This window comes from Gekko japonicus, unplaced genomic scaffold, assembly GCF_001447785.1.
Source record: "Gekko japonicus isolate JY-2015 unplaced genomic scaffold, Gekko_japonicus_V1.1 scaffold1379, whole genome shotgun sequence".
NCBI lineage: Eukaryota > Metazoa > Chordata > Lepidosauria > Squamata > Gekkonidae > Gekko > Gekko japonicus.
In genome coordinates, this window is record NW_015163644.1 from 135,951 (window position 1) to 198,270 (window position 62,320).

Genomic DNA, 62,320 nt, shown 5'->3' on the forward strand with positions numbered 1-62,320 from the left:
GCAATAACGAAAATGTCATCCAGCAGTAGCACCTCCATCTTATTGTGATTAAGCTTCAGTTTATTGGTTCTCATCCATCCCAAAATAGCATCCAGGTAACTGTTCAAAGTTTCCACAGTTTCACTGGGATCCACTGGAAGCCCAAGACAGAATAGCGCCTACCAAAACTGTGTTGGTTGATTATAACTGATTGGTTACAACAGATTAGCATGGCTACCTTACAGAATTTGCATTTAAAAAACAAACAAAAACGGTTGTTTCTTTTATTTCTAAAAAGGTTTTTTACTAGAGCCCACCTTGTGCAACAGGCTCACTAAGGAGGTCAAGTGGCACCATCTATAGACCTTTTTAAGGAGTTGCTTTAATGTTTTTTTGTTTACAGGGTTTTTTAATGGAGTTTAAGCAATTTAATTGGAGAGGGGCGTTTAACGGGACTATTACAGTTCTTTTTTCTAATCTTGGCATTGTAAACCACCTTGAGCCACAGGCAACAAATGTTTTAATATGAATACAATGGTAAATTAAGGAAAGGAGACATTAGAGGTAATGTAATATAAATACACCTAAGTTATAATCCTACACACGCTTACCTGGGAGAAGGGCTCATTGAACACTAAAACTCATTTTAAAGAAATATGATCACTTTGGAATTTTAATGAATCTCTGAATGTAATAACACTGCAAGTTCTTGGGTGGTCCTAGGAGTTGGGCAGTCCTCACTTGTGGGATTATGGCTCCTCTTGACTGCAAACGAGGAAGTTTTTGAAGGGCCTCTCTTGCCTCTTTTCTCCGGCTCATGGGCCGACTCCCTCCTGGGACTTACCTCTAGTACTGTCCAGATTCACGGGCAAATAGTTTGAGCCCATGGCCACATATACTCTGCAGCTTCTCTCATGGAAGACTGCCTTCCTAGTGGCCATTACCTCAGCAAGACGAGTGAGCAAATTGTCTGCACTCTGTTGTCTTTCACCATGTTGGTGTCACCTTGGCCCCGGATGTCTCTTTCCTGCCCAAGGTTGTTTCCAAGTTCCACTTGCGAGCGGGCATTGCTCTTCCAACTTCCCCCCCCCCGCCCCCTACAAGTGACGAGGAACGCTGTCTTCGTACTCTAGACGTCAAGAGAGCCATACTCCTCTACCTTGAATTGGACAAGGTCATTCCGTCAGTCACCAGCCTTGTTCATCTCCTGTAGCACACCCGTGCAGGGGAAGAAGCTTTCTTTGCAACGTCTATCCAAGTGGATTGTGGAAACCATCAAACTGTGCTACTTACTGGCCTAACGGCCTCTTCCAGGCCCGCTCCAAGCGCTTTCCACTTGGGCAGTAGCCACGTCCGCAGCCTTCCTGAGAGGGTCATCGCTCTCAGACATCTGTCTAGCAGCACTCTGGGCTCCCACACACACATTCATGAAGCATTACGCCCTGGATGTGCGTCTTCATCAACGTTCTGTAGTGGGACGGGCAGTGTTGAAGGTGGTGCAAGTCTAGGACCTTCAGCTCCCTCCTCCAGGTGGGCCTGTTTTTGCTTGCTAATCTCCCAGAGGTGTGATGCACAGAGACCACGAAGAAGATAAACAGGTTGCTTACCTGTAACCAATGATCTTCGAGTTGTCATCTGTGCATTTACACCACTCACCCTCCTTCCCCTCTGCTTTTGGTCCTCTCCTTTTTATTACTCTGAGCCTGATGGCAGTGGTCAGAAGGAACTGGCGAGATTGTCGTGCCCCTCCCTTGGTCATGTGCAGTGGGGCCGGTGCGTGACTGGGGAGTGGGTGCGAAAATGCCTTTCGCTTTCAAGAGGAACCGATCGAGGTCAGCGCAGACGCACTATATCCCAGAGGTGTGAATGCACAGATGACCACTCGAAGACCATCAGTTACAGGTAAGCAACCTGTTTTTTTGGAGTCTGACATCTCAGATTCCCAATACTAGCTGTGTCAGTTGAGAAACCCTCCTCCCCAGCAGTGGATCTCAGGCTCTACCTGGAACAGCTCATTTGCTTAGCTACATCCCTTGATTTCAAGGACCTGCCTTGGATCCTAAGGCACTTGGGAGAAAGGCAGGTATTCCAAATAAATAAACACCCGACCCCACTTGATGATGTGATATTCCAGCTGGTGGACTGTAAATCGCACACCTCTATTTCTCTACCTGTGTTGCCAGCAGTCTTACAGGTGTTCTAAGATTCATAATACTAACTTTCCTTCATATCCCCAACTGCCAGGCAACTAGATAACACATATAAAGTACAGCATTCTTGTTTTCTTATGTCACCCCCTAATTCAATTGAAGGCACCCCAGTGCCTTGGTGGCCTCTCATCCAAGTACTAGCCATGGCCAACCCTCCGTAGCTTCTGAGATGTGACAAGATTGGGCTAGCCTGGGCCCATCTAGTCAATCAGTAGGGACTAGAAATTCTGTTACTAGCCTGAAAGGAAATTTTGAGGGGTTGTGTGGGAATCTACCATCAGTTTACCCTAGACCAGTTCAATTTGTCCAAGGTCGAGGTCTCTACTGAGCAGCCCTCACAACTGGGAAAGAAAAATCAGCCACAGCCATTGAAGATTATGTCAGGAAAAGAGGGCTGAAAAGTAAACTAGTTGTCACTTTGTGGGAGGCCCACAATCACCCAGCAAGTTTCCATGGCAGAGGTGCAATTTACAATTCAAACCAGATTGTTGCAGGTCTTAATTCATGTTTTAGGAAGAACTAAGCAGCATGTGTACTATCTCCCCTGTCCTTAGGATGGGTGCAATCAGTGCCAGAACTCTTAAGCCTTGCTCTAGAATTTTCTGGGTGATATTCAGCAGAGGCTTAAGTATTCCTGCATGTGTAGCTGAACAGATAACAACCTGAAGAACACCAAGTAAGAATTCTTCCCAGTCACATAGAGTGAGCTCTACAGTTTTTTCAATTATTTGAGTGCAGTAGGATGGGTTTAACTTATACTTGATGGGCTGTAGCTACATGTATTTAAATCAATGTTCACATTCTTGCTGCTACACTAAAATACAGGATCAGGTTACAGTTAATTGACAACACTGCTATGTTTTCCAGTGAAACAAAGGAGTCAAGCTGCAGATAAAGCCATATCAGCTAGAAAGCTCACTGCGCCTAAAATTACATGCTTGAAAGGTGTTCTTGTTAAAATACCACACTAAATAGTAATGAGTTTAGAGTGCATGGAACTACATCATTTGTGATGAACTGATCTTACATATTAATTACATAGCAGAACAAATAAATTACTTGAAATAAAGATATTCACAAATTGTTCCATAATCAGCAAATAGCTAAACAAATATTGAAACTTTTTGCAACCAATTCTTATAATCAGAATCATAACTGTTGTTTATCATTCAGATGGGTAGTCATGTTGGTCTGAAGCAGCAGAACAAAGTTTGAGTCCAATGGCACCTTTAAGATCAACAAAGTTTTATTCAAGGTATAAGCTTTCGTGTGCAAGCACACTTCCTCAGATATAGTGAAACAGAATTTCTTCAACCATTACATATAGGAAATGGGGGGGTTGTCAGGAAGAACCAATTAGAGTCAAGACAGAGAAAAAAACAAAAATGGAAATTACCAGTCCATACATGTAGGTAGGTAGGTAGAGGGTGAGCAGTAAATTATCATACAGCATAATGAAAATGTTTAACAGATTCAAGGATCAAACAGGGATAATACGCTTAGTTTTTATGGTTACCATTTGTTTGGGTTCAATTCTGGGGGGAAACAGTGAAGGAAATAAATATGTCAGAACTGGATATTGATGTATCCTTAACTGTGGAATGCTTAGACTAATTAATTGAGACCCTGCCATCCATCTCCTCCCAAGCATGGAGGCAACTTTACAGCATCCTCTTCTTTGAAATGGGATGACTGGCTATGCGGATTTATCTGTCTGGGGGCATCTGCGCAGTATTCCTCCAGAGACCATAGTCTACTAATGGGCCAGGCTTCTGATGACTCTGACTCCTCCAACTCTTCTTCCACTAGGGAAGAGGGAGAACTTTCCGATGAGGAGGAGCCATTAGCTACTACGATGCAGACCCATCTTTTTCCATAGGAGATTTTTCCAAAGATTTTTCCTAAGGTACTACACATCCTAGAGGTTCCTTTTAGTAATAAGGAGGCAGAGGAGCTGGACCTTGCTTGGCTGTCTGGTTCAGCCAGGGCCTTTCCACAAGGGAGAGTGTCCTTCCCTTGGGATTCTCTTCCCATCAATTTTCGACAAGGTGGTAAAAGCTGAGTGGGAAGCACCAGCCAGAACTAAGGCTAACCACCCTATCATATCTTGCTTCTGTTCTTTGATTCCTGAGGCTGCAGATCATTTTAAACTCCAAGTGGCGGATGCAGATTGCTGGAAGTTATTGATCAGCGATCAGTGGGTTTTGGACACAGTCTTACATAACTACTCTCTGGAACTGCAAACCTTTCCCCACAACAGATTCATTCAAGTTCCAACCAATTTGGACACAAAGAAACAGAGATTTCTTCTCCAGGTGATTCAACATCTGCTGGATATTGGTGCTATAGAGGCGGTTCTGGAGAGCCAGAAATCTTTAGGGGTCTACACAATCCTCTTCATTGTTCCAAAAATGAATGGGGATGTGAGGGCCATTCTGGAAATGGCTGAATTGTCAGATAAAGAAGAGAAAGTTTTGGATGGAAACTCTCCAGTCGATAATTTCTGCTATTCAGAAGAAGGATTTCCTATCATCAATAGATCTGTCAGAGGCTTATTTCCATATACTGATTTGGGATTGTGACTGGAGATTCCTTCATTTTGTTTACAGTAGAAGTCACTTCCAATATTGGGCTCTCCCATTTGGTCTCAAGACCACCCAGAGAGTTCTCATGAAGGTTTCCCTGATAGCACTCCTCAGAACCCAGGGCATTTCAGTTTTTCCTTATCTAGATGACATTCTTATCAGGTCTCCCTCATTCTAACAGGAAGTGTCCTGCCCTTGCCTGCCTGCAAGACCATGGCTTCATCATCAACAGGGAGAAGAGCTGCCTCATAGCCTAATATCCAGCCAACCTTTCTGCATGTAATTTAAACCTGTTGCTTTGGGTCCTATCCTTTGCTGCCAACTGGAACAGCTCCTTGCCTCCTCCAAATAACAGCCTTTTAAATATTTAAATAGAGCAATCACGTCCCCCCTCAATCTCCTCCAAACTAAAAATTCCCAAGGCCCTTAGCCTTTCCTCTTGGGCTCAGTCTCCAGACCCCTGATTATCCTTGTCGCTCTCTTCTGCACCCTCTTGATTTTGTCCACATCCTTTTTGAAGTGAGGCCTCCAGAACTGCACACAGTACTCAAGGTGCGGCCTGACCAAGACCATATACAGAGGGGCTATAACCTCCTGCAATTTCGATGCAATGGCCCTTTTAATACAACCCAAGACTGAATTTGCCTTTTTTACCACCTTTTTTACCACCGCATCACACTAACTGCTCATATTTAGTTTATAGTCCACTCTTACCCTAAGATCTCTTTCGCATACACTACTCCCCAGAAACGTATCCCCCATCCAGTATTTGTACTTGACATTTTTGTGGCCCAGATGTAATACTGTGCATTATCTTTGTTGAATTGCATCCTGTTTGCAACTGCCCACTCCTACAGAGTATTCAGGTCTCATTGAATTTTAACTCTATCTTCTTGGGTGTTTGCTACTCCCCCCCCCAATTTGGTATCATCATCAAATTTAATGAATAGCCCCTCTACCCCTTCATCCAGATCATTGATAAAAATATTGAAAAGTACCGGGCCCAAAACCAAGCCCTGCAGCACCCCGCTGGACACCTCCCTCCAATCTGATGAAACGCCATTGTCCACCACTCTTTGGGTGCAGTCCTCTAACCAGTTCCCTATCCACCGAACTGTCCTATAGTCCAACCCACAGTCTTCCAGTTTGCCTATCAGATTGTCATGGGGAACCTTATCAAAAGCTTTACTGAAATTCATGTGGAGACTGCCCCACCCTAGGACCATTGAGAAGGGAAATTCATGGTAAGTGAAACAAACCTTTCATTCTCAAAACTACAACATTGGCTTAGTCGATCATTTTGAAACAAATAGTAAATTTTAAGAACTGTGTTCCTACTTGAAGCTGTAGGTCTTACTGTGCTTATACAAGTTATACCATTTATTAGAAATATTTTCCCTCAAGTTAACAGCCCAAGGTGTATTTGCAGAGAACTGTACATTTTTTTAGAAAACTGGGAACTGCCTTCTGAAACCAACAGCTGCTAAACTTGTTGGGCATGTTCAGTTCTCCCTTCAGGGGACATTCCTTATCTGTGATGCTAAGAATTCGCAGCATAAACAATTTAGTCAGTTACCTGGGCTCGTCCAAAGACTTACAATAGCAAACAGTTTGAACTCTAATCTTGAATATGTGGTTATCTCTACATCTTTGTATGTGAATCAAATTATGTACCTATAAAAATAAATAAATACCTTGGAGGCCAGAGTCATTCTGTATTTCTGCTTGTACATATTTGCTCTTGCATAACTTAAATGTGCTTGGTACAATAAACTTCTTAGAACTAACAGCTTGGCTCTCACTGTGGTTGGCTTTTTGCCTATTTAAGCGTGCCATGCAGCCTTGCTAACCATTTTGTACCCCAAGGGATGTGTCTGTCATGTACATATGCTAAGATTTTAGCATCACCACAGTTTGTAGGTACTAGATAAGGAAGCAGAGCATTATTTCTCCGTCTCTGTCTCCCTCTCTCTATCTCTGTCTAATCTATCTACCTGTAATATCAATGTGTGGCCTCCATCTGCAGATATCTAAATCTATGGATCAGGGCCACACCAACACTAAACAGATTTTCCTGTAAACCTGAGGAAACCCCAGATTTGCAAAAGAAAAAAAATCTTATAAAAATGCATCGGTGGATTTAAATTTCCCCCCATTTTTTTTTTAAATCTGCACATGTGCAGACAACACACACCTTTATTCTTCAGAGCTGGTGGTAGCAGACTCTGGGAGTCTCTCCAGGCTTGGCTGTGGCAGCATTTGATGCCAGGAACCGCTCCAGGCCTGATTTAGTAAATACAGCTAAGATAACTGATTATTTTGCATCCCTCATTTCTGGAGGTATGCTCCCTCTCAGAAGGTGGGCTATTTTTGGACAGGAACGCACAGGAACGGAGTTCCGGCTAGCTCCAGAGTTGGCCACGCCCAGCAAGAACTCATTAGCATAATAGACCACACCTAACAGCAGACACTCATTAAGATTGGCTGCATTAGGAGTGTGTGGCCTAACATGCAAAGGAGTTCCTGCTACAATGCGAAGTATAAGTTGTTGCTATTGGGTTAATGTTTCTATGACCTTTATGGCTTTGTTCCGTGGAACCTCTCTTTGATTGTATATTTGATTGCATTGGTAGGATAAGTGGATTTCTGTAACTTTTGCTGTTTGTTGTTATACTTTATGGTTGAATACGAATAAAATGTTCTGGTTAAAAAAAAAAATGGCTACATTATGGGTGTAGTTCCTGCTACAAAAAAAGCCCAGGGTTTTGACAACAAAGTAAACAGAATAAGAAGCAAAAGGTGGGTGTGGTTGGATTACCACACTTCTGGTAACATGTGGGGTGTGACCTAATAGGCTAATGAGCTGTGCTGTCAGGGGTGTGGCCTAATATGCTAATAGGTTTCTGCTGTTGGGTGTGGCCTATTATGCTAATGAGTTCCTGCTGGGCTTTTTCTACAAAAAAAGCCCTGGTTATACATGAAACATGCTCTTGGGCAAAAGTCTGTCCCAGTCCTGCCACCTGAGACCTTTTTAAGTGCTAGTGATAGAGCCTAGGACCACTGGCATGCAAAGCATGTGCCTTACTACTGAGCTATAGGCCCTCCCCTGGATCTGGAAAAACTGAAGAGTCATTATGCCATGGGCCATGCTGGAGCACCTCTAAATCAGGAGTAATAAAATGCCTATAGCTGGAAACAGCATTTTGAAAAACTATGTAAATAGTCCAAGATTGGAAGTGGGATGGTTTTTATCATGCCAAATCAGTGTCCTGAGTAATATAGGCATTTTAGTCATTTATTAGACTGAGCTCCATTATAATAAATTCTAAACATTGTTTCAGGAGAAATCATTTGTGTATTGTCATTAATGGCACCGTTATCCCACATTTCAGCTGTTTGAGCCATAACCTGATGCAATCAGCTGAGTACACCACTTAGCTTTGTTCTCCATTTGATTTGGCTTTAACTAAAAGTGAAATGTAGTTATTATAGCTGGATTACTTTTAGACAGTCTTATTTTCCAGGAAGGCAAACTATAAATGAACAGTTGCCATTGTGACTTGGAGGAGGGAGGGGATGTTTGCTGTTTCTCTTGTTCTTTGTAGCCTATGTTCCTCAGACTCTTAAAAATGAACAGCTATAAGTTCATCTTTACTTTTAGTTCGCATTTTCAATCAGGAAACTAAAATAATAAAGTATATTCTGAATATTTGTCTGGTTTTCCTGTTTGTAGCAAAGATACTGTTATGTATGATTATAATTTCCAGCCATCCTATCAATATGCTTATTCATGTATTCTCTGATTATTCTTAAAATATTGTAATGAGTGGGGAAACTTCTGAAAGCAGATGTTTCAAAAATATCTAGTAACATGATGCTTAAAGCACTTGTTTCAGATAATTTAATTTTATAATGTGACATTCAGTGGAGCCCTTGGTCGCTTATAACATTATAAATACTTTGGGTTTGTACTGTATAGTCTGCATCTCTCAACGGGTATTATTTCCTACAGCCAATACATTATGAATACTCTGGAAACTTTCCTCTGTTATCCTATACTAATTTTCTGTATTACCTCCATTGATTTCCGTCTAAGTTAGTAGTACAGTGACCATTTACACATTGGCTTCTTTTATCTTACACAAGTTATGGAATTGTTCTTTATGGGGTGGATCCTACCAGCTTTTCCATTTGATCTCTTCCAGTTATCTTCCTCGCTGTAGCTCCTGTCTTATGTTGCTTTTGTCCATATGGTTTTTGTTCATGTGGGTTCCATAATCCAAGTATACCCATTTGGTCATCAAAAAGGGGGCCCTCCTCCTTCTTTCACCATAGAAAAGCTGATAGGATCCTATGTATTTTAAGAACTTGGATGTAAACTTTACAAGTAAAGCTATGTCGCAAGTATTTCTTCACTTCATTTGTAGCAGAAATTTGCTGTTGTTGTGTCTTTGAAAAGTTGTTCCCAATCCATTTTTTCCAGGTGGTTTGGTCAAATCATCTTATTTATCCTAAGCTGTCCTGCTGGTTACCTTAAATCTACTTTAGGTTTGCTATCTGGCTTTAAGATCTGTTGGTTTTAATGAAACTATTCCTAATTGTTTGCCTGAGGCAGAAATCTATTACTCGCTCTGTGAGGAATTCTGTAATTTTGACCGGACTCCTCCAAGGTTGTGGGGTTGTAGGCTCAGGCAAAGATTCAGGGAATGAATTTGCCTTGTGATGCAGTTCTCATTTACCCCAAAGAGTCTGAAGTTTGCCACTAGAATCATACAGTCATTTATTTTGCCATGTTTCAGATGGGAATAACTTTTTCAATAGCAATACAGAACCTTATTAGAGCAAACCATTTGAATATAAATATAAATCTTCCTTCAGCAAAAATCCCATTGTTGAAAAAATATTATAAAGATCATACTGCTGTTAGCTGTTGAAGATTTTCCGGGTTGTATGGCCGTGGTCTTGGCATTGTAGGACCTAACGTTTCATCAGTAGCTGTGACTGGCATCCTCAGAGGTATAACATAGAAAGATGGAGTACTCTCAGAGAGAGTTATACCACTGAGGATGCCAGTCAGCTACTGGCGAAACGTCAGGTCCTACAATGCCAAGACTACGGCCATACAACCCGGAAAATCTTCAACAGCTAATGAACTCCGGCCGTGAAAGCCTTCAACAATACATCATACTGCTGTGTTTTTAAAATTGAGTTGTTCTGAATGTGGTCCGTAGGCAATCTGGACTGTAGGCAATTGTCTAAAACTATCATCTTTATGTTGTAATGAGCAAGCAAACAGACATGGTAATAAAGGTTACAGTCTTAAAATGGTCTCATGGCCTTTTCTCTGAGTGAAAACAGATGTAGTATTTATAGAGCAGTGGGACAGCGGTGTTCTCACCACACTCAAATCTACCAGTCCTTCTCCATTGTCAGGATCTGGGGGAACTAGTAGCAGAGCATAAGAGACCTTTGCGTGGCGTGATCCAGACCTGAACTTTCCTCCTTCCCAACGCCTGGATGAGTTTTGCACAAGGCAAAACTCTTCCAACTCCCGAGTGAATGTGCAGGGAATGAGCATTATTACAAATGAGCAAATCCTATGTTACCGCTAGGGTTGCCAGCTCTGGGTTGGGAATTACCTGGAGATTTGGGGGGTGGAGTCTGGGGAGGGTGGGCTTTGGAGAGGGAAGGGACCTCAGCAGGGCATAATGCCACGCAGTCTACCTCCCAAGGCAGCCATTTTACCCAGGGGAACGGATCTTTGTCATCTGGAGACCAGTTGTAGTTTTAGGAGATCTCCAGACATCGCCTGGAAGTTGGCGACCCTAGTTACCACATCTAGCAACAATCAGAAATATTCATTCACCTTTATAATACCCTTTCCCCTTGAGGCTTACCTGATGCCTATTATATGATGTTCAAGTGTCAGGCCAAAACATGTTTTTCTTTACCCAGGGTTTTAACCGAAAAACAATATTTTAGTCATTTTCTGTGGCTTCCTTCTGATGGCGGTTTTATGAAGTCTGTTCTACATTCCCTGCTAAAATTGTCTTTTTATGCTGCTGTATTGCTTAAGTCCCTCATTGTTGTTGCTTTTTAATGGCTGGTTTTAGCATTGATAATTTTTATTATCTGTTAATTTTGTGATGTTGTTGTTGTATTGGCTTTATATTGTGAGCTGTCTTAAATCAAGCCTCTGGAGAAGCGGCAGATGCACTTTTCCAAATAAATAACTGGAAGTTGTTGCTCCAGCATTATTGAGTCTACAACTATTGGCTGAACCAGCATTCAAGCTACTACTGTGTACATCTGTTATCTAAAATTAGGGCTGTGTGTGTACATGTGGTTATGTCTAGAACCCACCTTGGCTTCTGTCTTTACACTCCATCTGCTTAATTCCAATATCTATGGCAGATTACTCATCTACTATTTTTCCCCCTCATAACTCTTAGTGCTAATTGAAGACATTTTATGGCTAGCAGAAGTTTAGATCAGGAGCCTGGAAGTCTTGCAAAACCTTTTCATCTAGAAAGAAGTGTAAAATAGCCTTAACTGCTTTCTTTCTGTTAAAGCTATAATATATCTACACTAGACAGTTCTGGTATTGTGCAGACCTAATTTAACTGTGCTTACTCAGGCTCAAACTACATGCTACATCCCCCCCCCCCGATCATTTTAAAACTCTGTGGGTTTTCCCCCCAAAATCCTATTGGGATTGCTTTTTTTGTGAGACAGAAAGTCATGGAGAGATTGAGCTATTTTACTCTTTCTTCCCTTGTCTATTTCCCACTGAAAACCTATCCTTATGTTGCTTAACTTTCCACAGGAGGAAGAATATAGATAGCCATAATTCTTCCACAGTGGAGGTAAAACAGGAATAGAAATGTATTTTGAACTACTGGATTTCAATAGAAGCTAATTCCAGGTGAGAATGCTTAGTTCTGCAACCCACAGAATGTCAGACAGAGGCAATGCGGCCTAACTCCATGCTCTGCCTCTGATATCTCAGGCATGGAGGAACACAGTATCCCTTTGTGGTACGATTTGACTTCAGCTATATATCCATTTGTCACTTCATTCTGTCTGCCCATGGACTATGAAGGAGGTACATTTAAGAGCTGGATCAGGAAGGCATTTAAATGCCTTCCCAGGGCTGGCTTGCCCAGGCTCCCCGCAGCCGCGGGGTGCACGGGCAAGCCAAGGGAAGGCATGCGGTGTGGCCTAATATGCTAATACGTTTCTGATGTTGGGTGTGTCCTATTATGCTAATGAGTTCCTGCTGGGGTTTTTCTACAAAAAAGCCCAGCATCCAGGTAATTATAATGGCATTATAGTTTGAGAGACAAGAAGAAAACGGAATATAAAGTATTAGAACCATATATCAGACATCCGTAGTTGCTGCTGAGCGATGCCTATTGGAAGGTGTAATACTGGAAATAATTTTCAAGGATATAAATGGAAAGTCTCTACAAATCTGCTTAGGCAAAAAATCAGCAATGTGTTGATTCCTAGAGTAACCTCTGGTTAGAGTTCACTGCTAGAGCTGTGCAATGTTCCATGATCTTTTTTGTGTTTTGTTTTTATATCTCCCTTCCTTCATTCCAGTAGCTCACCATTTTCCCCATGTCTCTTTATACTTCCTCTTATTTGTTCGTGCCCATAAAGTGAATTCTCTAGGCATTCCTTCAGAAGGGCAAATCGTTATACTTCTGCCAGAGCATTCAATAACTGCCATCTTCTTTGCCTTTTCATGCTCATTTTACACCTTTCCTAGTAAACTGTTTTTTCCTGTCGGCTTCTACTTCAGACTTAAAATGCCAAATGGTTGTTTTAATGAAAATGAAAGGCTATTTTCAGTCATATTCATTTCTGTACAGCTAAATCCTAGCACAAGAAGTCAACTATTTAATTTAATTCCCCCCCCCCGAATGTGGGCATACACACACACACACATATCAGTACTGACACTGACAACAAAGATGGCCAGTAGAAGAAAATGAAGAGGGGTAACAAACTGTTTACTAAGTGCTGAGATCTTTAAGTTGTTTCACAAGTGACTTTTTAGCCTTTGTCAAATTTGTGAATATAATATTTCACACGTGCCAACATATGTAGGTCTACAGACTGGTTTCATGGAGTTGCCTTTGTTCACAGGGCCCAGGTGCGTTCAGACGGGCAGCTAATCCCGCCATTATGCCAACTTGAATGCCAATCTTTTTAATTCATCGTAGCGCGACCAGACATCTCCCTGGTAGACAGCGGCCACTGAAGGAGGCATGCGTGGTGGGTTTTTAAAAAACCTTTTTGCACATGCGCATAGACGTGACAGCACGCATGTGTAGAGATTTTTTTTAATGGTGCCCACTCTGGACGGTCTGATGTCAGACCACCCCAACGGGAGGATTGCGTGCTGGTGGAACGATCAGATGGGTGAAAGTCCGCAGTTGTCCCGCAAGTAACCGACAACCCCAGATTTAAAGTGCTATCTTTTAAGTACGGCTCTGAAGCGCAGCAAAATGGGATGCCCACAGAAGAGGGACATTTCCCAGATGTTTGTGTCTGAACATTACCTTTAGATCCGTGAGGCAATTGTGCCTCACGTGGATCTAAAGAACCATCTGATTGGACTCATAGAGAAGGCACTGACACCTTGATTCCCAGTTGCAGATAACAAAGAACATGCATTCAAGAATGTCAGCAAGTGCTAAGAACAAACACATTTCATTTTACTTATTGATGAGCCAATGTGAACATATGGAAATAGTAGAGTGACCTCAAAGTAACTGTTTTATTGCAAAGGAACTTCAAGAACAGATTAGAAGGAGATATTGCAGATTATAAATTATTACAACACTCAGAAGAATGGAACCCCCAAGGACTTGACAGGGATATTGATTTTTTATCTCACTACATATGCTAACCTCATCCAGTCCTTACATCTGTATTCCCACCAATCCCCCAGAAAAGCTATGCATCCTCTATTTTATTTCTTATTTGGAATAGTAGATTGGAATGTAATGTAATGAATAGTAGAATGCAATATAATTTCGAATAGTAGATTAGAATGTATTTCTCTTGGAACACAAAAGATGCACTGTACAGCCAATCATTCTACCTCAAAGAAGAGGACACTGTCCTCCATGATTGAGAGGAGATGGATGGAGCCTTCTCTCTCTTCCTTTCCTTTCCAAGTCCCCCCACTGCAGCAGGGCAACTCCAGGAGGCAAGGGAAAGCATTCCTCCTGTGTAAACTGATCAGCCCGGTGGCTCTGTCCATCAGCTGTTAGGTTTAAATGGCTGGCAGCTGGGTTTCGGTATAGCTGAATGAACCCAAATAAAAGCCAAATAAAATTGGGATTTTTCGGGCTTAGCTCTGATCTGTATTCGGCTTACATGATACCCCCAAAATACCAATAAGGTATTCAGATTGGTTTATGCTAAATGCACACCCCTAATCAAAGGTACCATTTTCACGATCCGCAAGATCTAAGTGAGAATATGAGCTGGCACGCTTAACTTTGCCTTATTCTTCAAACATCTATTAATGTTCCTCTTGCAGTTCACCAATAGAATCTGATCTGTACAGATTTCCCATTGGCTCTATGTACTGCTACTGCTTATACTAACTTTTATTTCTTCTTCTAGTAAATCATGAATGTATACTTGTCATGACTCAGGTGGGGTGTCACCTGATGCTGCCACCACTCTGGATTTAAGTTCCCTTGAGAAGGCTCAGAGTACCCTCCTGTCAGCAAGCTGCCATGTTCTTGGGACATGTCTCGTCCCTTTCCCATCCCTGCCTTTCCCTCACTCCTATAGTTGTTATTCTTTTCATGTTAGGCATCTGTAACTGCCAAGGTTCTCCAGCTGGTGTGATGGGGTATTGTGTCTTTACGCTCTGGCTTGTTTAGGTTTCCCGTGTGAACTCAACTTGTGTTTATGGAACTGGCCGTTGCTGCTCTCAGGCCGCTTCGCGCCTTTTCTAATCTGTAACCTAACGAGGGAAATGAGCTCATTGGTCTAAACCTTGTTTGAAGTTCCTTTAATACACCTTCCCTGGTTATTGTAGTTATTCCTAACAATCTCTGTATGTTCATGATCAACCATGCTTTGGAAATAAATCTTGCTTCTTTTTGAACGTGGATCTATTCTCCTGATTTGGGATCTAACACCTCCCAAGACTTTCAGACCTCCCTTTAGGCCGAATAACAGGTGTGAGGACCAGGCAGAGTAAAACAAGGAAAAGGTTTATTTTATAGGAGGTCAAACAACAAGGTGCAGAATAATAACAGTAAGTGGGTGAAAAGAAAAGAAATCAAATGCCCTAACGCGTCTAAATTTACTTTCCCTAGCTCACTATCTCAAGTGGCCTTGCACTACTCACCCCTCCCTCAGGATGAGGGTTTTTCCCCTGCAGCAACCTCTCTTCTGGCTCTGCCCTCTGGAAGAAAGAACAGCTCTTCCTGCTGCTCCAGAACATTTATTCCCAGCCCTTCTCTTTTCCTATTGGTCCATTTTGGCTCCAAAACATCCCAGGGGCTTCTGGGAGTTGTAGGCCCAGCCTCACCTACTGCTAGCCAGGCTCCTTGGGCCTAGTAGGCCTCTGGTGGTACAGCCCAGATCATGACAATACTTCTAACTTTTCCAATAAAAGTGATGTAGCACTGGTCCTTTTAATATGTAACATGGAAATAAAGGAGAAAATTATGTTTGGGACAATGCTGAAAACTACCCCCACCACAACAAATCCCTGCTATTGAATTGCCTTAATTATGCAAATGTAAAGATAATCATACAAATGCTAAAATTTATATCATAGGACATATTACAACAATATTACATTATAAATTTTGAATGCTATATATCATATGGAGGATAATCTTTTTATTTGCTACTTTATGTGGTGTATCCTACTACTATTGTTCATTGTGAAGAATACCCATTTAAATTATGCTATTACTACTCTTATGCATAATATTATGTATTTATTTTTATTTACTTCATTTATACCCTCTTTCTCTCCAATGGGGACCCAAAGTGCCCTACATCATTATCCTCTTCTTCATTTAATGCTCACCACAACCCTTTGAAGTAGATTAGGCTCAGTGTGGGGGTGGCTAAGGTCACCCAGCAAGCTTCCATTGTGGAGTGGGGATTTGGAACCTGGGACTCCCAGATCCTAGTCCAACATTCTAACCACCCCACTGGCTACATAATATATGACCATTCCATGTTGATTTTCTGTTTATCAGTATACATTTATAATCAGAAGGATTATAAAGGTGATACTGGTTCTCTTTATAACCTACAACTGTATATATAGTTGGCTACCTGTTTGGGAGTAAACTCTGTTGAACTTAGCCTACCTCTGAATAAACATGCAAAGAATTGAACTGTAAGAACCATTCACAATTAATGTTTATCTATTATATACAATTCCTCAAGGCCCAATTAATACTTTATTTTTTTTATGCTGTAATAGCCAATATAACTGAGGCATACTTCCCTGTTTTGTCTGGTGTTTTATATGACAAAAATAAAATGAAAAATACTGCCATGGAAGGTACAAGGTTTGCCTCCCAGTTTCAGGCTGCAAACCGTTGCTCTAATTTGGAATCAGAATTCTTTTTCCAAATAATTTAAAATTATTGACAAGGTATGACCTTTCACACAGACTCATGAATCAAGCATATGTAGCATTCTCTGTTGTAAAGAACATCACATACATTATTAATAAATGGCTCGGCTGGCTGAAGTGAAAATTCTATACTGGGAATTAACATTTGCTCAAAATAATTGCCAGCTGTCTGTGGTTAGGTTGTAGTACAGAAGGTTTATTGCTAAACTGGTGAGAGAAACCTCAGCATGAAGGGAAATTGATGATGGTCAAAGGATTTGAAAGAGGGATTGTATGCAACTAAACCTACTTTCCCCTCAGATAAACAGTCTTTGCAAGTTTTTGCATTGCTTCAAAAGCTTGCAAAACTTATTTGACCAAAGGCCTGGGACAAAAGTGTGTGTGCACCAAACAACATGTCATTCATGGTGGATTCAGCTGGACCACAGTGGACCAGCAGTTGTTGTTGCCTCAGGGAATGTTTATTGCCCCAGTACTGAAGGACCACTTCCCTGTTGCCTAGGCAACTAAAGCAGTGCTTTTCCTACCACCACTATATAAAAGTCAGTAGCTTTCTAGCATGAACCAACACTGTTTGAATTTGCCAGCCTAACTTCTAGAAGACTCAGAAATACTGGTAGTGCTGGCATCATTGTAGAGCTAGAGCTACAGTTGAGGCGTTAAGCACACACACCCCATTTGATTGCTTACCTCATCCTCATTCTGCCTGTCCTCCCATAGTCTGCAGTAATCTGAAGCAATGGGATGGGGGAACCAGCAAAGGATGAACTCTTTAAGGATACTGCAGGGGAGTAAGCAGCCTTAGGAACAAGGAAGCACAGAAGTCTTGGCGGTATTGACAGCAGTAAAATCCCTCCTATCTGCAATCCACATGTAAGAACATAAGAAGTAATAAAGTAGGATCAGTGTATTGGAGTTCTGCACCATAAATTCAAAGGCTGCCCTGGGGGATAATCAGCCTCATATTCCCTAGATGTACAAAGGGTGGATAGGTGGTGGTGGTGGTGGTGATGGTGATGAGGGAGGGACGGAGGGAGGATTTATTCAGGGGTTCATTGCCTGAATGTTCATTGATTCCTGCAGTTACCTGGATTGTGTTACGGTCAGTTTGATAGAACAAGACATTAGAGGTATGCACTTTTTGAAAATCCATATTAGTTTCAGACCCAGAATTCAGGGAGGGCACTGGTACCATTAGCTTGATTTTTCAAGATTATCACTACCATTTTGGGATGGGGTGGTGAACATGGAATTTTGAGTCCATCTAAATTATTTATTGTGATGTTAGCATCCCTCTTCCCTTTAAATTTTACAAATCCATTTCCCATAGAACATAATGGTCTTTTAAGAGGTGTTGACTAACAGCTGAGAGGGTTGAGTTGACCCGGTGTCACCCTCATGTCTCTTTAAATTTTAAAAGGCAAGAAAGGACTTGAATGGGCCCAGAGTGACTATGCAGACTATCATCCCAACTGAAGGCTTTCCTCTTCCTCTGGCATCGGAAGCAGCAGATTCTGCCCCTGCAGCCACTAAGGATTGGGCCGGTCGGCCAGCCAGCTGATGGGCTCCTGAGGTCCTGCAAGGTTTGGCTACTTCATCAAAATCTCCTAGACATTAAACCAGACTTACCCATAGGAAACAATGAGACCATTATTTCCTATGGGTCTACGTGGCCTATCATTCATAGGAGTTTTCCATGAGGCAACCAAGCCTTGAAGGACTCCACAATCCCACCTGCCATTTTACAACTGTAGGGATGGGTTCTGCTGTGTCTGATGCCTCCAGACAGGACAATGCTAGCATGGTAAGTCCAGGCCAGTTTGGTCCTTCCTTCCCTTTTCAACCCATGTGGTTAAAAAGACCATCACATATAACACCACAAACTCTCTTAATCTTGAACATAATGCTTTTCAATTGAGTGAGTTCACACACAACTTCTAACCATAAAGAAGTACATACATCAAATACAGAGAAAGCAAATTATGTACAAATTAATTATAACAATCCCCTGCCCCTATTATTCTGCTCCTCCTTGCTGTCACTCTCCTTCCTTCCTAGGGTTGCTAGCCAAGGGCTGACAACCCCTGGGTGCCTTGGGGGAAGAACTTGGCTTAAAATCATAGCGATATGGGGGACTGGTAGAATGCTGTGGTGATGTGTGACATCATATCCAGTTATGCAGCAGGAAATGATGTGGCATTATCACAATGGCACTTTTTCTTGGAAAATTTATCCTGCTGCTGCACCAGGTAATAGCAGGAAGAGGTCTCCCACTATTGGGGGGGAGAGAAAGACCTGGTCCTTTTATTCCCTACCTCCCTCTTCTATCATGTCAGTATTTGGCTTTTCTCCTTTTTTCCATTGCCAATTTTGAAAGTAAAATAATTCACACAGTTTCTATAACAATGTGCTCACGTACTTACATGAGTCTGAGGACAGAATATGGATTTCCTCCAAACAGAATTTGGCTTCTTTAAAGGTCCAATCAAATAACACAGCTCAGTTTCTGACTGTGCTAATGGTAGGATCTGTTGGACATCTTTCTGTTTTGAAGAATTTAGGAGGTACTATATAACTTTTTATTAAACTTGATATTATAGTTTAGCATCATAGGCATGGTCTGTGATTAGTAGAAATGACTGGTGAGGTCTTGAATATATGCACTAATTTGTCTCTGTGACCAGGAGAAGCAAAGGAACAATCACTGCTTTTTTCCCCCTTTTGAATTTTCACAGACCAAATAAAATGGCTGCATTAAGAGCCCACTGGGAAACCTTAAAAGACTCCTCTGTTGAAGCCTCAGAGTACGATGGGGACATGGTTTACAGTTTTGAAAGGACATTGATGTATCTGATGTTCCAAGCACAAAAGCAAAGTCCAGATGACTTCTTCCAAAGAAGCCCTCATTAACAATGCAATCTTACAGGGAGTTATTTTAGTCTAAGCCCATTGATTTCAATGTTAATGGGCTTATGCTGGAATAACTGTATAGAATTGCATTGTGAGTTAATTGGGCAGTCTGATGTAAACCTTCAGTTTATTATAAGTTTACGAAATGAAGTCTCTTGGGAGCATTATGCCTCACTTTCTCATCAGCAAACAGGATACAAAACGACCTTTGGTACTCACCGTGAGAGGTCCTTCTCCTCTGAGGACTGGAGGACATCTGATTGTGGGTGATTCCCACCCTCCTTTCAGGGAGGCAGGACTTCCAAGAACTTCCTGTTTCCTGTGTGGGAGTGAAGTAGAGAATCCAGGGAGAAAAAAACCTGAAGGGAAAAAAGGGGAAGAAAGAGAGGTTAGTGCAAGGAAAAGAAAGGGAAAGATGAAAGCAAGGTTTGGCAAAGCCTAAAAACGCTGCTCTCCCTCTTGAGGCAGGAAAAGAACTGAGGATGAGGGTGACTCCCACACAGGAAACAGGAAGTTCTTGGAAGTCCTGCCTCCCTGAAAGGAGGGTGGGAATCACCCACAATCAGATGTCCTCCAGCTCAGAGGGAGAAAAGCACATTGTCTGTACAGTTTATCACCCACCTGTAATACAATTTAATGCAAAAACTTCTTGAAGACAAAAGACATTAAAGCCTTGACAGCTCACTCAAAGTTTCAAAAGCTAATATTAATATAACCTAGTCAGTAAACTATAAAGCTCTATGTGAAGAATGCATTCTCTTTTTTCATGCAGTTTGGTCAATTGAGTGGAGGAAATGACATTGCCCCGGAAATGCAGTCTGTGGCTTCATTGCTTGGTGACATTACTTTTCCTTTCTTGCTGTTGCTTCTCACAACTGTTTCTTGAAAATTTTCCCTTTGTATATTTTGCTGTGATTTAAGCAGCACTGGTCAGGTATGGCTTTTTCCAAGGTTGCCAGGCATGCAGCATTCTCCGCTACCTTTACAAGATGTTTACAGATCCCACAGTGATCATTCAAGAGCTGGTAATTCTATGGAACTGAACTCCTGGGTTGAGTTAAAACTCAGTACTAATATTATACTACTGTATCTTATCAGTATGCTGATCCTTCCACATTCAAAGGGTCTCTGCTCCATATCTGCACAGACAAGAAGAAATTGCACCCAATCCTATAGCTGTGTTTTATTCCAAGATCCAAGTGATAGGTTTGCAAAGCCAAGGCTGGAACTTACTACTACTGATCTTAGCAGAAAGAATTTTAATGCGACACCACAATTGCTCGCATTTTCTTCCTTTCATAACCCTGTGCTTAGTTTTCAGTATTGTGTACAAAAATGCATGGTGGCACATTTTATAGTATGTAATCTTATAGATCATGTAATTTTATAGATGTAATCTTACTCTTACAGAAACAGAGCCGCTCTTACAGGTCATACAAGATATACAGTTTTGACAGTTCCCACTTTTATGCATATCATAATATTTTAAATTTGAAGTGAGTCTTTTTGGTATGTCACCCCTTCTCAGAACATATTTTGGGGTTTTTTTTGGTTTTTACTCTCTGGAGATTATGTAAATTTATTTTTCTTCCCCTTCGTTCCAGGTCACAGTCTTGGCTCAACAAAGGTGTCTCGTGCACAGACATTTCCCAGCTACACCTCGGAGCAGAGCGAGGAGCATGAGCAGCGCCTCTCACTGTCTAGCAGTTATGGATTCAGCTACAGCTCAGGCCTCCTCCAATGACACACAGACAGTGTCTGACCTGAGAGACAGTCTAGCGTGGAACCTGCCTGTGGGGCCCAGGAGCCGCTCGTCCCTTCCTCAACATCCACAGACAAGAAACAGTAGTGGAAATGAAGGGTGTGAGTCTCCAGGCTGGTGCTGGTGAAGGTGAAAGCTTGGATCACTGCTTCCCCAAGGCAGAATCTAAGTGTTATTTATTTAAATTTTATATTGATTTTTGTCCATGTTTTAGAAAAAGAAATGATTTCTCTCTGAAATCCTACAGGTGTGTGGTTGAGGTTTCTGCATGCCTCAAACACTGCCTGCTCTGGCGAGCAGAGTGTCTCCATGTGTGTGGGGGGGGACAACATAGTATGTTGTCAGTGTGCAGCTCTTGCCAATCAACTCTGTTGTCAGATTTGCTCATCCACAACAGAAGCCACCTTCACTCTAGGTGTCAGCCCACCAACTGTTTCATCATTACACAAATATTGCTCAATGAACAAAACTTCTAAAGGGTACTTCCCAAATTCAGGATGTAAATCTACCAACAGTTACACACAGTTCAGTCCCAGTGTCTTGAATGGGATGTACGCATGAGTAATTTTAGGACTGTAACCTAACATTGCATCCATGAAATGAAGCCAAGGACTCATCATCAGAGTCTCATAAATACAGTAAAAAAAAAAATATGACAGAGGAATCAATAGATACTTTCAGCGGAGTGGCATGGCAGTGCTTAATAGCCCTTCAGAAATAAATTGTGTTGTATATTAAGAAGTCATTTTCCTAAAATATTTCCCACACTGAATTTTTGTGGCCAGATTCTGCTCTGAAGCTATGTACATTCTGAACCTAATACTCCACAGTATTCCATTGTGGACAGGGATCATAGATATCAAGAGGAGACGGTGGAACAGTGTATTGTCTGTCTTCCCATTGTAGATAATATTTTAAAAGTGAAAACTGGATTTAGAGACAGTACATTTCTGACTTGTGTATCGTGCTGGGTATGATTGAAACCATATTGCTGGGAGGAATTCCCATAAGCCACAGTTTTATAGGTCCAGAAGCTTGCCTAGTAGAAATAAAAATAATATTTAAGTTTCTGGTCTTATTGAAATCTAGTAGCAAATAATGATTGCTTTCCCTGATGTCCCGTTTAGCAAGAGGCTAGATTATTAATACAATCATGGATCAGTTGTGGCAAATTTCCCCATCCATTTATCTTCTTGCATGGTTGACTTTTTAAACAGACTCTGTAGAATGAACAGTCATGTGGGACTGAGTTGTGGGGAGTTGCTTTTTTTTAAAAAAATCTTGCTAAACTTATTTTAAATAAAACAAAATCTAATGGCAACTTAGAGACTAACAACATTTATTTCAATATGAGCCTTCATGGGTCACAGAGGGACTCATAGGGTAATTCACACCAAGCCTTGACTCTTCCCTCATCAACCTGCCCCAGTATGGTTTTTCCATCATATGTCTATCTGTGACTTACAAAAATGCATATTGAGATAAATGTTGTTAGCAGGGATCATTTCGTAGAAAAAGAGGTGCAGGAGCTCATTAGCATAACTCATTAGCATAACTTATTTACATATGCCACACCTCCTGACATCACCGGAAGTGTGTCAGAAGGCAACACCCACCGCTCAGGCTCCACTGGACTGTTTTGGATTACTAGCTATTGCAGGGGGGAGGGGAACGTGCAGATCTGTCCTCACAGAGGAGGGAGAGCTTGTACCTGAATAAAACTTGGTCTTAAGGGTGCCCCTGGTCTGTTTTGGAGGGAGCCAGGGGGAGTTCTGCAACTTACCTGGCTGCTTCTTGCTCTGACTGAGAGCTGCTGGGAGCAGGGGGTGGGGCTTGTTACATGTGCCCCGCCCCCTGGGCTCTTTACTGCCGGAGCTCCGCTCCTGTGCACTCCTGCAGGAAATGATCCCTGATTGTTAGTCTTAAGGTGCCACTCAATTTTTATTTTATTTTGACATTACTTACCCCTTTGCAGTGAATTTCCATTAGTACATTGTGCCAGAAGGTTTCAATCATTTTCCCCCCAAAGATGTGGAAATGAATAGCAGTAGCAAAACTGGATCCACCGGAAGAGTTCATACCTTCTCTATCCTCAAGCAGCCTACTATTTGTCCCAAAACTGCAACAAATGGCAGGCAGCTTGGGAAAGGGGAAGGAGGAGAAAGATCTACTCCAGAGGCACTTTCTATGAACACTTCCAGTAGATCCAACAAAATGCCTTGAAGAAATAAGAGAGGAGGAGACTAGTCCAGTACTTTTCATATTATAACTTGTGGGGAAGAACAAAGTTATAACACACGAAAGCTTATACCTTGAATAAAACTTTGTTGGTCTTAAAGGTACCACTGGACTCAAACTTTGTTCTGCTACCCACCTGAATCAACCTGTGGGGGAGACATTGTTCTATCCTGTCTCAAGGTGATGGCTTGCTTCCAAACAACTATGAACAGAAGGGCCTTTATGGAAAGGATACAGCAAGGAGAATTAGTGGGAAGAGGAAAATCAGACAATCGCCCTCTTTGTTTTGCTCAAGTGCTTGCTCCTTTCATGACAGCTTGCACAAGAGGGCTGGGTGCATTATGCAGCACACATGTTCATCTCATTGTCTGTGTCTTCTGCCCTCTGTAGTAGCTAGGGGACACAAAGAAGGGCTACAGAGGAGAGGAATCTAAGAAGAACCCTGCAAGCTCAGACCAGTGGTGCAGCTAGTTCAGCATCCTGTCTCACACAGTAGTAGTAGCCAGGAGACACAAAGAGGGGCTACAGAGGAGAGGCATCCTGTCTCACACAGTGACCAAACAGTTACTCTACAGAGCCAAGACCTTCCCCTAATGATGTCTCCTGGCATTGGTATCTAGAGGTTTACTGTGTCCAAATGTGAAGGTCCCCTTTACTCACCACGGCTAGTAGCAGCTGATTGGTCTAACCCCTTTGTTTGTGGCCACTACATCCTCTGACAGCTAATTCCGCATTTTAATCACATGTTGAGTAAAGAAGTATTTCCTTTTGTCCATCCTGAATCTACTGCCTATCAGTTTCATTGGATGCCCCCAAATACTATATCTACTATCTTGGGAGAGAGAGAGAGAAAGTTTTCTGTCTACTTTATCTACTCTGTGCAGTTTTATAAACTTCATAAACTGTCTTATTTTCAACCCCTTTCTTAATAATCCCCAGCAGAGGCTTTGTCTTTTTCACTGCTAAGGTCTCCTTCCCTCACAGTCTCAGCTGACCTAGAGATGTCAGGTGCCCCACTATAATAGGAGACCCTCCCAGCATCCCACTATTTTGCCTGTTGCAGCAGGAGGAAACAAAGGAAACGGAGTGCACACCTGGTGTCATTTCTTGTTTAACTAACTACAGAGATTTTATAAATTCTAGAGCATCTAATTACATCACTTCCAGTTTTTACCAGCCGTGACATCAACATGCCTGTGTGCCGGCCTTCATCCTCTAATTTTTCTTGGAGCTTGCCGGCTGCAGCCTGACAACCCTATTCAGACCCCATTAAAAGGTAAAGGTAAAGGTTCCCTTGCTCGAAAGCCAGTCGAATCCGACTCTAGGGTTGCGGTGCTCATCTCCGTTTCAAAGCCGAAGAGCCAGCGCTGTCCGCAGACGTTTCCGTGGTCATGTGGCCGGCATGACTAAACACCAAGGTGCACGGAACGCTGTTACCTTCCCACCGAAGTGGTCCCTATTTATCTACTTGCAATTTCTTGCTTTCGAACTGCTAGGTTGGCAGGAGCTGGAACTAGAGACAGGAGCTCACCCTGTCTTGCGGCACCCGGGTCTTGAACCGCTGAACTACTGACCTTCCACAGCCTGCAGTTCAGTGTCTTAACCACTTGAGCCACCCCATTAGCATGCACTTAAAGCTGGGAGATTTTGTTCCAATACACAGCTTCAGTTTTCACCATCCTGAATAATTTGGTATCATCTGAAAACTTGGCCACTACACTGCTCACCCCCAGTTCCAGGTTTTTTATGAACAGGGGAAAAGATCAGCAAATTTTCCTTCTTTGAATTCCTGTCATTCATAGTTGTTTGGATCTAAGTCATGGTTCTTCTTGCTCTCTTCTGGGAATTTCAAATATTGATATAGCTCTGGACCTAACTGTTCTCACATCACTTCAGTTAAGGAGAGATCATCTTCAGCCTTTCCCCACAAACCAGTTCCATGTTGCTTTGGGGCTGCAAGGTGGATGCGTGCACATACACAAAATAGTTAAGCTTGCATTGGCAGAACGGATGTTGGAATGCACCTGCACTGAGAGTGCAATTTATATATCGGGACAGCGGAACCTGCAAAGTAATTGTCAAGGCTGTACCTTTCAGCATGTACAGAATGTCTCCCTTCTCAGTCTCAAATTATGGTTCAAGGTGTCACTCAGAATTGTTGCTTTCAAATAGGCCTCAGTTCCTGCTCAATGACTTGACCTCAGAGGGTATCACACAGGATTTCCCCCCCTCAACTAAAATGTATAAACAGCCCATTGCAATGAAAATAAGACAGGTTAGAAATGAATAGACAAGACACAGTAAAAGAGGCATAAGGGTCTGTGTATAAAAGGAATTTTTCTGTCCTCTGTAGTCTGGCCTCTTTAAGGTCACTGTAATGAATGTGTAGTAAACAGTTATCATAAAATTCACCATGAGCAGGTGGGGCATTTGTGTTCCTGAGCTTGGTTAGCAGTAGAGTTTCCTGAGATTCATTGTCATTGCAGCACAGGAAATGGGGGGAAAGGAACAGAGTCAGGCACCTCCCCCTACATATATGGTTGCTAACTCCTGGCTGGGAAACTCCTGGAGATTGCAGGCCTAGGGCTTAGTAAGAAGAGGTCTTGCGGAGAGACACAAAACACACCACACAACATTTTGGAATAAAAACCAGGCCACAGCTTTTATTGATTACAGACCAAGGAGCACTGGCAAAGCATGGGGGCGGATCCTGGAAAACTGAGTGACCTGCCTGCCACTAGATAAAATGTCCCTCAGCCCGCCTGCTGGGGAAGACCTCAGGAGTGACAAATATTGGTATCACAAAGACAGCTGCCGCTGAATGGTACCATTTGAGAACCTGGCCACAGCCCTCAAGCTGGACATACCATGTGGTGGCTCAAACCCCCTGACCCCTTAAGGGAGTCACCAAAGGAGGGACGTCTCCCCCAGAAGGATCTGCCCAGATGTGCAAAATCCACCAGCTGCGACAGCAGAAGTATACATACACAGAAAACCTTCAAAAAGGGGATTGTGGGTGGGGATCCAAAGAAAACTGTGCTGCCAGACTCATCAGGCAGTGCTGTTTAAATAGCACCGGGCGGGCTCTACACCATCCCTGCATAGAGCCTGCCAAACCAGGCCGGCCCCTGGATGACGTGGCCAGCACATTCGCCTGAGGCTCCTACCTTGCCGACCATTAGGGTAGGGGAACCACCTTCAGACCTCTCCTGACTGAGCCCGCCCTGCAATCTGGCCCTCTTCAGTTGAGTCTTGGCCTCACTTGGGGGGCGGGTGGAGCCTGGGGGGGGGGGGTTCAGAAAAGGAGGGATCTCAACAGAGTGTAACGCCATACAGTCTACCCTCTAAAGCTGCTGTTTTGTCTAGGGGAGCTAATCTCTGTAGCTCATTTGCAATTCCAGGAGATCCCCAGGCCCCACTTGGAAGTTGGCAACCCTGGGGCCAAATGAGACAGAGTTTCTGCTGTTGCAATTTAAAGAATGGAAGAAAAGGGTGTGTTTTTATAAATGGTGTGGAAGAAATATCTGCTTTGATTAAACATTTATTGATAGATTAGGGTGGGAGACTTCCTCCTCCCAAGCCATTCCTGCAGTCTAACAGATTGCAGACTTGTACACTTCAGTGAACAGCTGCTGAATGAAGCAGGTCTGGGATCTGATGGAATTAATCATACCCCTTGCCTGTCACTTATTTTTCCTTTATCTCACGCACCATGTTCCCACTGCTGGAGAGAACCACTTCCTCTGCAGAGCAGTGATGAGATACCTACTGCCACCATACACAATTACTGTTGCATGTTGTTGTCAGTATGCAGATGGGCAGCTTTTGGAGCTGTGATCAGTGGTATTTGTCATTTTGAATGTAAAATCACATTCATGTGGAAAGACTTCCTTTTAAAATATGCCATATAAAAGAACAGATTATCTAGAGGCTTCAGATCTTAACAATACTAAGTACAATGTTATGCCAGGTGAAAGAAAACTTGCTACAACCTACTAGGAAATGACAGATGCTGTGTATTCATTTAGCATTGTCTTAGGCAATGCTCTCTCTAAGCTGTGGAGTCTTGTGAGCAAAAATTCTTTGTGAGCTACTGACACTAAAGTTGTGAGTAAGTGATTTGGCTACTGTATAAATTAGTTTACTCTGGAGCCATCCTTCCTGAGCTAAGACAAAAATGTGTGAGCCGGAAGCTAAAAAACTGTGAACTAGCTCACACTAACTCAGCTTAGAGGGAACACTGGTCAGGGCAACCATGTGTAATTACTGAGGTAGATTGATGCCAGCCTCATATGAATTGTAGAGAGGTATAATGTAATGGGCATCATTCTCTGAAATATGCTAAGTTTGACCCCAGCTGAGAAAAGTAGAAAATGGGGTGTAGACAAGGAGAACATGGCAGTACTGCTGCATGCTCCCCAGCAGCCATTTTGTGACAGGGGATGCCACCGTGTACTTGCCCAGCAACAATTTTTGAGTACACCTACTACCCCTCCCCAGAATTACTAGGATCAACAAGCTTGTGGATCCCTGACTTAGCTGACATGGAATAAGCACCACAATTAACTTTATATCGTGCACATGAATATTTATTGAGTTAATCAAAATAAAGGCACCCCCCCAAATGTCATGTACCCAGTGTAAGTATGAACACTGGAATGGCCCTATACATCATAAATGACAAATTTTCGTGTCCAGTGTACTCCATTTTTTCCCTTGGTGGCAGCCAATGAAATCTGCTACAAAAGACTCCATACATTTTGCTCAGTATACTTGTGGTATCTTCAGCCTTACACGGATACAATAAGTATTTCCATTTGTCTGTATCATTTCAGCTTGTTCTCTGCTCACACATTTAAGTTTTTGAGAACTGTCTTAATTTGCTCTTATTCATAGCACAGTCTCAGGGGGTAGCCATGTTGACCTGCAGTAGAACAGCTAGTTTCAAGTCCAGTGCTACTGGACTTGAATCTAGCTATAGCACTGTCTGTAAAGCATTTCACAGAGGTAACTGAGTGTAGCTCCTGTAGCTTTACCAAAACAGACACCCTTTTTTGCTGTCTTCAGGGGTCGCCATGTTGACCTGCAGTAGAACAGCTAGTTTCAAGTCCAGTGCTACTGGACTTGAATCTAGCTATAGCACTGTCTGTAAAGCATTTCACAGAGGTAACTGAGTGTAGCTCCTGTAGCTTTACCAAAACAGACACCCTTTTTTGCTGTCTTCACTGTATCTTAAGGATACTTTTTAAAGATGGAAAGCTGCATTGGGTTTTTTTTAAAAAATGTGCACCAATAGCTAAATGGAAGGACAAGCAATATGAAATATAGCAGGTATCTACAATAAAACTTTGTGTGTTATGTTGAGTTTTTGTATGGAGTAGCCATGTATGACGATCTGGCCCTCTGTGTTCCCTCACACGCAGGATTTTCCTTTCTGTCTTCATTCTTGCTGAGCAGCCCCTTTATTTTCTTCTAATTTGTTTGTCTATGGCTATCCAACCCACTCATGCCATACACACACAGACACAATATTGATGTTGGCCCAGCCCAGGGAACTGAGGGAAGAGACAAAATCACCTGCTATTCTACTTTGGAAATGGCACACTAGAGGCTTTTGAAAGTTCAAAATAAACAAAATGTTTTATTTAACTTGGAGGAGAATAGGTCAGGTAGAATTGGGTAGGATGCATGAGGTGAACAGATGATAAAACTGATATAAGTTTGTATTCACACAAACACCAGATAATTTCGTTGCCAACAAGTAAGTGTTTCTGCTATTCAACAAGGTTTTTAAAACTTTGAGGAGAGAGGCTTTATTTTTCAGTTTCTGCTTAACCACTCACGCATAGGTTTCTGAGTTTCACTGACATGTGAACTTTAGAAGGCAGGAACATACAACCAAGTTCCCAGAATACTTCCTTATACATAGACCAGGGATCACTCCTCTTTTCTAGGAGCTATTTCCCTTTTAACTGAGCAGATATCCTTTCTCTTTACTAAAAGCAATTTCCTCTTTTTTTCTTGCTTGAATGAGGATCTCCCTTGATCCACTCACTCTCTTCGCTTCCTTCCCAGTCCACAGTCAGTGCTTAACAGTGTCTTCTTCAACTGTCAATCCTCAAATGTCATTCCTTAACTGACTCTCTCAACAGAATTCTGTTGGAACAGCCTGTCACTCAAAGGCAATCAGACTCTTAGGCATTAACCCTTGACGGTCCATCACATCATGCCTGTCTTGTGCAGTCTTGCAGTTAACCAGTTGTCCAAAGTGAACAATTATTCTTTCCAGATCAATTGATGAAACTTACTTCACTTTGACCTTTTTTGTATTTATCTACAAGTCTATAGTAGAGGCAAAACACCCAAAAGGGGTACATCTGAGATCATTCAGATAGCCACTGTTATTTACAGATAATTTATGCAGATAGATAAGTTAACACAGGCATTACATAATGGCTTCTATTGATATTTTAAATCCAAAGGATCGATATAATGCACTGCTGTTTAAGATAAATAAAAATAGTAAGGTCAGTGTAGCTCTAGGAAGTTCCTAAATCTACAGAGGTAACCTGGGGTGGAGTGGGGTGATAGCATTCCCCCATTTCTTGTCAATGGTACAGTTCACTCTGTGCCCAGAGTTGACATCATCTCTGCACATCCAGTTTAATGGCTGAACAGCATGAAACTGGCAGGCTAGCTTGTCAAGGAATCTGTACAGGTGGCTGGGATCCTTCATCAATTCTTCCGCTGCCCTGAACTTCCTGTGATCTCACATGAGGCAAGCTCAGTGAAAAGCATACAAATGGTAGCAATAGAAAAGAGAAGCTGGACAGGATTAGAAATGACATGAGAGATTGTGTTTCATTTTCACAGGGAAAATAGAGATCACTTGGCTATGGTAATAAAGCTATAGTTTGGGGAGGGGGTCCCCTTAACACGTGCATGCTTGTGGAAGGAATCTAATTCATATCTATTAAGTCCAGAGCTAGGAACATTCGTTATTTTGGGAGAATTAATTTGAATAAACATGTGTGATTGTGAGTACTCTGCTGTGTGAGCAGTGGCCAGTTGGTAGAGGTTACACAATCAAATTCTCTCTATCTGATGTGGCCCCAGCAAGTTGAAATGTTGCACCCAACTATTGCTGTTGTTGTTTCCCTGACAAAACTGTTCCGAACTCCTCAGAGGATGCTTGCACCCTTGTGGTCCCCCCATCCCATCCCATCCCATCCCTGCTTTTCATTAGGCATTTGTTTTTGCCATTTTATGGTAAGAGTAAGAACTAACAGAAGCGCTTGACTAACCTTGCTGAGGCTATAGCAGTATACTTTTGGGACCTGAATTCAGAGAAAAAGTTCACCGAGTGTCCATTCCTACACATAGAGCATATGTTAAAGAATTAGGGGGAAACAGGATCTCTGTTTACATGAAAGGCTGTTCATTCTTCAGGCTGTGCCCGGCTGCATCACAAATAGAGTTCTACAAGTGGGAGACCCACAAAGACTTGTGGGGGGCATCTCATTTTCCCCTCTTCCACTATTTCTTCTTTCCTTTCTCTGAAAGCCTCTCCCCTTTTCCTGATTCCTTCTCTCCTTCCCACCCACCAGCCAACTAACCTTTATCACCCCCCCATCCAGATTTACCTCCCCTTGGCAGCCTCTACCTAGGAAAGAAACTATGGCCTGAATTGCTCAGTGCCAGTTGCCAGTCCTGGCCCAGTTGTGCGGTAGGGAACCCACAAGGATTTGCAGGGAGGAAGCACCTTTTTCCTTTATATCCACCTCCCCACACACCTTCCCTCCTCCTGGAAAACCCCATATTCTCACCTTTCTCTGCTTTTATACCCTGCCTTGCTCCATAATGGGGACACCAAAGTGTCTTATATCATTCTTTTCTGTTTTATCATCCCAGCAACAACCCCCTGAGATATGTTAGGCTGAGAGTATGTGACTGACGCACAGCCACCCAGTGCACTTCCACAGCTGAGCAGGGATTCAGACCTGTGTCTCCCAGGTCTTAGTCTGACACTGTAACCTATACCACACTAGGCTTTTGTGGAGTAGCAGCTATTGAACAGTAGCAAGCAGCTAGTCCTGGCTGAGTCATGCAAGTCACGTGGTATCAAGTTGCCTGTTGGTTGCTACCAGGACTGGCCCCATATGTCCTCCTTCAAAAGCCAAAACACTCCTGGAAAGGACACTTCCCCCTCCATCTGCCATTTACTGACAGAAACCAAGGTTTGAAGGCAGGCAATACTGTTGTGGCTTCCTAGTAACTCCCACAGAAAAGGCATTTAAAGCTACAGGCACAAATTCTATTATGTGAGGGGTTAACCCACCCATTTTAATGTTGTTGTTTTTAATTCAGATTTTTCTGCAAACCTCAAGCTTTTTCGGGTTTGTAGAAATACCTTTCTTTTCTGTTAATGGCTCCAGTCTTTGGATTTAAGTATCTACAGATTTGGCCATGCTGAGAATTAAATTTATTGATGTAAGAGGGAGGGGTTACTTTAAGTGATTTTAAAACGGCATTCAGCTGTTGTTCACTGATGCTCTTTTTTGAATGAATGGTGCATTTACTATTGTTTCATGTTCTAGTTAATGGACATTAAATTCACTGCTCTTCTGGTCTGTGTGATGTATTGATCCAGTTTTCCCTGTGAACCAAAGCATTGATGAAATTTGAATTAAACTAGATTAAACAAACATCATAATGTGCAGTATAATTTTTCCCCATTAACTGGAAAGAGTATGGAGTAGAAGAGACTATGGGATGTCTGCTATATAAAGAATGTTTGTTCAATTCAAAGGGGGGGAGTGTTGAAGGCAAAAGTAAATTTCTGTTTGCACATTTCACTAGAAAAACATGTTCTTCCAGAGAAAAGGCCTGGTTACAAGCTAAATACAAATTAGTTAGTGTACCATTGCTGTTATGATGGAACCAAGAATACATTTATACTCAGCAGCATACAGTTCATGGAGGAAGAGTATATTTTAGTTTAAGACAAGCAGTTGCAGCAGTTACAGAAATTAGTGTGGGACCACATCCTGAAGATCTGGAGCAATATCAGCATACATGAGCAACTAGGGGTGCAGTTGTAAGTGTGCATTTGTAGAAACAAGTCTAGCTGTCCCATTCTGCTTGCCCCCTTGTAAGTATAAAAATCCCAGTAAGGGCTTCTACTCCATTCTGCCTTGGTAATGCCCCACAGAACACACAGCAAGGCCTTTCAGACTGTTTGTGATTTCCACACGCACAATTTCCAGACATGAACCTCAAGAGGAAGTGGGCTTCTTCAAATGTCATGGCAAACTATGCAGTTCTTTGTCTGCCAATATATGGGAGAAAAGGGGGCAAGCAGTAGAGCATGCATCTTGGGCTGCCATTTTGGCACTGGTATAAAATGAAGACTTCTGATCATAAGTCAATGCCATGGAGGGTTTTTTTCCTTGTAATCCTGTGCACAATTTATAGTATATAGTATATGTATGATAACTCAGGTACAATAGTATTTTTCTTTTTCTTCATTGACAAGATACAGCTTTGTGGTTCACATTCAAAGATAAACATTTTCTGAGTTCTTCAACTGATGGGGAAAATTCTCCTTGTAGTACATATAGGTTTGTTAAAAGAGCTCGCAGATCCCTAAAGATGATTTCTAGTTGTGTGATAATAATGATGATGTAAACAATTAAAATCTTCAAGTCTAGGTGAGTCAGCTTGTTGCTGTTTGCTTGTACAGGATTTTAGTCTTGAAGCTCTTTTTGATTCAGCTAACGTGTAAGAATACCTGCTCTGCCCTGTTCTCTCCCAACACATAGCAACCAGAAGAATCTTCCTAAACCTCTCCCACTGCTACCCAAATAGCTGCCTTTTGGAGATGCTGCGTGGAATCCACCTGAAGCTGCAAGAAACTGTTTGCTCATCTTTGCCAACCAAATGAATGGGCACTAGAAATGAATGTTCAGACAAGTAAGCAAATACTTCTTAAAAGGGAAAGTAGCTATGCTGAGCAGAACAGCTAAACTAGCTGGTAGGTAGTAAGAACATAAAAAGAGGCCTGCTGGATCAAATCAGTGGTCCATCTAGTCCAGCATCCTGTCTCACACAGTGGCCAACCAGTTCCTCTGGAGGTGAACCACAACAGGGCACAGAGGCCACGGCCTTCCCTGGAAGTTGCCTTCTGGCACTAAGAACATAAGAGACACCAATGTTGGGTCAGGCCAAAGGCCCATCCAACACTTTGTATCACACAGTGACCAGAAATACCAGTGCGTTTCTGTGGTTTATTCAGTGGTTTATTGCCTTTGAATGTGTAGGTCACCATGTCTAAAAACTGGGGCCATCTCGGTTGTAAGGAGAACCTAAAGACTCCAAACTTGTAGTGAAGAGTACCTAGTTCAGTGGTTGCATCAACTATAGCACTGGCTTTGTTCCTGTGTCAGCTTCAGCTGATTCTAACAATGATGTTGGTTGCAGCTTTCTCCTCCCCTTCCACAGTTATCCTGCAGATCTTCTAACACTTTCACATACTAACTAGTTTCAGATAGTCTGGCCAGATACTTCCTACAGCCTGTCTCCTGTCAAGCTGATGTTAACTGTGTACCTCATGTGTGCTACTGTATTGGATATGAGGGCTATGTGCAGTAGCTGAGAACAAGAACGGAATGTGGCAATAATAAATAATAATAATACTTTTGATTTATTGATCGCTTTTCCCCACACACGTGTGGGCTCAGAGCAATTTACAGTTACTCATGACCAGTGTTCCCTCTAAGCTCAGGAAGGAGGGCTCCAGAGCCAACTAATCTATGCAGCAGCCAAATCGCTCGCTCACAACTTTAATGCCAGTAGCTCACAGATTCGAATTTTTGCTCACAGGACTCCAGTGCTTAGAGGGAACATTGCTCATGACATTTGGACTAACAATACTCATGGGGGATAGGGAAGACAACATACAGTATTTTTAATTACACACACATTGTAGCTGGCCGGAGGATTCGTCTGCGGGCTGGATCAGTCGTGTTCCGATGGCATGTATTCTTGTCAGCTGGCTGATGATGTCAGGGCTTCTTGATGTCGCACTGCCACACTGCCACCACCTGGCCGACTCACTCCACTGCAGGGATGCCGAAACAGATCTTTCATCTTTTGATCTTGCCGCGCCACAGAAGTCACACTCGGCAGCTAACACCTTCCCAAAGGGAGTGGTGTGCCCACCCCCTTACGGGTGGTCCCCAATTTATCTACTTGCCAAAGCTTTCGAATCGCTGGGTAGACGATGAGCTAGGACAAGGCTTGGTTGCTCACACCAGCATGGGGCTAGAACTGACAAAGCTCGGCAGTTCAGATGTTATAGTTAAGCAGGGGAATTATCCCCTGCGCCACTGCAAGAGGCACCAAATGTATCTAAAAATCTCAGATTTAACCTAGAAGATTAAAAAAGTTCATAACTCTTACAGCTGTAATGCTTGAAGATAATGGGCCTAAGAATACAATACGGTGTTTAACTAGTCAGGTTCCCCCTACCAGAATCGCTTTCACTGCAGCCACAGAGCAGTGGTGAGGAACATCATTGTATCAGTCGGGGGCGGGGATTCAACTTAAGGTCACAATCGGAGAGAGGCAGGGCTCTGTCTTCCCCCTTGCACTGTTTTCCAAAGCCAAAATGGTCGGGGGGGGATCTGCCCCATTTTGGAGCTACAGGTGCATGGAGTGCTGTATGTGCAGGTCCAAAATGGGGCAGATCAAATCACAGCAGACTTATGGCGATCCTATAGGTTGTTCAAGGCAAAAGACATTCAGAGGTGGTTTGCCATTTGCATAGCAACCCTGGACTTCCTTGGTAGTCTCCCATCCAAGTACCGACCAAGGCAGACCCCGCTTAGCTTCCTAGATCTGATGATATCAGACTAGCCTGCCTGGGCCATCCAGGTCAGGGCACCCCAAAAGCATACACTAATCCTATTCCTAAATGGAGCCACACATTTGGTTACAATGGCAACAAATGATTAGCAGTCTTACTATGGTAGTTAGTGTGCCACCTGGCTTGCCCTAGCCCCTGTTGGGCCTCATTTTTAGTGGAAATGCAAATGGCTGTCAAGTTAAAATTAAGAAAAGTTGGAGTGAGAAGGGACATGTGGAAATCTGATCCACACTTACCCTAAGACAGCAGAGCACTCGGCAGCTGCCACTAGTTTTCCTGGGAGTTTTCTTGCTCCTTTGTTGAAAGGCGAGAATTTAAATAATGCATAGGCCTCAATAAAATTCTGTTTTTTTGGTTTTCTTCACTGATTTTTTTCCTCCTATCCTTATGCAGGAGATACATATGCACATATATATTTATATATGTGTACATACTTATTATATGTTGACCAGTCTCTTTTCCTGCTTCAGTTTGTAACTTTAATTCACATACTATTCTTGTTCTCATTTATTTTTGTTGCAAATAAACCTTATAAATAAATAGTTATAATTGTTAACTATAATTTGATGGTAAGAGTCCTTATGTGTGTGGTGGTGGTGTTTCTCTTTTTGTGGTACAGAAAAGCAGAGACTTGACATATGTCAATTTGTTTACCATATCAAAGCCTGAACAATCACTTTATAGTGAATAGAAGGAACTCCCAAAAAAGCTATTCATTCTGGGCATAAGGAAAGAGAACGTTTCTGATTTTGTGAACTGAATTGTGACCAGACAATACATCTCTCGTCACCAACCACAGCCTCATCAAACTGTCAGCCTCTGAAGCCATGAAAGTAGATGATGGCATTTCATCAACTAAATACTTGGCTGTAAAACAACTTGAAGGACACTGCCCAGTGTCTCTCATTCCTCTAGGGCACACCTGTTTTCAGACCTAGAGTACAAAGAAAATCTGCTGCCATCTTCTAATTTCTTGACAGCCAAAGACTTTGCTCTATTTAAATTACCACCTGTTGTATACACCACACCCTGCATGCCTGTGTATGTATATGCATGTGTATGCAGAATCTCTTCATTCCTGAATGAACTGGAAGGTAATTGGGGGGAAAGTCACATTAGCTCATTCACAAGGGTAGCAAAAGGGTCACACTCGCATTTTTTGTCCACCTGAGTAGTTGACATAGATCGCCTCCCGTTTTGTGGCAGATGCAGTCATAGTTTCTCTTTCACTTGCATTCATTCGGCCACAGAAGTGCTAGGGGGGGGAAATAAGGCATCAGTGAATTGAAGATTGCTATCAGCAAAAGGGTCTCTATTCTCATAACAGAGATTTTCACCATTAGGATTATTTCCAGTGTTATGTTTTAAAGCCCATGATGCAATTTCTATGCATTTTTTGTCTGAATATTTGGGAAACACCTTTGTAGTTTGGGGAATGGAGAAGGGGAAAAGTTAGGCAGAAGACTGAAGGGATGTACTTAACCCCCTACCCTGACAGAAAACCTTTCATGCACCAACCCACATCTGATTTCAATGTGCCACAAGCAGAAAACCGAAGCAAACTAGATGCCTTTTTCTGGAAATGCCTGAGCAGTATGTTTCATAAAACCATTCATAAATGTGGGCCTATGCTTCACCACTGTTACTAGAGCATACTCAGCACTAAACGCCCAAGGTGGCCTTATACACCACACCCTGCATGCCTGTGTATGTATATGCATGTGTATGCAGAATCTCTTCATTCCTGAATGAACTGGAAGGTAATTGGGGGAAAAGTCACATTAGCACATATAGAATCTCAATACAGATCTGTATATACTTGAGGCAAGCTCATTCACAAGGGTAGCAAAAGAGTCACACTCGCATTTTTTGTCCACCTGAGTAGTTGACATAGATCGCCTCCCGTTTTGTGGCAGATGCAGTCATAGTTTCTCTTTCACTTGCATTCATTCGGCCACAGAAGTGCTAGGGGGGGGAAATAAGGCATCAGTGAATTGAAGATTGCTATCAGCAAAAGGGTCTCTATTCTCATAACAGAGATTTTCACCATTAGGATTATTTCCAGTGTTATGTTTTAAAGCCCATGATGCAATTTCTATGCATTTTTTGTCTGAATATTTGGGAAACACCTTTGTAGTTTGGGGAATGGAGAAGGGGAAAAGTTAGGCAGAAGACTGAAGGGATGTACTTAACCCCCTACCCTGACAGAAAACCTTTCATGCACCAACCCACATCTGATTTCAATGTGCCACAAGCAGAAAACCGAAGCAAACTAGATGCCTTTTTCTGGAAATGCCTGAGCAGTATGTTTCATAAAACCATTCATAAATGTGGGCCTATGCTTCACCACTGTTACTAGAGCATACTCAGCACTAAACGCCCAAGGTGGCCTTCTATGTTTGATAAAGGAGGACAACCACAAAAGTAGCTGGGAAAGGTATCTAGATGCTAGACTTGAGTTATTGGGCTTTCCTCCAACAGTATGGAATAATTTAACTTATCAGCAAAGCAGACCAGAATAAAGGTCATTAATCTTGATCGGGCTAGTACTTTAGCTCGATCAAGACGTGTATGTTCCACTCTTGCCTTTGGCATTCCTCCTCTGGAATCTCTTCCTCCATATACTAGATCCCTAAAAACACCTAGTTATAGACACGTTTTCACTTTTGCTAGGCTTAACTCTTCCCACTGCTGAGTTAACAGGTCGCTTTTCTAAAATCCCATACTCGGATCGCTTATGTAACTGTGAGACTGGAGCTGTGGAAACACTTGGCCATCTTCTATTATTATGTCATCAGTGGTCGACTCCTAGATCGATTTGGATCACTCCAGTTCTTACCAAACACCGGTTACCTACTGAACTCTGGGTGGTCCCCTATCTGTTGACAGATACTAATCCTGAAACCACTTATTCTGTCACTAATTTTTTAATGATAGTTTTATCTGTAAAGCGACAAAAATCTGGCTTGACCCAACTGTAACAGAATTTGGTATGCACCCAGTTATTATGATTTAAATGGATATTTAAATGAATTATAGTTTTATTAATGACTTCTGTTTTAACATTTTAGATATTTTAGATTTGATTACTTTGACTGTAAACTTTTATTGTAAAGTTTGTATTATGAGGCTAATGTTGTATATTCATCTTTTATAATTGAGCTTAAGACCTTTGGTCATAGAAGCTAATAAATATAAGTATAAGCAAGGTTACTAGAGCAATCCCAAATATTTGTTTGAAATTAGCGTATTGAACACAGCAAAATTACTAGCTGGTCAAGCATTCATCTCTTTTGGGCAGGCTTTTGTTCCCTTGACTGCTGCTACTACTTCTCAGCACAAAATTTCCTTCTTTGCCATGACAGGCAGGAGAATGAATGGTCCTCAACAACATGCAAAAAACCCTCCAGACTGTATATTTATACCATGTCTGATCACCAAAAAACTGCTTTTAAAAAAATACAAAACGAACCATGAAAGTACGGAAGCAATTTCAGCTTAGCTCTAATTCTCACTGTGCTATGACCGAGGGTAACAGGTGTACACATGTATTCATGCAAAGTATCTGCAGGCACAATGGCAAGCACTGTCCTGAGCTTTTGAAAACAATCCTAAAAGGGGGAGGGGCTTCAAAATATGTGCATTAGCTGTCAACCACTATCTCCAAGTGGCCCTTCAATTTCCCGTAGCCCAAAGACCCTTTTGCTTGCCCCCTTTCCTGCCCTACTAGTCATTAGAATGAAACAGCACTGTATCAGCTCACAAACCAGCACTGCCTGATACTGCTTCATGGATGGAAAAGAGATTTCTGTTGTAACTAACTGATCCTCTTTTGCTTCTGATGGAAAATGACAAGACTGAACAAAGAAGACCAAATCCTCAGGGCCTCAGAATAATAGTGCTGTGTAGCAAAGCATCAAAAGCTGAGAATGTAAGAAAAGCTGAGAATGTAAGTATGTTGTAATAAGGATAAAAGATAAAATAGAATTCACTCATCCAAAGCCATCCCTGAAACACACACACGTATAACCCCCATAGAAGCGTCTTACCTGGGGCTGAGTGGTAAGAAAGACTTTTGGCGGCATGATCCTTTTCCTCTTCTTTCTGGTGACACACACACACAAAGAAATCATTGCATTTAGTGCTGGGACCAACATAGGAATTTTTGAGATTATATTCATATAGAGTCCAAGGGAGCAGCTCTTAGAAAAATTCAGAAGTGTGCCTAGTGGATTTTCAGACCTAAACTGAAGCTTTCAGCTATATTACGTACCTCTGATAGCAACTGATAGTTGAGAAATGGAGAAGAAGCAACTATGCTTCTCCCTCAGCAATATATGACCTTGCCTATCTTTCTCAAAATGTTTTCTTTTTCGATGGCTAAGCATAAATGGTCTCACCCTCTAAGTCACTGCTGGCATAGACATCAGTGTTAATTACCTAGCTATATAAAGAATAAAAGAGAAGGTAATATAGCAGTAAGGTCACTGAACAAATACCAGATAAACCTGCCTATATCTCCACAAATCTAACAAACTGCTTACTTCCTATGGTGAACAACAGCTGCAGCAATGGACAAGATGAGTATTAGTAGCAAGACGGCAGCTCCAGCTCCAGCACCTCCAGCTATGGCAACGATATTCATCTTGTAATCCGAAGGAACTAGGAGAAAAAGGATGGAAAATATTGTTAATACTTCTGGGGGGGATGAATAATTTGTACTCTGATCCACAGACTATGTTCCACCAAGTATTATGAAGCTGAGTAGACCAAGAGATGTATGCCTAATGATTTGACATTTATGAAGTGGTTCAAAGCAAAACACTTTTGGCTCAATTGATTTGTGGAGTGGTGTAATTAATGGAAAGAAAATAAGAAAATTAATGTCTTTCTCATCTATAATCCTTTAACTGCCAGTGTAGTACTGGGAATATGAATTGTATTTGGGCAGAAGAGTGCCACATTTAAACAAGTAGTCCTTTCATATGTGGACATATCTTGAGTATCCACAAGCTGCATAAGAATTTTTGCAGAACTACTAGATCTAGCTGCACTGGTATAATCCATCGTATCATGCTGGCCCATCCATCTAAAGCCTAAGGAGAGTACTGGGAGTAGGAAAGTCATAAATTGTGTACCGATGCAAATTGTCTGCCTGGAAAAGCTGTATCCTGAGATACCTGACAGGATGAAGGAAATCTCTTCACTAAGGACACTTTTGCAACAATTTTAGAAAACCCACTCAGATTATAGGCCAGTAGGAGGGGAAAAATGGCCATGTTTACAACCATGTTGTATTCAGACAGGAAGCATCACTTCTATGGGACAGGCATCTGCACGAGAGATGGAGGGCAGTGTGGTTTCTAACTGCAGGAGATTGAACAAGGACTGCCTGGGGCTCAAAACAGATTTGTTTTTGTGCTCAACTTATTTGGGGACCTTCCTTTTTGCTGGGCTGACTTAATTACAACATACATATTCAGAACAGAGTCAGGTCAAAAGCAGGCACAGTTGTTGACAATACTTCCCTATCACAAATGGCACTGGACAAATTGTCACCTTCCTCCTCCCAGAATAAGCTAGGTATGTTTTCAAAGGTGTTCTTAAAAAAAAGAATCAGTCCCCTGCTTGAGTATGAAGTAGTCTTACAAAAGCAAACAAGAAATCTTAGGATGTAATCTTCTGAAAAGGATACTGAAAATCTGGAGTCTTTGTGCTGTTTTAGATTTTGAAGCAGATTTCAGATACTATCACTTCTTGAAACTTCTGACATCAATCACAACTGCATAAAGGTTACTTTAAAAAATAGAATATGTGTTCTTCAAAGTATTCTCCTATGTGTGTTTTACCAAGAAACCCAAATCCCTAAATGTGAGGGTTGATCATACTTCCTCATGCCATTCATCCCCTTAACAGCCTGGTGAAACAGATAATTAATATTCCAATATTACAGTTTGACAACTGAGCCAAGAGACAGCATTCCTCAAAGCCATGTTAGTGAATGTGGAATCTGTGAATATTCGCCTCTCTGATACAACTCTGAATTCTCAAGTATCTATTAGAGCAGAGGTTCCCAAACTTATTTGGCCAACCGCCCCCTTTTCAGAAAAAAATTTACTCAGCGCCCCCCTGGAAATCTACCTTCAAGAAGTGGATAAAAAGATGCAGTGACAAATTTGCACATAGTAAAGAAAGATGTTGTTGTAAGTAAAGAAAGATGTTGGCCTGAAGCCACAGGCCAGCAGCGGCCACCACCACACAATAGCCCAGCAGCATCACCAGTATTACAAAGGTGCACATGCATTTGCAGTTTTCAAATGCATGGCTGTGATTGGCTGTGGGGACCCCTCTCCACCTCCCTCCCTGATCCCAGGAAAAGGCTGCTTTAGATAGGTTCTGGACTCCTCTTTTTGCTTCCACCACCCCCTTATTTTTATTCAATGCCCCCCAATTGTACCCAAGGCTCCCACCACCCACCTGGATCATTCCAGCACCCCCCAGGGGGTGGTATTGCCCACTATGGGAACCAGTGTACTAGAGGGATTCTAAACATGCAAAGATAGTTTTACTGCTTACTTCATCTTCCACATCACCTAAATTGGCATTAGCGCTCCTTCTCGATCTGTAGATGATTCAGAACTCCCACTCCATCCATAAAGCTGCTATCAACAAAAGGTAGGGTTCTGGGAAAGGCAAAGGACTAAGGTTGAGAAGGAGCTCAATTCCCATCAGAATCTAGGTAGGAACCACTTTTGAATCAGGCTGAGGATCCTCCAAACGGAGGTGTTTTTGCTTAGGGGGAAAGGACTGTGCTGTATCTCCAGCCTCTCAATCAGATGGCCCTGACATGAAGTGAATGGGTCAAATTGTAAATATTCCCTAGAAGTACTGGTATCCAAGCCTCCATAGACAAATGCATATGCAGCAAGGGGTGCTTTTCATGAAACAGAATGATGTCCGCAAAAACTCTGTGCAGGGAAGCAGGATGGACCTCCATAAACAGAAAATATCTCCAGATGATTATTTTATTACAACCTATCAAATCAGTATCCTTGCACAGTGTTAGGGAGGGGTTGTGGCTCAAGTGCCAGAGCATCTGGCATGCAGAAGGTCCCAGGTTCAAGCCCTGGTATCTTCAGTAACAATTAAGCTGTAGGTGATGTGAAGACCTCAGCCTAAGACCGTGGAGAGCTGCTGCCACACTGAGTAGACTATACTGACCTTAATGAACCAATGGTCTGATTCAGTATAAGGCAGTTTCATGTTTTCATGTGTGTGTGTGTGCACAGTGTGGTGAGGCAAGCTGTCCTGAAAGTCAGCAAAGATGAAGCAGCCCACAGCAGTATCAGTGGGATCCCTCAGGAAAAGCCCTTAGACAGGCCATGGACATTTTTGCTTCTTTCAATTAGATAGCAGACAGCAGACATTGCTGGTAACTCCCAGACACTCCTAAGCAGAGGTCATCCTTCAGGTACATGCATCCCAGTCAATGAAATTAAATTAAACTTGGAAATGCACTGACAATTAAGGTAGCTGGTCTAAAACAGGAATAACAAATGCCAATCAACAGACAGGCCACAGCATTCTGAACTACTTAAAATGTCCAAGTTGTCTTCAATGGCTGTTCCTTGCGGAACTCATTACAATAGTCCAGCCATGAAGTTAAAATGGTCAAGTCCAAGAGACTTTAAGAGCCAGATACAGCTGAAAACGCTCTTGGTACCACTGAATGCAATCCTGGAAACAATGGGTGCCTACTTTTTTTTTAAGGCTGATTCTTCACTTTGAGGGACCTAATTGGGCAGGAAGGATGGATAAAATGTTTTAAATAAAATAATAACTTAGTAAATATCTAAGAAACATGTGCATCACTTATCTCTTATATTTCCTATCAAGGAAAATAGGTGGATGAAAGAGTACTAAGCATGTTTTGAAGCCTGGCTTCATTTTTTTTAGCTCTGGCCAAAGACACACACACAGAGCCATTTTTCTTCACAAGCTTCCAGAAATGTTGTGGTTGAGTGGTTTCAACCTTCATTGCCCTGACTGTGGGTCTACAGAAGAAATGTTGACAGGTCAGACAGTTACAAGGCAGTAAAACCTAACTGGTGGTTTGAACAGCTCTGTTAAAAAGTGAAATGTAGCTTGTTGTGTATCTTGGCTCAGAGGTTTGTGCCATGTATAAGTATACACACCGCACAGGAACAGCTCTGTGACAGAAACCACAGAAATACATGTTTGGAGACAAGGGAGAAGAATGTTAGGCCAAAATGAATGATGTACCCTTTTCATGTGGGTTCCCCGGAAAACAGTTCTTGTGATAGAGCTTTCAAACACTCTAGCATTTCTCACAGAGTTCTTCTCTCCAGTGGCTGTCACTTGACTATAAGTCTCCAAGGTTACAGCAGAAATATAAACTTTCCTGCAGCTCTAGAGGATACATCAATCAGCATGACAGTAAACAAGAATGAGGATGAAGATGTTGGCAGAAAACAATATTTGCTAAGAGTTTGTGTTTTGAAATGTGGAAGTTTTATTTAACAACTCCGGCCTGTGGTCATCTGTCATGGTATACATTGGCATCAACAACATTAGGAAGTAGAAGATCTCAGAAGCCAAATGTAGGTTGCTAACTAAGAGCATCTCCAGAAGGATCCCACGGTTGATGGTATCAAAGCCATCGAAAGGTCAAGAAGAACCAACAGGAAGGCATTCCCCCTGCCACTCTTCTGGTGAAGCTCATCAATCAGGGTGACCAAGGCCATTTCTATCTCAAACCAAGGCCTGAATCCAGATTGAAATGGATCTAAATAATCCATCTCCTCCAAGATTGCTTGAAGATGTGTAGTTACCAACCTATGCAAAAAGGAATGCTGGCGGTAGTTGTTTAGGTCAGTGAAATCCAGGTAACTCCTCACTAAACTCTAGTGACTTTGGATCTCAACTGTTTAAATTCCATACCTCCATAGTCAGTAGAGAGGCCTGATTTACTACACCTTGTGTTTGCTAGAAATATATTCTTCCTGCATGATTCCAGACACAGGATTTCATAGTGAACCTGATGGTGTTAAGGCACTTTGTAGTAAAGGAAGCCTATTTCCTGGTCTCTAGAGGAGTCCGATCTCATCAGATCTGGGAAACTAAGCAGGGGTGGCCCTGGTTAGTACCTGGATGGGAGACCACCAAGAAAGTCAAAGACTGCCTTGCAAACTACCTCTAAATGCTTCATACCTTAAAAACCCTGTGGGGTGTTCATAAGTCAGCTGCAATTTGACCATACTTTCTACCACAAATCTGTTAGCTAAGATAGCTAAATAGAACTGTGTTCAGGGACAAGAGACCACTGAATATCAGTAGCTGGGGAGAAAACAATGAAGGAAGACAATTGCCCTCACCATTCTGTGCTTCCCAGAAGCACCTGAGTGGCCACTACTGAAAACCAAAGTGCTGGTATAGTTTGTCTTTTGTTGTGATTCAGCAAAGTTTCAATTACATTCTTACACAGTAGTTTTCAACAAACAATTCCAGTACTGGATTTATAATTTACACATATATAGGACTTTCGTGATGGTAACCGGGAGGGCTTGCTACATAGGGATGAGCAAGAACCAGGAAAATGCGGTTTGGTTCATGGCGTACCCAGTTCGTGATCCACAAACCATCATGAACTTTTAGCCACAAAGTGAATTGGTTCAATTTGTGATGCAGTAGAATGCCCCCTGGCATGCTAGAGACACCAGACTCAGAGGATCTCCAGCTGACTCTTCTCTACCTGCCCTCCAAGGTTGGTGTGGATTGGATTTACGAGGTCTGAGTTACCCCCCCCCCCAAAAAAAAAAAAGAAGAAGAAGATGCCACCAGGAAAGTGCTTTCTGCAGAAATTCACAGGTTCAGGAGTGCATAGAATGGACACTGGGCAAGCTAGAGACATCAAACTTGCAGAGGACCTCCCCCTGATCATCCTCTACATGCCCTCCAAGTTATGTGCAGGGACTTCGGGGGTTCGAGTTATGCCCCCCCCCTTATGAAGATGCCCCTAAAGCAGTGCTTTTGGGGAAAATGTGAGGCACAGGTTCATAACACCAAACACACAGGAAACCTATTAATGTTTCCAAGACTGGAGAATTCCACCCTCCTGTTGCTTTGAAGTTGTTTTAAAGTGGCTTTGTCACTTTGAAGTTTGGAAAACAATTTATTTGAGCAGAGACAGCATGTCTGGAAATGTATCCATTCACGAACCACCAGAAACTGCTTGAAAGTTTGTGGAAAGTTTGTGCCGGTTGACCTGCCACAAAATTCAGTTCACGAACCACAAACCAGTGAAAATTCATCACAAACTTTAGTTTGTGAGCTGGTTCGTGCTCATTCCTATTGCTTACACAAAGGTTAGTTTCTGAAACCTGTTTTTCCTTCTGCAGCAGCAGCAAAGATCGGGGGGGGGGAGTTCCCCCCCTCATTGCTTTCCTATTTCATCATCACTGATGGTGCAGATGTATGGAATAGGCCAAAAATTCTTGCAGGAGTAGAAGCTATAGTTAGACAAAGCAGCATGCCTATGCTTTCTAGTGCAGGAGGTGAATTGTCTTTGGGCACACAAGCAAACCATTTGGCTACCTTGTTGTATAGTAGTATAAGTAGCAGTGGCTCCTCCACACAGCGGTAGTCAGAAGACCATCTCCCCTCTAGTATAATTTTTTCTGTCTAGAGAACCTGAACATTACAGGAAATCAGTAATCATGTAAACAGAAGAACAGAGGTTTCCTTTACAACTCCACCTTGTTCACTGGGCAAGCTAGAGACATCAAACTGGAACATCATAAACTCTCCTCACTACTATGCTGCATTTTTAAATCAAAATAATCTTGCTTCCCCCCGCCCAGTCCTAGGAAGAAGAACAAAATGACACCTCCCTAAGCAGGAAATTGCTTGTAAAACTGTTTTTTCTCCCCCATCTGACCCCTTGAAGCTTTCCTGGCATTTGCACTGGTTTCTCTTAGGTGCCAGGCTAAAACATTTCTGTTCACCCAGTCTTTTAATTTAATTGATCTTTTAGCTGTAAATGGTCTGTTTTTACAGTCTATGTTCTGGAGAGGTGGCATATTTTTTTCCTAAATAATAAATAAAATGTGCTGCAGAACACACTAATAGTGATTTTTTGTGTTTTTTCACCATTCCATGTTTGCATTCTTTGGTTTGTTTTTGCTTCCCATAAGCTTTTAAAAACTGTTAAGCCTTTATACTGCTTAGTGGAGACTTTTTAGATGCATTTAAAATAAATGCTTGCCAATGAACAGGGACAGGAAAAAACAAAGAACCTTCCCCCACTTACCGTTGACAGTGACGGTCAACTTTGTCCAATGAACTCCAGATTCACCTGAAGCTCCAATGTAACAACAGCGGAACATTCCAGAATCAGATGCTGTGACATTCCAAAGTACAATTGTGTTTGCCTGGGTAGAACAATTGATCTCTACCCGTTCTTCGTAATCTGAACCATGAACTGATTGACTGAGTTGAGTACATTTGACTATGGTATCCACAGTGCCTTCATGAGCCCTTTCCCATGTCACATGTTTCATTGCTATCACAGGGGCAGTCCCACATCTAAATGTGACATTCTTCCCTGGTCCAGTAATGATATGGGAACCTGCTGAGACTGGAGGCGTAAAGTTCCCTGTTAAACAAATAATAGGGAATGAATTTTTTTATCATTGTATATATTTACACTCTTAACACATTAAGCATTTCATAGAGAACCATACCCCAGGATTGATATTCATTGGTCAATCTTAAATTAGTTATGAACAGTTAGAAATTCAGTCACACTGTAATCAACAACTGTCTTAAAAACCTCAGTTAATATCAAGAACCAATAAGGACCAGTTACAGCTTATGGCTCCTATGATCATTCCAGTAGAGAGTGTTCTATGACAATAAAACTGAAGAAGAGGATATTTCTTCTGGATCATGTAGATGTATGTGCACTTTTGGATCATGTGGATGTATGTGCTCTGTTCCCCATTGAATATTCTCCTTTTTGCAGCAGGGTTTAAGCAGATATGGGTTTAAGCAGATATGGTCCAGACTGCCAATCCTTGTCACACAAGACTCTTTCTTGTGACAACTGTGCTTCCTCAGAAGAACTATATGTGACATCTTTTTAGTAAGAAAAACACAAGGGTTAACTAGAACCCAGAATTACAGCCAGTTCCCACTATTGTCCTCCACAACCACCCAAACAGTATGTACTGAGCAGTTATGGTTTTACATTGTAATCTTAACTTAATTTGTTTTTACATCACTATAGAGTTTTAATGTATATATTCATATGTATGTTTGTTAGCCGCCCTGAGCCCTCCACGGCGGGGAGGGTGGGCTATAAATTTAATAAATAATAATAATAACACTCAAGCCCTCACCAAACCAGTTAGAAACACAGAACAACCTACACTTCGCGCACTATTCACTCTTTGTCCATGCAATCCTCCTGTGTCAATGGATACATTCATTGGTACATGTAGCAGGGGATACCTGTATATTGGCATTTGGATGACACACTCCCAAAACACACAGAGGCCGGTGATACAAAAGAGATAGTCATTACAACATGCAAGCAAAGCAAAGTGTACCCCTATGCTATTTCCCCCCCCAAGAAGATAACTAAATTTTTGTAGTGGAGACTTTCCAAACAATATTGAGATCTGGATCGAACGGGAAGTATAATACACATCTACAGAAATAGTTTTTTCCAAAACATAATTAAAATTAGCCTATTTGAATTTATCATATAGGATTGATTCAATAATCTTTTTAGTGCCATTCAAAGACTGGAAGAGTGCAGGACTAATTTCCCTCCAGAGGACTGGTTCTCAGGTGATTTTGCACATGCCACCTAAATGCAGAACTACTAATAAGCAAAGAGTGATTTAATTGGTTTGTGTTACTTGAGATCTCAAGGAATTCATTTTGAAGGTAGAATGTCAGAAGGGGGTTCGGGGCTATCCAGTATATTGCATTGAGTGTAACATACATGACTCTGTGTCAACTGGACAGAAGTCATGGGTGTGTGCTTGGTGCAAGGAGCTCCTGGTTCTCAGGTAATGAGTTCGCCCCCTTGAGGCCTAGGTGGCTGACCTGGAGAAGCACTCTGAGAATGGCAGCCCCACCACTGTCAGGGAGCACGAAGGTCAAGGAGAAACAGGGCACTGTTCTGATCATAAAGGGAGTGTGCCCTCAGAAGGGACCCCTTCTTCAGTTGGTGAACAGGTATTCTTTAGAAGGGAGGGACGGGGGCTCTTGGTAGTTGATCATTTGATCCCTAGGCATATAGATAGATGGGTTTTGAATCTGCATACTGACTGCATGGTGACTTACCTGCCTGGTGCGAAGGTAGCAAATGTTACGTGTGGTCTAGATAGGCTGGTAGACAGTGCTGGGTAGGAGCCAGTGGTCATGGTACATGTTGGCAACAATGATATGGGGAAACGTAGTTGCGTGGTCCTGGAGGAAAGATTTAGGCTACTAGGCAGGAGACTCAAGGCCAGAACCTCTAAGGTAGCCTTTTTAAAAGTGCTGCCTGTTCCATGCACAGGGCTAGCTAGGCACGCACAAATTAGGAGTCTCAATGAATGGATTAAACAATGTGTATGGAGGAATGATTTAAGTTTGTTAGGCACTGGGGTGCTTTTTGGAACAAGCTTTTAAGTTTGTTAGGCAATGGGGTGCTTTTTGGAACAAGCAGAACCTGTACAAAAGAGATGGTCTTCATCTGTCCCAAGAAGGAACCAGGCTGCTGACACTTAAAACCAAAAATGTGGCAGACTAGTTTTTAAACTAAATCGTGGTGGAAAGACGACAGGAGAAGAAATATCTCTGGTTCGGGATGGCTTATCTCAAAGAGATGAAGGGGTAATGGTTACTGTTCTAGAGGAAAATGGATTAGGACTGGCCACTGAGACAAACAATATTGACTTCCTGACAAAGTCTAGAGGCCACAGGAGAAAGTTTCCAGGCCTAACATGTCTGGGAAATTATAGATGTTTATATACAAATGCTAGAAGTGAACAAGGTAAAAAAGGGGAGCTGAAATGCTCAGTGTCAGAGGAGAACAGACATTTTCGGCATTTCAGAAACTTGGTGGGATGAGGATAATCAGTGGGATACAGGGATTCCTGGATATAAATTACATCAGAAGGATAGGGAGGGAAGGGTCAGAGGTGGAGTGGCTCTATGTATAGAGGGTATACAGTCCAGTAAGACTGAGAATGTAAGAAAAAATAGATTCACTTAAAGAAACACTATGGGTGGGAATAGTGTGACCAAAAGGATGAGCTTCAGGAGCAGGGGAATCCCTGAAGTTACCAGGAAGTCCTTGCAAGGAAAAGCTGCCTCAGAGCGGTGCCCCTTTGAAGAGATGACACCACCTCAACCACTGATTGGGGCTGCCTCTCAAGAGGGACTATCATAATGTCAAGAGGGAATCACTGTCACTCATTAGGAATGTTCTTGTAAGAGTGATCACACATTTCATAGAAATGGGTACCCATAAATGCCCAATCACAATGGCTAACACCTTATCCATCGGCTGCCTCTGGTCTCTTCTTCCTTCAGATAACGTGAATTGGGGGAGGGCTGTACAGCAGCTGCGAGGGAGAGATTATCACAGGCTCCCCTTCACATGGTCCCTGTCCTTAGATAGACACATTCTCATGCTTCCAGTTTTAGCAACACAGGAGTGGGAAGAGCACTAGGAAGGAGTGAGCATGATGTGACCCAAGAAACAGGAAGCCACTAGGAAGGGGGTGGGGTACCCCTTTCATCTTGTACAGAGTTTAGCTTTCACCTGGTTCTCTTCCTTACTCAGAACAGCCAAAGAAAGAACTATTAATGAGTATGTTGACATTTCTCAGCTGACTCTTTCACCTATGGCAAATGTATATAGCAGAAGACCAATTTTTCAAAAAAAAATTCACTGGCCCAAGACAGCTTTAATTTCTTCATCAGTAAATAGTTAAAGCTGCAAGAATTTCCATCCAACTGTCTGTCATGGTACATCGTGTCTGTCACGGTACAACCTCATATTTCTCTATTTTAAAACTGGCTTTTAGTGGAATGTAACAATTAGAGTGACTTGAGATACTGGTACATTGCACAGAAGCTGTAATTCTGCAAAATGAACATCTTATAGCAAGGGTACCACAAATGTTTCATACCAGGGCGTTGGTTTTCTATATGGTCATAGATATTTGTTTGTCAGTGGCGCTTAAGGTTCATTTCCATATTTACAAATTCTGCTTGATACAGTTCTTCAAGGAGCCAGAGTCAGCTCTTAAATAGTGTGGGGTTTTTTTTGGGGGGGAGGTTATTGCACAATGCTCTTACCAATTGGGTTAGGTTAGTGCTTCCTTATTTCCCAGTTGCAGAGAAAGAGATTATTTTTGCTGCAGTGGTTGACTAAACAAAACGTGGTTTCCTCAAGAGGAGTCTACAGGGGGCCCAAACTTCACCTCCAGGTTTCCTAGCTTGTGCTTCAGAGATGTGAAGAGAACACCCTGGGGTTGTAAGAGATTTACTTTCCTTCTAGTAAGACCAGGGTCAGCCCAACTCCATCCATCCATCAGCAAAGAACCAGTGCTGGTAAGCTGGTGTCCCCCTCCCACTAGAGAAAGCCCATTGCTACTTCTGTTGGTTGTTCTACAACTAAGTCTCCCTCTGGAGGCACCTCAGTGGTGGCCACAAAAGAAGAGGGCTATCTTCACCTGGGAACACTGGCTCTCAGCCAGAAACCAAGGCCAGCTGCTGCTAGAGTTCAGATATGCAGTGAGCTCAGCTTTCTCCTCATCTTCCTAGCCGATTTCATTTTGTTGTCACCCCCCTTGATCTCTCTATAAATACAATGATAGCTGATCAATGAAATAATAATACGATAGTGATGAAATAGGCTATTTGTGTCAGATCTGGTCTTACATCATGTCATTGGGATCTTATTATTTCATTATATCATAAGAGCTCCTGTTTCAGGCTTTGTGCCACTCTCAGGCATTCATGCAGTACCTTCATACTGCCATTAACTGATGCATGTCCTTATATCCATGACCACAGCCTTGAACTGGTGTAATGCATGAAATATACAGCCTAAAGTATCTGTCCCATAATTTATTATCTGAGCATAAGCTTCTCAGAAAGAGGAAATGATACTCAAGCTCAATCTCTATATAAATCTGTCATGCTAGTGGAGGATTATGTGCTATACTGAGGATGAAATTGTTGTGACATCGTTCTGTCTTCACTCTATTACTGTTCTGCTTGTTAGAAAACCATTACCAGACATAGGTGAAGAATGGGAAAATACGGGAGTAATTAAACCCACCATGATGCTATTATGACTGTGAACCAGAAGAGAATTTACCAAATTTTTGACACCAGCAATAGACAGCAAGTCTTTAATTCCTTTGGAATTTCAGTAGGGACTGGGAATCTATTTTTTTAATGCAGACAGAGAATTCTTCTCCCACCTTGAATCTTTACACTTATACTTTTCATTAGTACTTATTAAAAATTTGAACTAAGAACTGTCTCTCAGAGTTCAATTAGCCCAAGTACAGAATTAGAAGAGTAAGAACTTTGAAGCAAGACTGGAATCATTACATGATGAAATAGAATTTTCACTTAACAAAGAAAGCCTGCTTCAGTAACACACTCACACATATGTGCACACTCTCTCACACACAGAGAGCAGCTGCCATAATTAAACACTTTCTTTAGCAGGTGGAATATTGGATCACTAACATAATGCACCTGTAACAGCCACACACCAAGAGACGCAAATCCCTTGCAAGTGTTCTTCCTTAGCTCAAACAGCTTTTGCATGAGGTAGAGAGAGAAATTAGAAAGCTCTCAGTCTCCTTTATACAAGGACGTTCCAATTATGAGTTACAGAAGATCTAAAGACAAGAAAATTAATGGATCGGGCAGACATTTTGCATCCTTATTACTAAAGAATGATCTGTTAATATTAAATGGATACACATATTTTGGTGGAAAAGGAGATTTTACTTGTATAAATCATTTAGGTGCAAGTGTAGTAGACTATTTTGTTGCTTCTGCTGACTTACTTAGAAGTGTGGAATCCCTGGAAGTGAAGGATTATTTGGGGGGGGGGGTGATCATTATCCTGTACAATTATCATTACGTCTATTTATTTTTCCACTTATACCCCGCCCTACCCTGCCGAAGCAGGCTCAGGCTGGCTTACACAAGATAAATGTTACACAAGTAAGATATTTACCGTCTCTCATCTTAGGTAAAGCACTTAGCACTAACCCAGAGACTTAACACCTTAAGATCACTGAGGTGGTGTGAAGCCATTGAAGCAGAAGCAAAAGCTCTCAGTCACAGGTTCCATCACATGGAAAATGTTTGTCATATGCACCTTTGAATCACTAACAAATATTTGGTTTTGTCTGTAAGACAACTCTTGAAAGTGCAAATATACATATAGATATCTGATTTACTTTCTTGTTAGTATCAGACACGCTTGTCTAAATTGAAGTGCGGAATGTCATTGAAGTACAGAATGCTATACACAGGATGAGGATTGTTAATGAATTTGAATGTTATAAATTGGATCCAATGATAATTTCCAGTGACAGAAGGAATTTTTGTCATGAGAACAGGACTATTTGTATAGTTAGGCCCTCAGAAGAAAAGGATTTGTGCATTTGTGTTGTTGGTAACATATTTGCAAAAGATTGAGAAACTATGTTATCCTAGCCTATTGTTGTAAAATTACAATTCATACAAAGAAAATAATATTGCTGTTCTCAGCAAAAGCATTTTGGTGGTGATGGTGGAGTTTTAAAATATTCTGGTGGGAACAGAGCTATACACTCCTTTCCCCTCTGCTTCTTCTTTTTATTTAAAGTGTCCCTCCCGGCAGATATGTTGCATAGGCAAAATGACCCCATGAACGTATGAAGTTGACCTACACCTTGTTAGACGCTTATCCATTTAGCTCATTATAATCTACTCTGTCAGAAGCCCTGGGGTTCCAGGCATAGAAGGGTGTTTTATAAAGCCTGCTGTCTGAAAACCTTTAAATGGAGAAACCAGACTGAACCTGGGAACTTCTGCATGCAACACCTGTGCTCTACCATTCAACCTTCTTCTCCCCATCATATACATCTAATCTACAGTCAAGAGTACAAGGATCCAAAACACTTGGGCCACTTTTGTCAGCCACTAATGCAAAGCCAAACAGCCATAGAAGTGACATGTTGCACTTATCCAAATCTTCGAAGACAGTGAGCAATCCATTTAGCTTACCTGATTGGACAACCTGTACCTTCTTTTCCCATATCCCATATGGGAAGGTCTGAAACGAGCATACATATAAGCCAACATCTGCCTCAGTGGTACTGCTGAAAACCAAGGATTTATCATTTACAGTATGATTAACAATATTTACTCTGCCTTCATATGTGCTAGTAATATGTAGGTCATGAGGCAGTCTGAAGACTGCAATTGCCTCTTTCCTTTTGCTCTTAATCCATGACATCTGGGTTATAGTTGCAGTCTTTGGATAGACACATTTGAGAGTCATATTATTGGTAAGTTTCACAGTTGAATCCACAATTTTGCCTTCCTCTGCAACAGAGAGACATCCTACCAAAACAAACAAAAACAAAGAACTCAGAAAGGTATTAGCAAGGTTAAATGATGAAACCACAGTGATACATGCAACCGACACCTGCAGAATTCAGTGATCAATCAAATGCTTCTAAAACTAAAATCTTCATATGCATAACAATAAAATTGTACCCAAAAGGGCTGTCAGAAAGGCTTTTTTGGAATAACTGAGACAAAAAACCCTAAAACAACAACCCCATCATAGAAATACTTACATTGTGATACTAAATGCATTTAGTGTTTTTAATAACCGTGTTTTATGTCGTGTTGGAAGCCGCCCTGAGCCTGCTTTGCGGGGAGGGCAGGGAACAAATTTGAAAATAAAGAAATAAATAAATTTCTTTTTACTTAAGTACTGTTAAATTTCAACTGAATTTACTAACCAGGTAGGTATAACACAATATATGAAATTAAAAAGCATTTCCGTTATTGTGTCACAACCTAAATTTCTTACCTTTACATGTTTGTAGAACTGCAGTAAGAATGAGACCAAGGAAATACATCTCCAACAATACTAAACAAAGATACCAGGGAGCTTCATGCAGGGTTCTGCTACTTCCTGACCACATAGGATTTCCTGAAGGTATTTTTATACTGGTGAAATTAATCAACAAGAAGCAGAGAAGGAATTCTATGGTCCTCTGGATAGAAAACTGCAACATTTATTACAATTTTACGATAATCTAAGAATTTATTTAGATTTCCCCATTCCTCATGGAAATTTCAACAGCGTCCTAAACCCCATTTTATTTCACAAGGTCAGATTAGGCAGAGTGATAGCAGTTTATCTGAAACTAAGGGCCTGACCGTGCTTGCTTTGCTCACCAAACCCACAGCTACTGCTCTGGCAATTCTGTTTTATAGGGTGTCTTGCCTCGTGCGCTCCATGGTGGGCTAACCCTAAAAGAGGAGTGAATGCTCCCTCTAAGCTGTGGAATCTTGTGAACAAAAATTCTACTTTGTGAGCTACTGACATTAAAGTTGTGAGCAAGCGATTTGGCTACTGCATAAATTGGTTTGCTCTGGAGCCATCCTTCTTGAGCTAAGACAAAAATGTGTGAGCTGAAGGCTAAAAATCTGTGAGCTAGCTCACGCTGTTTAGAGGGAACACTGTAGGCCATATTTTTCTCCTATAATAATAAATATTTTCAATATTTTTGTTTGATACAAATAACTATTATCTAAAAGAAATAGATTAGTTCTACTACTGAAAGAGCCCTGCCTTCGGTTGCCACCTGCCTCATTTCTGATAGCAGAGTCACAGAGAGCAGGGCTTTTGAGACAGATCTTAACTGGCAAGATGAACAATATGGTAGGATGCGGTCTTTCAAACACCCTGGCCCCAAGCCATTTCAGGCTTTAAAGGACCAGCATTTTGCATTGTGCCTGGAAATAAACAGGCAGCCAGTACAGATCTTCTAGCACTGGGGGAATACAGTCCCTTGACAAAAGCCTAGTTGCTGTATTTTGGACAAAGTTTGACATTTCCAGACCATTTTCAAAAGCAGTCCCATGTAAGGTGCATTACAGTATCTAACTTGGATATAATCAAAGTATGGATCCTGTGGACAGATCACACTTTTAGAGGAATGGCTTTTCAAGGACTAGTGTATCAGCTGAAGCTGATAAAATCACTGTGTGCCACAGAGATCTGACCATCTAACTATAGGCCATGATTGAGCAGTACCCCCAAAGCTACAAACCTGTTCCTTCAGGAGACTTGCAACTCCCTCCAGGACAGGCTGTCTCTGCAGTTCTCGAGTAATTGGTCAGCAGCACTTCAGTCTTGTCAGGACTGACATTTAGTTTATCAAGTTTCCTTCTCTCTCTGACCACTTTCCCCCTGAGATGCCTCTGATGCATTAGACTTGTACTCTATAAAAACTCTTCTGGTTTGGTCCAGGACTCTTTGAAGAACAGCTGATAGGAAGAGAAGAAGAAAAAGAAGAAGAGATTGGATTTATACCCTGCCCTTCACTACCCAAAGGAGTCTCAGAGCGGCTTACAAACTCCTTTCCCTTCCCCTCCCCACAATAGACACCCTGTGAGGTAGGTAGGGCCAAGAGAGCTTTGACAGAAACTGTTCTTTTTCAAGAACAGCTGTGCCAGAACTATGGCTTGGCCAAGGTCATCCAGCAGGTGAGAGTGGAGGAGTGGGGAATCAAACCTGGTTCTCCCAGATTAGAGCCCGCACACTTAACCACTACACCAAACTGGCCCCAAGCTGATGCTTGGGATTCAGATTTGAACAGCCCCACTTGGATACTGAGGGCCGTGGTGGCTCAAAGGTTAAGACACTGAGCTGCAGACTGGAAGGTCTGTAGCTCAGCAGTTCAGCACTCGGCACTCCACGTGATGGAGTGAGCTCCGGTCTCTGGTCCCAGCTCCTGCCAACCTAGCAGTTCGAAAGCAAGAAATTGCAAGTAGATAAATAGGTACCGCTTCAGTTGGATGGTAACTCGGCGTTTAGTCATGCTGGCCACATGACCATGTGAAGCAGAAAAGAGCAAAACGAAGGCTTGAGCCCAAAGAACTCCAGACCACCAGGCAGGCAAGAGGAGAGATAAAGTTTTATTGACGTCAAGGTGCGCCGAGCCCAAGAGCTCTAAAACTGGCTGCACACCTGACAAAGGACCTCGAGGAGTTTTATACAATGCATTCTCAGATTAAGTACCAGCTATTGTATCCCATGGAACATCTTGAAGAAGCTGAAAGAGATGTATCTCAAGACCAAGATGCTTTGATAATGGTGAAACAGCTGCTTTACCACTAATTTACTTCTATTGCATAGTGCTGATGGGTTCAGATTTTGCAAAGATACAATGGCTGCATGCATTTTGAGCTTCAGTATATGCTGTGGTAAGCCTGATGCTTCCAAAAAAACACGATGCAGCTGGGTAGTTTACAATTTGGTCAGCATCCATAATTTTACCCACTGACTTGTATTATCTTGCCATTCCTGGTATTTTTCCCCCTAGGAATTCTGTTAATTACGTTTACATGTTAATTCCATTTATAGGAGAAAAATGGCCCTTTGATATGGTTACATTGAATTCTGTGGTGTGTTACATTTGGGAACACTGAGTTCAGTTGAACTTCCATATTATCTTTAATATTCCCTTTGTTTTCCATGGATATATATCCTTCCCTATCAGGTTCTATAGCATCAGCAGCACCTAATTCTCTGCAAATTCACAACCAGTAGCATAACCAGAGGAGCTGTGGTGGCTCAAGTGGTTAAAACGCTAAACTGCAGGCTGTGGAAGGTCGAAAGTTCAGCAGTTCGAGACCCGGGTGCCGCATGATGGATTGAGCTCCCGTCTCTAGTTCCAGCTCCTGCCAACCTAGCAGTTCGAAAGCAAGAAATTGCAAGTAGATAAATAGGTACCACTTCGGTGGGAAGGTAACAGCGTTCCGTGCGCCTTGGTGTTTAGTCATGCTGGCCACATGACCACGGAAATGTCTTCAGACAGCGCTGGCTCTTCGGTTTGGAAACGAAGATGAGCACCGCAACCCTACAGTCGGATTCAACTGGCTTTTGAGCAAGGGAACCTTTACCTTAGCATAACCAGTAAGTTGTACTTGTAAATTTTTCCCCCCTCGAGCAGCATTTTGGGGCTCTATTCCAAATGTGTCACAATTTCATGCAGTTGTACAACTTACCAGCTTTAGTTCCTCTTGGAATAACCCAAAGTGTCTGTTGGAAGTCCCAAGCTAATGCAATGGTAACTCCTTACATATTTTTTAAAGTATATTTTTTATTTATAATAGTGTATTGGAATAGTGATTTTACTGTAACACAGTGAAAACTGGAACACATTTCTCTGATCTGGTGAACCATTCACCCACCACCTCCTGTCAGTTACCTCCATGCTTGAGAGATGTAGTCTATCAACGGGGTCTCAGTTAATTGATCTTAGCATTCCACAGTTAAGGATATGTTTACAACATCAGCCCCCTATTTAGAGATGTAATTAAATCCAAACAAATGGCGACCATATAAATTTAGCTTGATATCTGTGTTAGGTCTTTGCATCTGTTAAAACATCTTCATTATGTTGCATGCTAATTTGCATGCCTATGAACTGTTAACATCCATATCATTGCATCTGAAGAAGTATGTGTGCACACAGAAGCTCATACCTTGAATAAAACTTTGTTGGTCTTAAAGGTGACACTGGACTCAAACTTGGTTCTTCTTCCATAGTTGTCTCTTCACAAATCCTGAATTGTGAGGTCTAAAGCTTCTAATGCAGGCTTGAGAGACATGGTACACTCATTCCACATGGTCGGTTAGAATCTGCACTCTCATAAAATTTTAGTTTATATTGTTCCACTACCAATATTGTGCTGATTTAGTGTAATTATTTTTCTCCCCTGGTTTTCTGGGTTTTTTTGGCTAATATATGTTTTATGCTGCTGGTCCATGGCTAATAAACAACTGTTCGGGTCACTACCAAAATTGCAAGATGACATCATTTAACGTATTTAACAGTAGTTTAAATATAAATAAAAATAAATAAATAAATAAAAAATAACTGAATGAGTTCTGGCTCCTGCTGTGCAGCAAGATAAGAAATCAACATCTCTGTTAAGCCCTGAGGGTTCCATTGTCCTGAGTGTTGTAAGAACTTATAACTCAGCAATCACCGTTCATCTGTTTCTGAAGTCCCTTTGCAATAAAACAATACACATGCTAATGTCATTCAGTTCTCGCATCTGTTGCAAACTTCTTTATTATGTCATATGCTAATTTGCTGCTACTCACAGGTCTTACCAATCATTTTCATCCAGTCTTAGCTATATTTACTGCTCAGTTACTTATGCATTTTGACTCTAATTGGGTGTTCCAGGCAACACCCTCCTCAGCCTCTACCTGTATGTAAGAGTGGGTGGCTTCTGTTTCAATGTATCTGAGGAAGTGTACATGCACACGAAAACTTATACCCAGAACAAAATGTTGTTGGTCTTAAAGGAGCCACTGGACTCAAACATCCTTTTAATCATTATAGATACTACAGTGCTGAGCAGATATCCCAGGGCTGAGCAGAAACTGAATATAACAATGAAATTGTGTATCTTTTAAAAAGATAATAGATGTTAACTGCTGTACATCACACTCTCTGCCAAACAAACTCCCCCCCCCTCTTGATTACCATTTCAATGTTTTACTGAGTAGGATGACTTGCCAGTCTAACAGAGTAAAAGGCCCCACTGGTGGACCTCCTGATGGCACCTGGTATTTCTGGCCACTGTGTGACACAGAGTGTTGGACTGGATGGGCCTTTGGCCTGATCCAACATTGGCGTCTCTTATGTTCTTATGTAAACTAATTCAGTTTTCCCTCATCAATTAAGTTGAATCAATAAAGCCTGAAAATATTTGGTGAAGACAGCAAAGAATCCTGTCACTAGACTTGAAAGACAAAAATCTTTATATTCAGTAGCCTCCAAACAACAACAACAAAATTGTAAACTGAACACTACTGAAGAACTAAGAAAAATGTTTTATGGCTTACAATCAATCGCACTGCAAACTGCAAGATTTAGCTGGATTTTTTACTCTATAGAACAGACTTGTAGTATAAAATGAGAAAATCACCCCATTTGGTGCTGATATATTGATAAGTTAGTCAGGAAACAAACCATCCATCTTACCATAACAATACAGCTCAAATGAAGATCAGTTTTCATTAAAAAAACATGATGGTATATATCCTTCCTTAACTGGGGGCAATCTGTTCACTGTTCACTATTAATCACAATTTCAACAACAATTACTCTCACAAATAGGTTAAAGCCTTCTTAGAATTACATAACCATTGGAAAGAACTATATTCAATCCCCTTGCTTTATTTTACTTCTTACTGCTTTTGCAACCAAAGTAATAAACAGCAGTATATTCAATTTCCTTGGTTTCTGTGAAGGATGAGAATTCGGAATTACATGTAAATTGCATAGCATGATATAGACTTCATTTGCTTTTGTCATTATCCCTTTTCAACTAAGTTGACTAATTCAAGTGAAAAGTAGGTATACTACACGAGGAAACCTTCAGAAGTTTATTTCATGACTCTGCAGGCTACCAGTTGTATACTGGAGTACTGACTTGGTTATGCTTTTGAAAAAGACCTTGTCCTTCTCATAACTAGGTACAAGTCAAGAGGTTGGCACAATTTACAAATAAAGTTATATCCTCCTTTTGAAGGGATTAAATGATATTTTGCAAAGAGACTTGGGACTATTTGCAGTTGTACAACACAGCTTACGCTGGGAACAGTCAGTAGGAAAATGATAAAGTTAACATGTATGAGTTTAAAGGCAGAGAACAACTATCAGAGAAGCATATATGTTTATTTACAAAACTTGTACTCCGCCTTTCTGCCCACAATGTAAACCTTAAAAGGTTAGTTCTCCTGGTTTACTCCTCAGGAGATATACATGCTTTCCTTTTCTTTCCAGAGCTCCTCTGATCAATAGATTTTGAGCGATGACTAAAAGAGTACTCAGCTTCTGAAGAAAAATATGATAAACAGGAATTTAACAACCACTGGATCACTGTCTAGCATCAGATAGGGAATAATATCCCTTTGAGAATTACTGAATTATAAATGTGATAAAAGAGGTAAAGTCCACCAATTTCTAAAAACAGGATAAAAGGAACATTTCAGAATTTTATGAGATAAAGTATCAATTTTACCCAGGCAACAAAAAGGAAGATTTCAGAATTTTATGAGATAAAGTATCAATTTTACCCAGGCAACAAGGACAAAGATGATTTGAATCTCTCCTTATTAATAATTGCATTTTTGGGTGGCAAAGTTCTATGTGTGCCAAAATCAGTTGGCTGCCTGAACTGCCACTCAGTAGCTGTCCTGTTTTCCACTGGCACGCGCTGCCCAGCCTCTTGACCTGAGTGTGGGGTTTCCTTCTGAGTAGGCAGGCCAACTAGAGTGCTGTCCTTCTCGAGGCAGGGGCAGGCAGCGGAGTAGGGCAGTGCTGCTGGAGCGGGGGGGAGAGGCAGCCAGGAAAGTGCTGGTGGGCCGTTCTGCTGGCCCTCAGCCCCAGAGTCTGGGGAGGGGGTGAAGGCGGATTGCCATCATATAGTTCTAGAGCTTGTTAGCCAAACTGTTTTATCTACACCAGATGGCAAACTAAATTTAATATGGGTTTCTGCCAAAGTTTACGGAAGTCCGATTCACCCCAAGAATGTCCCAGTGAGAGAGACGAGATTGGTGAATTTAAAAACAATTTGTTCTTTACTGAAGAATTTTACAATCTCATACACACATAACAGAATCTCACACACATACAATCAAGTTCCTTTAGGAGTCCAAAAATAGAAAAATAGTTCCCTTTTACTTAGGAGGTAGGTAGGTATACGTTCAAACTTATTTTTCCTGAAGCCTTACCTGTTGTGATAAAAAATGAGGGTAAGAAAATAGAACCTAGTGGTATTTCTAAATCACACTGCCAGAACCAGCCGGCAAAGTGTGGACCTCCTTGGCTGCGCACACCAAGAGATCAAGAATAGACAATAAGTGCTGTTGTATAGTAAGTTGGACTTTAGGGGATAAAAGTAGACAGAGGATGGTGAGGGGTTTGCGGCTAGCAAAGACCCAACACATGGTCTTCACTTTTTATAGGTGAATCTTTGGGGTGGTTGGCAACCTTGCCATCCTGGGATCCACCCACCTGTAAGTCCGTCCCACCCTTACGTCTTATTGGTGTGTGTAGTAAGGGGCAGAACCTTTAAGGGGTTGGGTCAATACTGAAATACTAGATCTAACTCAGGACAACCCATCTGGTCAGGTGTGAAGTCTACGCTTCAAGACATCTCCTTGAAGTGCAGATAGATACCAGCTTTCCCAGGCCATCAAAGCAACATCTGCCAGGAAATGGCAATTCAGATGTAGATCAGATCTGTGTATTGCATGACATCCAGTCCTCTGGTAATGGGGGATTACTTGTCTTTAAGCTGTGGTTTCTGCTAACAATGGCGAAATGTGCTTTTTCCCTTCAGTCCAGGATCTTGTATATCTATAAACTTCATTAACATGAAATGCAGGTAGCACTTTCTCTGTGTAACCTTTCACAAACTGGTGCTTCAAGCAGCGTTCCCTAAGCCTAGGGTGTATGTGTATGCACAGTCCATGTAAAGTTTGTGTGTCAGCAGATATAAATCCATAAACAGCAAATATTAGTCTCTTTCTCAACAAGCTTGTTGTATTGCTTCTACAATGAGCTTTGCGGCTAGTATTTTTTGTTGTTTAGTCGCACAGTCGAGTCTGACTCTTCGCGACCCCATGGACCACATCACGCCAGGCCCTCTTGTCTTCCGCCGTCCTTTGAAGAAGTATAGAATATTACAAAATCTCCCATATAA

General features: G+C 41.8%; 2 protein-coding genes across 2 annotated transcripts in view; one reads left to right on the forward strand and one right to left on the reverse strand.

Annotated features, from left to right (window-relative positions):
- Positions 1 to 21,066, forward strand: part of DOK6 (docking protein 6) — a 133,423-nt gene extending 112,357 nt beyond the window's left edge. Inside the window, exon 6 of the mRNA XM_015407626.1 lies at positions 20,927 to 21,066. Within this exon, the coding sequence (XP_015263112.1) occupies positions 20,927 to 21,066 (140 nt within the window). The remainder of the gene's footprint in view (positions 1 to 20,926) is intronic.
- Positions 21,067 to 36,392: 15,326 nt separating this feature from the next.
- Positions 36,393 to 54,438, reverse strand: CD226 (CD226 molecule). Its single transcript, XM_015407628.1, has 7 exons — positions 54,390 to 54,438; positions 53,573 to 53,911; positions 46,578 to 46,922; positions 39,793 to 39,910; positions 39,298 to 39,352; positions 37,109 to 37,213; positions 36,393 to 36,503 (listed from the first exon to the last, which is right to left on the reverse strand). The coding sequence occupies exons 1-7, from the start codon at positions 54,436 to 54,438 to the stop codon at positions 36,393 to 36,395; spliced, it is 1,122 nt and encodes a 373-aa protein (XP_015263114.1).
- Positions 54,439 to 62,320: the final 7,882 nt, after the last annotated feature.

Excerpts from the sequence above, each read along its gene's own strand:
- CD226 (XM_015407628.1), bottom strand. The coding sequence starts at position 54,438 with ATGTATTTCCTTGGTCTCATTCTTACTGCAGTTCTACAAACATGTAAA. Across the intron at positions 39,911-46,577 it reads GTTGACCGTCACTGTCAACG|TTCCTTCGGATTACAAGATG; the intron begins GTAAGTGGGGGA and ends TTTTTCTCCTAG. Across the intron at positions 37,214-39,297 it reads TTCTTACCACTCAGCCCCAG|CACTTCTGTGGCCGAATGAA; the intron begins GTAAGACGCTTC and ends TCCCCCCCCTAG.